Raw genomic sequence first — 72089 nt, forward strand, 5'->3', positions numbered from 1 at the left:
AATAAACCTTGGGCTTAACTTTCCCCTTTTTCTAAATCGGATTATTCCTTTCCATGGTGATACCTTCAGCATCACCTTATCACCAACTTGAAACTCAATTGGTCTTCTTCGTTTGTCTGCATACGACTTTTGTCGATCTTGAGCCGCTTTCAGGTGAGCTCGTACCATGTCAATCTTTTTATTCGTGATTCCGACTACATCCTTATGTGCAAGTTCACGCGGACCAACCTCACCCCAACATACCGGAGTTCGGCACTTCCTACCGTATAGCATCTCATACGGAGCCATACCGATGCTTGCGTGGTAACTGTTATTATATGAAAATTCAACCAACGGCAGGTGAATATCCCAACTACCCCCGAAGTCAATAATGCACACCCGTAACATATCTTCCAATGTTTGTATTGTTCTTTCACTTTGACCATCCGTTTGAGGATGGTACGCGGTGCTAATGAACAACTTAGTTCCCATTTGCTTTTGGAAATCGCACCAAAAACTTGAAGTGAACCGGGTATCCCTATCGGACACGATGGATACCGGCACTCCGTGGCGTGCTATAATCTCATTAGTGTACACCTCCGACATCTTTTCTGACGTATAGGTTTCCTGGATAGGGATGAAATGGGCACTTTTGGTTAGTCTATCCACAATTACCCAAATGGCATCAAATCCCCGCGTCGTCCTCGGCAGTTTGGTTAATAGGTCCATAGTAATCTGTTCCCATTTCCAAACTGGAATATCCAAAGGCTGAAGCTTGCCATATGGCTTTTGATGTTCCGCCTTGACCTGTAAACAGGTCATGCATTTCTCTACATATTTAACCACATCTCTTTTCATCCCTGGCCACCAATAATTTTGCTTCAAATCTCTATACATCTTAGTTGCTACGGGATGGATTGAATAGCGAGACTTGTGAGCCTCGTTAAGCAGAAGACCCGGTGCCACCACATGTGTTTGGGACCCAAATCCTACCATTCCGGTATTTCATCCCATTACTTCCTTCCGTAAGGTCTTTTATCATCCCTTTTATACGTTCTTTCTTCCAGTTTTCTTCCCTTACCGCTTCGGTTTGGGCTTCTCAGATTCGCTCAAGCAAGCTTGAAGTTACTACCAACTGCATAGACTGCACTCGAATTGGAGCGCATTCGTCCTTTCGGCTAAGGGCATCCGCCACCACATTAGCCTTTCCGGGGTGATAGTGGATCTCGCAGTCATAGTCTTTCACCACTTCTAACCAACGTCTCTGCCTCATATTTAACTCCTTCTGATTGAAGAAGTACTTCAAACTCTTATGGTCAGTGAAAATAGTACTTTTCACACCATACAAGTAATGCCTCCAGATTTTCAAGGCAAAGACCACGGCCGCCAACTCAAGATCATGAGTCGGGTACTTTGTTTCATGCGGCTTAAGTTGCCTAGAGGCATATGCGATCACCCTTCCCCTTTGCATTAGCACGCACCCAAGGCCTAGGTGTGATGCATCCGAATACACTACCATATCCTCCGTACCATCCGGTAAAGTCAACACCGGTGTGACACCTGTGTCACCGTGACCATCAAACAAATACCAAGCCGATGAAATATTGTATTTCATACTTGGGATCTTGTATAAATATGTGTATCTTTTGCACATATCAATTCTTGTTCAATTTCAAACTTTATATCGCTTTCTGGAGAATTATACGCAAACTGGTGCGTAAACGTACTCAGTTTAAATGCGAAAAATACTCCGGAACATCAACATATACTTAACATACCTTAAATAACCTTTACATAACTTAGAAATAAGTTTTGAAGGCTTTGGTATGGCAAAAACAAGTTAATTCGCTTACATGGACTAAACTTGACAAACTACGAAAGTATGCCGATTCGTACTAAAACAGACATTCCGGAACATGCCCATAAGTTAAACATATTACATAGCTTAGAAATAGGCTTTGAGGGGTTCGGTATGCTAAAATAAACTTTTGGATCATTCGGGGACTAAAAGTGTCAAAAAGTGCATAAGTTTGCACTTTCGCGCATAACTTACGTTCTGAATACATCCGGACATCCAAAAATTTATGTAAGCATCATAATATTATGCCTTAGTGTTTGGCATGAGAAAAATCCATTCGTCGCACAATTTGGATCGTTTTTCGCGCTTATGCGCATTCCGTCGTAATTAACCGAACATCGCGATCGTACGACTAAACGAGCCAACATCCGGCATATTTTTGAGCATGTTTCATGTCCACAATGTTTAGGCATCATTTTAGGGCCTTAAAAATGGCTTAACGAGCCTTAAACATGTCGGAAATGGCCTTAATACGCATCGGGGACTGAAACGAAAACATTGGAAAGTGTTTGCTGAATAGAGGGACCCTAGCGTGACACCTAGCCCCCTTGGCGTCACGCGAGGCCCCTTCTGATCAGCAAAAGCCATTTTTCAGCTTGTAACAGCCTTTCAAACACCCCAAAGGCCAATGCCACTTGTCAAAACCCTATGGTGGGGGCAAAATAAGCCACCACAACTTTGCGACAAGTGTACGGATTAGATCATGGCACGATATTCAAGAAACGATCCTAACGGTCTTGCATATCCTATAAATACCCCCCCCCCCATTTTGGTGTAAAACCCACAAATCTGATCTAAAAGCTCTAAGTTGAGGCCTTTGCTTCATACCTGAGCTCCTGGATCGAGATTAGCTTTCGGGGACCCTTCGTAAGTGTTCTTTCGTTCTTTTATCGCTTTATAGTCCTAAAGTCAAACTATGTTTGACTTTCTGCTTTGACCAGCCTATGGTCAACATGAAGTTCGTTTGAACTTCATAACGTGAGCGTGATCACGATGGTTATAGTCCCTAGTGACTACACCTACTGATCACCACGTTATCTAGGCTCAGTGACGAGTCGTAGTTTCGGCCAACATGCGCATTCTTGCGTATTTTGTAACCAAACTACTCATAGGTATCAAAACCGTTTGTTTTGATACCAAACCTGTTTTCTAAACTTAGTTAAGCATGTTTTAACATGCTTAGCTCGTCACTTTTAGTTTAGTGCTTATATAGGGTCGTAAGGTAAGCGATCTAAACAATCGCTTATACTTTCGAACCCGACCCATTTGGTCGATCATTAGGATCCGACCAAATACTTTAGGTAACCATAGTATATAGGGAATAACCTTCCGAGGTTATGCCTTATGGTCGCTTCGTTTAAGTAGTTGTATGGTAGGTAGTTTATATGTCTTAGGTAAATTACCAAAATGCCCTTTTTACGCCAAAATTCATTTTAAGCATATGTAACATAACTTTTGGTATCTAAACTGATTTGGCAATAATATTAGACATGTTAAGGCATATTTTACTTATCATAGGGCTAGTTAGGCGTTCCGAACGCGTTTCACGCGAACGACGCGTTAAAGTAGCGTAAGCTACCTAAACGGGTCGTAATGGGTCGTAAGCACTTAGGTTAGGTTTCATTTTAGAATGTAGGCTTTGTTAAACCATATTACACGAGTCTCTATACTCGTTTGGTTTACGAACCCTCATTCTATCCAATCTTCCGATTTAGGTCCGGTATTACACAAGGACTTCTAAGCAACCTCAAGTGAGTACATATACCCCTCTTTTACTGTTTTCCAAACTGTTTTGGGGTGGAACACATGTGCCTACTTGTTACTTTTATGCTTTTAATGTTTTCATATCATATGCTTATTATGTTCGTTAGTACATATATAGTACATGATTTCATTGTGTTTATGCTATGTATGTCCATTATGTGCATACTTAGTACAATCGATTTACAATACATTTCATGCTATGTACGCCCATTGTCTGCATACTTAGTACATCACTCTACAATACATTTTATGCTATGTATGCCCATTGTGTGCATACTTAGTACATCACTTTACAATACATTTCATGCTACGTACGCCCATTGTGTGCATACTTAGTACATTGTTTTACATTGCATTTCTGTTGCATATGCTCATCCAGCATATGAACACATTATACTACATTTTGAACCGTTGTAACCATTTGACTATGTGAACCGTCTTAACCCTTTGATTATATGAACCGTTTGAAACCATTGAACCGTGTGAACCAGTTGTATGACATGATTTACATTTGGTCAATGGCGCTGCAATTTTGGAGAAATCCTGAATGAATCTCCGATAGTAACCTGCCAACCCCAAGAAACTTCTAATTTCGGATGGATTCTTTGGAGGGTTCCATTTTGACACCGCTTCCACCTTCGACGGATCCACCAATATTCCCTCGGCACTTATGACATGCCCTAAGAATTGCACCTCTCGTAACCAGCAGACGCATTTTGAGAATTTAGCATATAATCTTTCCCGCCTTAATACCTCCAATACTTCTCGTAAATGGTTAGCGTGCTCCGCCTCGTTTCTTGAATAAACGAGGATGTCGTCTATAAAAACAATCACCGATCTATCGAGCATCGGCTTGCAAATCCGGTTCATGAGGTCCATGAAAGCCGCGGGCGCATTCGTTAATCCGAAAGACATCACGAGGAATTCGAAATGTCCGTATCATGTTCGGAATGCCGTTTTTGGTACATCGTTTTCCTTTACCCTTAATTGGTGGTAACCCGATCTCAAATCGATTTTTGAAAACCAGCTAGCGCCTTGTAATTGATCGAACAAGTCGTCGATTCTCGGGAGTGGGTATCGATTCTTTACCGTGAGTTTATTTAACTCCCGGTAATCAATACACATCCGCATGCTCCCGTCCTTCTTCTTTACAAATAGCACTGGGGCTCCCCAAGGAGACACGCTAGGCCGGATGAATCCCTTTTCAAGTAAATCTTGTAACTGGGACATTAATTCTTGCAGTTCCGACGGTGCCAATCTATAAGGTGCCTTAGCAACTGGTTTAGCACCCGGAGTCAGTTCAATCCCGAACTCTATTTCGCGCTCTGGTGGCATTCCCGGAAGATCCTCGGGAAAGACGTCTTCGAATTCACGCACCACATGTACGTCTTCAATCCTTGGCGTTTCTTTTTCCACATCACGTACGTAAGTTAAATATGCCTTACACCCGTGTAGTTTAAACTTGCGGGCTTCTACCATCGAGCATATCATGGGATTACAAGCCTTCTCCCCATAGATGATGACACGCCTTCCGCTCGGAGACGTTAGGTGTATCTCCTTACGTAAGCATATCACCTTAGCATGGTAGCGGGATAGCCAATCCATTCCGACGACCACTTGAAATTCACCCATGGACATGGGTATTAAATCAATGGAGTATTCCTCGCCATCGATATTCAATTTGCATTCCCGACATACATCACAAACAATAAAACTTTTGTTATTACCTACTTCTACTTCCATTGGCATAGGTAATTTCATTAATGTAAACAAGGGGTTTTGAATGAATCTATGTGAAACAAAAGACTTATTCGCACCCGTATCAAATAAAACACGTGCAAGGATCGAATTTACAGTAAATATACCTGTAACCACGTCGGGTTCCATTTTTTCTTCAGCAGCAGTGATTTGGAACGACCTTGCCTTAGCTTTTGGGGTTTCATCCCTAGAGTCGGCACTCTCTTTCTTTCCCATCAATTCCGGACATTCTGACTTTTTATGACCCGGTTGGTAACATTTATAGCACACCGTTACTTTGTCTGGGCAATTTGCAACCCCATGCCCTATCTTGCCACATGCAACGCAAGGTTTGTTCTTGAAGTAACATTCACCTTTATGAGTGCGTCCACATGTTTTGCAACTCGGAGAACTTCCTTTTGCACTTCCTTTCTTCGAAGATTCAGCTACCTTTGGCTTCTTTGCGGGACTCGGGTTTTCATCCAAGGCCATTCTCTCACCTCTTTCAACTTGCCTTTTTAGTTCAATCTCGCGTTCCCGCGCCGCATTGATTATATCGGTGAGGCTTTCATAATGTGAGGGAGTCATGAACTCCCTATATTCATCCCTAAGCATGGTGTGATAGTAATAGATTTTCTGTTCTTCAGTTTTGACCAAGTCATCACAAAACTTGAGCTTATCCATGAACATCCCCGTAATTTTATCAACGGTTTCACCCTTTTGCCTCAATTGCATGAATTCCTCCTTTATCTTATTTATTACTGCCTTGGGGCTATGATGTTTGAGGAATGGTGTTTTGAAATCTTCCCAAGTCATTGCCCTTATTGCTTCAACACCCCTTTCGTTTCTGAGGTTGTCCCACCAATCCTTGGCTTGGCCTCTAAGTTGGCCAGTTCCATAAGCCACGAAATCACTTTCATCACAATGCGTTCGTTCGAAAACACCCTCGATATCGCTTATCCACCTTTGACAAGCAATTGGATCCACCTCTCCATTGAAGATCGGGGGTTTACACGCCATAAACTTGTTGTAAGAACAACCTTTCTTTTCTTTAGCCTTGCCTCTATCATTGGTAAGGTCTTCTCTTAATTCACTAATCTTTTCCTCCATAGTCGAAAGTAGGGTGTTTTGCATCCTTTCTATAAATCTTGGTAGGCTAACTTCGATTGCCCTTCCGACTTCCTCGGCAATCTTCTCTTTCAACTCGTCGGTAGTGAGGGATAGCACATTGTCACTAGCACCTCCCGACATCTTCTTACTGAAATGTTAAAATAATTCGATAAATAATCTTGTTCAATCACTCTCATGCCTTTATATGAGACTTCATACTCGTTATTCGGCCAAGTATATAACTTTGCCTTACCCATTTATACTAAGTGTACTTCCCGGGTTCGAGTATATTACTATACTCCTCCCATACACAATAAATCATTACCCTTTTAATCTTTTTAAATTAAATTTCGCTTTAAATAAATTCTTACCGGATGTTGATCAAGCCTTGAACCGAACACATTCTCCTTAACCTTAGCTCTGAATACCAACTTGTAACACTCTAACTTAAAACAAAACATTAATATTGTTCCTAACTTAGTACATACGAGTTTATCAACCTTCCAAAAACAATATTAGGATACATAAGTATTCCTTCTATTACAAAGGTTTCACTAATGATTAACCAAGATAAAAGTTGCGGAACTAATTCTTGAATGTGTTCGGTTCGTGAGCCTTGAATTGATCATCATCCGCTTGCTTGACATACTTGAAGCTGGAAAATTTAACAAATATTAGTGTGAGAATCCTTTGAAATTACGCATAATCGAAAGTACGCTTAAAAACGGATTCAATCTATGATGATATACAAAGTTTAACAAAATTGGCTGGGCTCCACCGTAACTTACGGTGGACACCGTAAGTTACGGTGGCCACTGGGCAACTATGGCCTGCCGTAAATCAGTAAAGAACCACCGTAACAGTTCATCCTCTACCGTAAGTTACGGTAGCTACCGTAACTTACGGTAGCTTCTGCATATTTTCCTGTTTTGCTGTTTTGACCCGTTTATTCCAGTTTTTGCACTTTTAAGACATCAAAGCACAATACGGAACATTTCTTTGCAACAAGTGTGACCCGTCTTGGGTTCTTTGTTTCAACACCCACGCTCCCATTACCGGTTTGCGTGTTTAATACTATTCTTCCCATTACCCGACACCCGGGTTTATGGTCTACGGATAAGGTACTCCCGTTACCCGGTTTGTACCCACCATTGATAACCCGTTTGGTTTGCCATCATGAAGTCCCTCATTCAAGCAACCAAACCATTACAACCTTATATTGTTCATAACTAGCAAACATTAACAATGAAGACTAAATTAACAATATTGTCGAAGCGTGAGCCACGTACCTCAAAGCTTCCCTTTTAAGCGAGTGTCCGCACCGGCTTGACTTCCCGACGCCTCACTCGTGTTGCCTAAAATACACAAGCCAATTATCATTAGAACCTTTCGGCTCATGACCCAAGCTTGTTAACTTAGCCAAACACCACAATTACGGTTTATCAACTTCTTTTAGGCATTTTATCAAGCATCTTGTGTGCATACTTTACAATTAGTCATGTTATTCTTGTCATTGAAGTTTTGTAACCACAAAACCCCTAATTAACAAGTAGGATGTTTACTATGTCATTTTTACATTTAATTTCTGATTGTAACTTGTTTGAAACATCATCATTCACATAATTCATACACGAATTTTGGGGCTTTTCATTCTAGGTGAAAACCCACTTCAATACATGACACAAAACAATTTTTAACACAAAATTTATCCATCAATTCTCCTGATTTCAGTTTAGTTTATGATCCTACACTCTAATCACATGTCCTAGAATCATAACTTTACTCATTCATTCAAATATCTCTACTAATCAAACTATACCCAAAAATCAAATATCACCAAAATTGAAATTGTAACTTACCTAGTGTTAGACAAGTGTTGGTGATCAAGATTTTTGATTCATGCAGTGGTTACATGCCCAATTCACCCTTCAATTGATCAAGTTAGATGATATAAGGGTTTGGGTGTTCTTCCTTTCTCCTGGTTGTTCTCCCTCACGCACACACTGATTTTGTGTGTGTGTTTGGTGTATTGTTCCACTAATATTACTTAAGTTTCAGATTTTGACAAGTTTGGCCCCCCCTTAATTTACATAAACTATATATAGGGAATTTTAATCATACTTGTCCTATTGTGTTAAGATACCAACTAACTAGGTTATCTTTTCCTAGTCTTTTATCTTAACTTATTACTGATATTTAGTTTAAAATATAACATTAATATTTTCGGGGTGTTACATCTTAGTGGTAATGTTAGAAACTATGGGTGAGCAGAAACCGAAATAACCGAACCGTAACCGAAATAACCGACAAAACCGAACCGAAAAAACCGAACCGAAACAAAAACCGATGGTTTGGTTTTTAGATTTTTAATAACCGAAAATTTCGGTTCGGTTTTTGGATAACCATATTCAATAACCGAAAAAAACCGAACCGAACCGATAAGTCACAATTCACATATTTTTAAGTTTAAGTTTAAGATGTTTAAATGTTTAACCCAATGCTAGTAGAAATTATTAATTTTATTCTTGAATGTTAAGTGTTTATAATAAAAACATCACATGTTTATTTATAATTAAAGTGATCTATTTATTACCTACAAAAAATAACAAAATTTTGTATAAATATAAAATAAACTTCAAATTATTATATAAGAGAATGTCTTAATAAAAACTTTAGAGAAACATAAAAATAGATTAGAAGGATAGGTTTATGTAAACAATATTAATTAAAGAAGTTAACTATAATAACTTAAATATAAACATATAATAAAGATTCTTATATTTTAAATTATACTTTATATTTTTTTGAATCTTACATAATTTTGTTCCAAAAACCGAAATAACCGAAAAACCGAACCGAACTGACATAAAAACCGAAACCGAAAAAACCGAAACCGAACGGTTTTAAAAAGCCAAAAACCGACATTTCGGTTTCGGTTTTGATTTTACCCAAAAACCGAACCGAACCAAACCGTGCACACTCCTATTAGAAACCCTTGTGAAGTTCTAGCTCATTCGTTATTATTACATGACTTAATCGAGTGCCAACTGTATCGAATTAGACAAGTGAATAACGAAACTTTGAAGAGAGTAAGAGGCTAATGATACACATGTTTTAAAAACGTGTAATGTATAATGATCTATAAAAGAGTGGTCCTAACGACATCGATGAGATTAAACATAACATGATATCTAGGAATGCCATAATGATACAATTTTAAGCAATTGTTTACTTAGATATTTTTTTGATCATGTGGTTAGCCTTAGTGGGATAGATAATGATAGTAAAATGTGGATCTTAGTCTATTCAATCATAATGTTAAAATTTGAGGGTTCTGATTTAATAGAAGTTATTATAACTTTACTCAATTTTATGTAGAGCCCAACAAAGACAAACAATATATTCTTGGTACGGTCATGAAAAAGACAAGGTAGTTGGAGCAAGAGTAAATTGCCATTTTAGTCCTGAGTTTTGTTCAAATTTGTCATTTTAGTCCAAATAGTTTTTTTTTTTGCCTCTGGGTCTCTGACTTTTCCCTTTTGTTACCATTTTGATCACATACACTAACTCCATCCAAAAACTCCATCTTTAACCAGGGGTATTTTGGGGATTTTCATTTTAAATGTTTTCAATTGCCATTTTGATCCAATTCCAAAAAATCAAAAAAATTCCAAAAAATCAAAAAAATTCCAAATAATTAAAAAAATTCCAAAATATCCAAAAAATTCCAAATAATCAAAAAAATTCCAAAAAATCAAAAAAATTCCAAATAATCAAAAAAATTCCAAAAAATTCTAAAAAATAATAAAAATTCTAAAAAATCATAAAAATTCTAAAAAAATCTAAAGAATACAAAAAATCCGTTTCGGCGCGAACAGTTTCGAATCCGAACCGTTTCGAGCTGAACCGTTTCGACGCGAACCGTTTCGACGCGTACCGTTTCGACCCGAACCGTTTCGAGCTGAGCCGTTTCGACGCGAACCGTTTCGACCCGTACCGTTTCGACCCAAACCGTTTCGACCCGAACCGTTTCGAGCCGAACCGTTTCGAGCCGAACCGTTTCAAGCCGAACCGTTTCGAACCCGAACAGTTTCGAGCTGAACCGTTTCGACGCGAACCGTTTCGAGCTGAACCGTTTCGTCCCGTACCGTTTCGAGCTGAACCGTTTCGACGTGAACCGTTTCGAGCTGAACCGTTTCGAACTGAACCGTTTCGGCGCGAACCGTTTCGAGCCGAACCGTTTCGACCCGTACCGGTTCAGCTCGAAACTGTTCGCGCCGAAACGGTTCAGTTCGAAACGGTTCAGCTCGAAACGGTTTAGCTCGAAACGGTTTAGCTCGAAACGGTTCGGGTTCGAAACGGTTCCGCCCGAAACGGTTCGGCCCGAAACGGTTCAGCTCGAAACGGTTCAGCTAGAAACGGTTCGGTTCGAAACGGTTCAGCTCGAAACGGTTCGGCTCGAAACGGTCCAGGTTCGAAACGGTTCAGCTCGAAACGGTTCACGTCGAAACGGTTCAGCTCGAAACGGTTCGGTTCGAAACGGCTCAGCTCGAAACGGTTCGGGTCGAAACGGTTCGGGTCGAAACGGTACGCGTCGAAACGGTTCAGCTCGAAACGGTTCGGATTCGAAACGGTTCGCGCCGAAACGAATTTTTTGTATGTTTTTTAGAATTTTTATGATTTTTTTGAATTTTTATTATTTTTTAGAATTTTTTTGATTTTTTGGAATGTTTTTGTTTTTTTGGAATTTTTATGATTTTTTAGAATTTTTATTATTTTTAGAATTTTTTGGAATTTTTTTGATTATTTGGAATTCTTTTGATTTTTTGGAATTTTTTTGATTATTTGGAATTTTTTTGATTTTTTGGAATTTTTTTGATTTTTTGGAATTGGATCAAAATGGCAATTGAAAACATTTAAAATGAAAATCCCCAAAATACCCCTGGTTAAATAAAATTTACACACTACAAGAAGAATATGTTATTGTTTTAAAAATATGTGCTTTAAAAATAATCACATTGCAAGGTGGTAAATAAAATTTACACACTACAAGAAGAATATGTTATTTTTTTAAAAATATGTGCTTTAAAAATAATCCCAACTTTAAAAATAATGGTGACCGGAGACTAACAGCGTTAGAGTTTTGTTAGTCAGAGTCCATTGGTGGCCAATATGTCAATAGTTGGAACTGCTAGTGGTTATTTTTGAAGTTGTGTTGGCGGCCAACGACGAATAGTTGAGATTGTTAAAATCCAATATTTCTATTTTTATTAAGTTAATTTAAGCCAATATGTAGCGTTTAACTTTTGAAGATGTCTAACATATCCAACCACGTAAACTTCTTTAGACCATCACCGATGCTTTGATTAGGAAAAGATACATAAAAGAGAGAGGGAGGAGGGAAGCATGCGTGAATAACGCGGCGTGGAGAAAAGGAGAGTAAAACAAGTGGGAACATGCGGGGTCGGTGAGAAAAACAAGCCGACGTGGAGAGAGATGTCCATCCCCTCTCCGTTAGAGATGTTCTTAGTATTGGAATTGAGAATATGTATACGATGATCATCGATCAACATGTATAATTACTGATTTTTTTAATTATTCTTAAACAAAATATACATTATATAATTACGTCATCAATTTTTTTCGTAAATCTAACTAATAATAAAAGACTCCAAATAATGCCGCATGTTATTCTCTCCTCCAACCTCATAAATTTTATTTATATTTGTTTAATAAATTTCTTTTAGTATTAATATTAATTTTATTTTATTACTATAAATAAGAAACAAAAATATGCAATACAACTTGTAACTTGTGTTTTGGGACTTTTTCAAAAAAAAAAAAAAAAACTTGATTTTTTACTTTTAGTTCAAAGGTTTTTACCTTTTCAATTTTAATCCTACATAATTTGTTTTTTTTTTTAACTTTAACCAAAAACTTTTCATTATTTGCAATTTAACTTCACAATTTTTGTCACTTATACTTTTTATCTTTCGCAAATTTTCGTGTTACGTATAGTTCTAAATTTTTCGAGTTAATACGACGCAACGTACGACTGCGGTTCAACTTTTTTATGTTTTGTTTCAAATTTTGCAAGTTAATACGGCGCAACATGCATGTGTGGTTCAACGTTTTTACTTCTATTTTTCCACGTTTGACAGATTCGTCGCAACACGCAGATCCTAGGTCGAGTCAGTGTTGGTGGTCGATGATGGTTGTGTGGCATTAGTACTATTTGACACCGTTTTACGCACCGCCGCAATGTGGGGTGTGTTTTGGGGGGTTTCTGAAAGAAAAAATGGTTATGCATATGGTTGTTGTAACCTTGGCTTTGGGGGTTTTTTAAAAAAATTGATTTTTTTACATTTCACCCAAAAATATTTAATAAATTACTTTTAACCTAAAACTATTTGTTTTTTTTACTTTTAACCCAAAACTTTTTATCTTTTGCAATCTATCCTCACAACTCTTTTTATATTTCAACTTTGGTCCTTTATGGTTTTCATTTTCCGCAAAATTTTCTTTTTTTGCTTGGTTCTAGATTTTGTGACTTAACACATCGTAACGTGCGTCTTTGGTTTAACGTTTTTACGTTTCGTTCTAAATTTTGCGAGTTAACACGACGCAACGTGCGTGTGTGGGTGAACGTTTTTACATCGTCTATTTTTTTCCCGTTTGAAAGGTTTAACATAACGTTCGGGTCCTAGATCGACTTAGTTATAACTAAAGAATCACCGTCGCATTGCGACGGGTCGCATTTCTAGTTACTATAAATAACCAACAAATTTAGGCATCAAAAGTTGTACACCAAGCATTGCATTGGGTGTATTTAAAAAAAAAATTAATTTTCCACTTTAAACCTATAGGTTTTCATCTTTTACATTAAAACCCTTTTGTTGTTTTCACTTTTAACCTAAAGCTTTTTATCTTTTTCAGTTTAGCCTTTACATTTTCTATTTTCAACTTTATTCCTCCATACTTTTCACCTTTTGCATGTTTTTCTTTTTACGTTTCGTTCTAAATTTTGCGAGTTAACACCCCGTAACGTGTGTGTGGGGTTCAACGTTTTTTCGTCTAATTTTTCCCGTTTGACAGACCCATCGCAATGTGTCTGTTTTTCCATGTTTGACAGGGTCGTCGCAACGTGACGGTCCTCGATTGACTTCGTTATTCTTTTCTATGTTTTACGTTTCGCTTTAATTTATTTGCATTAACACGTCGCAACAGGCGTGCATGGTTCAACGATTTTACTTCTGTTTTTCGTTCGGTGTTCTTTCTTCCTTTTTATTTATTTTGTTTTTACAAGATTTCCGTTGTTGGTGATCGCGAGCGGCGGTGTTATTTGGTACTTAACGCAACGTGCGTGTGTGGGCGAACGTTTTTACATCGTCTATTTTCTTCCTGTTTCATAGGTTCAACATAACATGCGGGTTCTAGATCGACTTAGTTATAACTAAAGAATCTCCGCCGCATTGCGGGTCACAATTCTAGTAGTTTATATAATAATTACGTTTTAAATCATTTCGTGAATGACTTAAGCCCCACGAGTGTAAGAACACCTAACCATGGTTAGATGTACTTAACCAAACTCATGCTTTGCTCTCCTCCTCCATATATATTTATACAACTCGTCTGCCTTTCTTAAGCAAACATCTTTAACAAATTACTTTCTTCTCTCTCTAAGAATCATTTCTAGAGAGAGAAAAACCGTGACTCATTAACATACACATAGAGACAGACACTGTGTACTTGTTCTGACTTAGAGCAAGAATGTCGATCACCCTCAGACTTCTTACAATCTTTATATCGATACTTCTTGCCAATGTCGTTTCTAGGTAAATCCATAGAATGCGAAGCATACGTCTTTCGATATATATGTGATTGTTTAATCACATTTGTGGCTCTTTCATTGATTCTTCTAGTTTTTGTGTTTTCAGTGGAGAAGTTAAACATGAGTTGAAGAGCTTAGTAAGCAATTCAACAATGGCTGTTGGTGATCCAGAGGTCATGGCTTCCAAGGTTCACATGTGAGTCTGTTCATATATATTTTAGAATATAACTAAAACTTAGTAGAAATGCTAAATAAGATATTAATAATCTAAACTATTACTCGTTGGTTTGTTGGTCGATAATTAACTTTCACAGTCACACTCACATAATCATCATAGATTTCTACTCGATTTCGCTTACATGGGTGATTATAAGCTGAAAATGTACAATTTTTATGAGCGAAATCGAGTGGAAATCAAGTGTAAATCTATGATTGATTATGCGAGAGTGATTGTAGTTGGCAATTGTCATCAGTTAAATTGCCCATATGAGTTATAATAATAATAATAATAATAATAATAATAATAATAATAATAATAATAATAATAATAATAATAATAATAAGTGGGATTTTATTGGGTAGTTTGTATGTTTGTAGTTGTTATTGGTTAATCCGTGAGTTATAATAATAATAATAATAATAATAATAATAATAATAATAATAATAATAATAATAATAATAATAATAATAATAAGTGGGATTTTATTGGGTGGTTTGTATGTTTGTAGTTGTTATTGGTTAATCCGTAATAGTTTAGATTATTAAAATCCAATTTTCCAAAATGAAATTCGGGGTATGATTCTTGGAAATGTATACAGGAGCATCCGAAACAGCACAGAGAGAAGAAAACTGGGCTACTTATCATGTGGGACCGGAAACCCGATCGACGATTGCTGGCGGTGTGACCAAAACTGGCAACGGCACCGCAAACGCCTGGCGGAATGTGCAATCGGGTTCGGACACAGCGCTGTTGGTGGTCGTGACGGTAAATACTACATTGTAACAAACCCAAACGATGACGATGCTGTGAACCCACAACCGGGGACTCTGCGACACGCGGTCATCCAAGACGAACCGTTATGGATCGTATTTAAACGGGACATGGTGATCACTTTAAAACAAGAGCTGATCATGAACAGTTTCAAAACAATCGATGCGCGGGGAGTTAATGTTCATATCGCGAATGGAGCGTGTATCACAATCCAATATGTTACAAACATTATCATACATGGGTTGCATATTCATGACTGCAAGCCGACCGGTAACGCCATGGTTCGAAGCTCCCCGTCTCATTACGGGTGGAGAACCATGGCGGATGGGGACGCGATATCGATCTTTGGAGGAAGCCATATTTGGATTGATCATAATTCATTATCTAATTGTACTGATGGTCTCATTGATGCTGTTATTGGCTCAACTGCTATCACCATATCTAATAATTTATTCACTCACCACAATGAGGTATTAAAACTTTAAAAAATTCAGGATTTTTATGAAGGAAATTACATAAAAAAAGTTAAATAAATAAAAATTATTTCGGGCTTGTAGGTTATGTTATTGGGTCATAGCGATTCGTATACGCGAGACAAGGTTATGCAAGTGACAGTTGCCTACAACCATTTTGGAGAGGGTCTTGTTCAGAGAATGCCAAGGTACTAACGGGTTGATTTGGGTTATATATGGCCCGTTTTGACCTATATAAAAATGACCCGTTTTGACCCGAACTCGAATCTTACTGCAGGTGTAGACATGGGTATTTCCATGTTGTAAATAATGACTACACACATTGGGAAATGTATGCTATTGGTGGCAGTGCAAACCCCACAATCAACAGCCAAGGAAATAGATACCTTGCTCCTGATGACCCAAATGCCAAACAGGTATTAACACACCTAAAAACACAATTTTTTTTTTTTTTTTTTTAGAAAAATGTTATTTGCCGACAAAGTTGGACTCCTTGACTTGAAATTAACGGGCGTGAAATAGGTGACAAAGAGGGTAATATCACCCGGGAATTCGGATGATTGGAACTGGAGATCCGAGGGAGACTTAATGTTGAACGGTGCATATTTCACCCCGTCAGGTGCAGAGGCTGGAGACAAATATGCAAAGGCACTAAGCTTAAGTGCCAAACCGTCTTCTGTGGTGGCCACACTTACCTCGGATGCTGGCGTACTAACCTGCATCCGAGGTAGGCCATGTTAAGCACTTGGTTTACCCGTTGCTAAATTTGACCTTGGCCAGCTCTATTGGAGGAGGCCATGAGTGAGTGTTATTCTCACTCATGTATTTAAAGTTAAATCATCCTGTTTACACTAAAAGGCTGCCACATGTTGTAAATTTTGTAGTTCTTTTTAATGTGTTTATTGAGTTACTTTTGTAATCCTTGGTGTTATGTCAAGGATATCTTCCAATTTGCAAATTTAATTACACTTGATGTAAAGTTGATTGTTGCAATTTTAACGTGAAGAAAGGGAGCACTTTTATACATATATTGTGGGTGTGTTTGTGACTTAGTGGGGAAGCAAAATTCAAAATAAAAATATCCAAGAAGAAAATTAATATATTATTGAATGAGTAGCTAGCCCTATGATATAGAAAAATTTTAATTTGACACATGTTGTCAAATTTCAAAAATTAAAAACAGTCTAGGAAAAATTAAACACCTAAGTAAACATGCAAATCTATTTTCTTGTTTTTTTTAACGACGAACGAATCCTTTAAATGGGCTACTGGCAAAATTCACCATATCGGGATACACTCGTCTCCGAACCGGGGAAAACCCTCGCCTAGGGCCGAAGCCCGTGAACACTCGCCCGAATGCACGACAGTGCGGTGAGGTAAAACCCGCTCAGTTAAAGGATCGAACTAGCGATCTCCGCCTAGTCTCCCATCATCACCAGGTACCGTAGAAAATAATAGAGAGAGCAGGAATCGAACTTGGGCCTCTTAGAAAATAATAGGTAAAACGCGCTCAGTTCAAGGATCGAACTTGGATGTTTTTCTCGACTATATCATAACCTCCGACATAGTGGTCTAGTGGTGTGAGTTTAAATCCTTTCGATTATAATGATAAGGTTAGGTGGTATTAAAATTTATGAAATTGCCTTTCAATGATGTTTATATATATGTATAATAAGGAAACTCGTGTTTTCATCCAAAAATGACATTTATGCTTCCTAATAACAAAAGCTGTTGGAATAGATTTTGTTTATATATAATATATAATATAATATAATATAATGTACACATGCATGTTTTTTTCTCTAAAATGTCATGTTCTCATCCACTAAAATAGACTTTTTTTTACTATTTTTTATATAAAGTTCTCAGCCTGGGACGATTTAGAGTGTCCAACTTTATTTCTTAAAAAAAGTCACTTTTTGTATAGCAAATTGCGGCTTATTTTTGGGGCCCAGTACAAAGAAACTTCGCAATGGGCTTTTAATATCAGTTGATAGGTAGAGAATCCTGTAAAAAAGACTAAAAGTGTGAGAAGGATAAGAAAGAATACACACCATTAGATCTTTGATCTAATGGTTTAGATTAATAGGGACCAAAATGTAAAATTTGTTTTATTTTTTGGACTGAATTGAAAATTATAGGGGTAATAAAGTCTTTTAAATCCATTCAAAAGAGGTAACTGTAATTAAAATCCCTACAATCTCTCTCTCTCCAATCGCACTACTACCAGAGAGCTCTCTCTCTCTCCAATCGCAGAAATCGTTGATAACATGAAACGAAAATCGGATTTCAGCAGTTGTTCTTTGTGAATCGGCTTTATGTAGGTCATCGATTGGAGTTTTTTTTTTTGTGGTTTTTGATCCGATTGATGAAGATCGCATGTTTATTGTGGTGGTTCGAGCGGCGGCGGTGGTGGTTCGAGCGGCGGCGGTTTGTTCTTTGTGAATCGGCTTTATGTAGGTCATCGATTGGAGTTTTTTTTTGTGGTTTTTTGATCCGATTGATGAAGATCGCATGTTTATTGTGGTGGTTCGAGCGGCGGCGGTGGTGGTTCGAGCGGCGGCGGTGGTGGTGGTGTTGGATCGGCAGTGGTGGTGCCGGAAGTGGCAGTGGTGGTGGTGCCGGAAGTGAAGAAGATGATACAGAGGTGTTATATTTTATTTTCTGAATGGTGTTTTTTTTTCTGAATGGTGTTTTTTTATTTTCATTAATGGTGTTTTTTTTGTATTGAATGGTGTTATTTTTGTACTGAATGGTGATATATTCTTTGTACTGAATGGTGTTATATTCTTTGTACTGAATGGTGTTTTTTTTTACTGCTGAATGGTGTTATTTTGTTTACTGAATGGTGTTATTTTATTTGCTGAATGGTGTTATTTTGTACTAAATGGTGTTATTTTATTTGCTGAATTGTGTTATTTTGTACTGAATGGTGTTATTTTGTTTGCTGAATGGTGTTATTTTTTTCTGAATTGTGTTATATTTAAAACACCATGTATGAACATGCTATGAATGGTGTTATATTTATGGACGGTTATAAGTCCTAAAATCCAGGTTTTTCTCTCTCCAAATCCTTAAATCAAGGATTACCATATTTGAATTTACAATCTTACCCTTTTCAATTAATTTAGATCTAATGGTTGAGATTCTTTCTTACCTTTCTCACACTTTAGGCCTTTTTTACAATAACTCCACCCTCAGTTGATATGCTATATAGTGAAGCAAATCACCACTTAAGGAACACAACTGGCAGGAGGCCCATTTTTATATTGGGTTTTGATAAGTAAAGAATTTGGATGAAGAGATCTAGAGGTGCACAAAATACTCGATTATTAATTGAAACTGTAACCGGTTAATAACCCGCTTGAGGAATGCACAAAATACCTGATTATTAATTGAAACTGTAACCGATTAATAACCGCTTAAGGAATAATCGGTTAGTGGTTATTTTTAACCGTAGGTTAGTAACCGGTTAGGGATATTTAGTATAGGAACCGGTTTTCTTCAACCGGTACACTGGTTAACCAAAAAAAGGCAAGAAAACCGGTTAATTAACCAAAAATAACCGGTTAAAGTAATTAACCGGACAAGTTAAAAAAATAAGTCAAATTAACCGGTTAACCGAACCGGTTTATGCACCTCTAAAGAGAACAGGCTGTAGACCTGTAGAGAGTTTTCCTAAACTGTGGTAACCATTTTCAAACACACATCACATTGGATTTTCACTTATTCTTTAAAAACATCAACTTTCTATCAAATGCTATGTTCACTTTCAAACATTCTTTTATCTCCACACCATCATCAACAAGGCCGCCCTGAGAAATTAGGTGCCTTGTCCGAGCTCGAAAAAATGTGTCTCTTATGCCTTAACGAAATAATATGCAAAAATGCAACCCCCCCCCCCCCCCCAAATTACCAAACTAATGCCCAAATTAACAAGATTATTAGCAAAAGTGCAAATTCCCCCAATTTCTAACAAATTAACGCCTAAATAATCAACAATTAATGCAAAATAACACCAAAGTCCATACACTTTATTTAACCATATCATATTTTTAACCAAATGGATACAGTAACTGACCCGTTTAACAAGTTAAAATCTTGAAGACAAGAAATGTACCCGAGTTCAAGAGGAATGGAATTGACTGAAGACAGAGAACATAAATGTTGGTAGATCTCCTGCATAAGCTTAATGCTTCACTGACATTTCATTTACTTCTTTACCAACCAAATATTTACATCATATGTCACATTTTATATCTTATTTACCATGGTTTTTTATGATATTATGAACTTCTATACAAAAAATTATTTCAAATTTTAAATTTTATAAATGCATACCTAGGTTGATATATGTTTTGAAGCTGTTTATAGTCAGTGCACTAGGGTTAAGCTTTATGTAAATATGTAATCAACTTGTGTAGTTGTGTTGATTCCGCTATATGTTTATATACAAAATTCGATTAAAAATATTAGTAATGTGTTTTGTATCATATGTTTAATATGAAAATAGTATGCTTCTAATGTATATTTTGATGTGATAATTATTTAATAGTCTATAAAAGTTGATAATTCAAACAACAACATATTTTCCAGCATTGAGGAAACTTTCTTGCCTCCTAGAAACGGACACTTGCTGCTTGCCTGCATTTATTTCTGAAAAAAAAAAAAAAAAAAAAAGTTTACCATCTTTACTCTCTTCCATTTGCATAATTGCATCCAAGGCTTTTTATAGTCAAAACAAATTAATCTTCTACTTGATTAGCACGAATGAAGTTAACTCTTGATTTTAGATTGCAACTTCATCAAACTATGCATAAGACTGGTTGTAGTGGGGCCACGTGAAAACCTTTAACGTCACCCGATCATATACATCTCCGCTGGGCATAATGTCCATACACCAATTCAGAAGGAAACCCAATAAATATGGAAAAAACCACTTGTGGGAATTGAACCCAGGACTTATTGGTCTCAAAGGCTCATCCCACCACCAAGATGCCACTAGGCTATAAAGTTATTTATATTCTTTTGAAATTCTTATCAAACATCTAATACTTTTATTAATTGTGTTATAAAAACTTATAGACTGTCTCCAATGCAAGATCAAAATTCTTATAAAAATTTTTGCAACGTCATCTCACTATTCATTCTCTTTCCTCTTTCTTTTTCTTCATTTATGGTGGAGGGTATAGGTTCGGGGAGTTGGGTGTTTGAGTGGGAGTCACCGATCGGTGACCACCCCCACTTGATTGAGTTGGGTGTTTGAGTTCGAGAGAGTGAACAAAAATCGGTGATTGCTCACCGATGTGATTGAGAGGAGAGGAGAGAGGAGAGACCAATCAAGTTTTTTTTTTTTAATTGATGGTTGTTTGACCATACCTAGTGATTGAGTGTAAAATGGGGAGTAGAATGAGGAGTTGACATGGCATAATATTATTGGTTAGGATTTCACTCAAACACCCTAGGGTGATTGACTATACCCTCCACCCTTAAGAGCTCACTACTAAGAAACCTCATTCTCTCTCAAGTCTCTACAAATGCTTGCACTCAGTCAAGAACTTTTATACCCTCTCTCTACTCTCTCTCCTCTAACTTATCATCTATGTCACAAATGACCTCAAATGCATTGCATAGGGTTTGATCTTATGATTGAGTTAACGGAAGCGTATCAAATTCTTTTTGAAAATAAAGAATAAGAATTAGCAGTGGGTAAGTGGTTAAGACTTTTTTCCCGACCATTCTCGGCTCCTTGGGGAGTAGTGCCCCCAAGACACAGCCACGCCAATCGACCGACGCGGCTCCATACCCTTGTTTTAGTATATGGAGTTGTGTTTGTTTTTTTTTTCTGAGGAGCAAAGAAAAAAAGTAAAAAAAAAAATGTTTTTTTTTCCGGACGGCTAGCCTGGTAAGAAGGTGAGATGCATACTTTTTTACTCTTGTGTAAGTTATATTAGTTTTACCCCTTCATTTATTATGACCACACCAAACATTTTAGTAGGTTGTAGTTTATGAAATTTTATAATTTCTACCCAACTAATAGGTCGGATACTTTCTGCCAAAATTTAAATTTTCATTTATTACCCCCCAACTGTTCACTCCTACATTCCCCCTTTAAATAACCATCCTCACTTCACAAATTATTGCATCAAGTCTTGGTCTTTTAGAAGGTAAAAAAATTAGGAATAGAAAAAAAAAATGACAAGGTGGTGCATTGTGTTAGTTCTAGCTCTAGCGGTATCAGTTTACCCTGGTACCGCTAGAGACGTTCCAAGAGAAAACAAAGATACTATTGGTCTTACAGACCAAAAGAACGTTTATAATTTTGGTGGAACGGGCGGGTTTGCTGGCCTAGGAAACAATGGTTTGCCCATGGGTGGGATGGGCACCGGAGTCGGTGTAGGGGGTGATTTTGGTGGAAACAATGGAATAGGAGGTGTTGGTGCTGGATACCAGTTTGGTGGACCTGGTGGCCCGGCCGGTGGTGTGGGAACTTTTGGAGGTCTTGGTAACGGTTTTGGTGGATTGCCTACACTTGGTGGCGGTGGATTTGGTGGTGGTGGTCCTATGGGTGGCGGTGTTGGTGGTGGTGGTGGTGTGCTCCCCTCTCCTTGAAGCTTGTTTTGTGATCACTATGTAGTTAGCTACTTTGCTTGTTTGAAGCTAGAGAGCATGTTTGGTTTGTTTGTTTGTTTGTTTGTGTTGCTAGAACTCAAAAGTACGTTATTTGGTATTAAAGAAGGAAGAAATATCTGTCTTTTGTCACATTGTATTTCTAAAATATTAAACATCTATTTATATTTAATTTCATGTTCTAATAACTTGTTGAACTATTCTTTATTTGATGCAAAGACTTCTATAAAGATTATAAACTTGATGCTAAAAGTTCAAATATGAAAAAAAAAATGAAGAAATGGTTATATTTTCAAATTACGAAGATTTTCTTGTAAAATATATTATTTGCTTGTTCCAACAACTTCTCTTCTCTCCTTCTCAAAACTCTGCAATCAAGTTAGATTTCAGCATAAAATTCTCATAAATGAAACCCACAAAAGGGGGTAAATTAGCTCCCCAAATATCATAAGGCATTCCAAGTTTCGTGTCTATGAGACTTTACGATTGAGCTAATAATATCGAATGTTGACGATTGAAAAAAACATCTCGACCAGTAGCGAAGCTTGAAAATTTTCTATATAAGTAAATTTTTTTCTATAAAACCCGGGGTCGAAAACGTATATACCTAAAAAATTCTATACGAAACGTACATACATACCACTACTGAGCGAAAAGTTCGGAGCCCCCCCCCCCCTCCTCCCCGGCCCCTTGAAAGCTACGCCCCTGATCTCGACTTCTAGGGTTCAGAACTTTGGTCAGTGGTTGAAGAATCTTAATTTTAAACATATATTTGCTAAACATGATCAAATTAATACACATTTTCAACCGCGTGTGCATGATCCTCTATTGTTATTTTGATAACATCTCTAGTTGTATGTGCATGTTTTTGTTGCTATGTCCTATATAATGAGTCCCAAGTTTCACGACCTTTCAGTAGTTTATGGTTCATAGAAGAGTATACAAAATTCCATAGTTTTTGCAATAATTTAGAGTTTCCAAAGTTCCATTGTTTTTTACAATGTTCATGATGAGTTTAATGGTATTGGTGCTCTTCTTTTTCTTAAAAGACATCTTAGATGCTTACTGTTTAAAATATTATTTTTACAGTAAATAAATATATAAAAATATAATAAAAATACTTTTTTAGATGATTAAAATTTTTATTGAAATATTCAGTGGTATTGATACCACGACAGTTTGATATCAAGAATTAAAATAGTTGTCATTAGTTACAACTATCACTAAATGTTGTTTTTATGAGTAATAAATCAAAATTAATTCATAACTTTAGAGAAATTCTTAGAATATTATTTTAATCCACTCCACATCTTCGTCAGTAGTTCTAATTCATACAGAACTATACATTTCATTTCAGTAAATGCACTCTTAGATATACCAACTCTTGAAATTCATCCAACTAGTGTGTGGTTTGGTTTGGTTTGTATCATCAACTCACAAAAACCAAGATATGTATTTATGGACCTCACAAGAAGATACAATTTCACTAATCCCCCTCCCAAACTAGTAAGTGTTAGAAAAAGAATTTAACCCTTATCACACATCACACACACACACACCATACAAATATACAACCAAATTAATGAACCAAAACATTCTCCTTATCATAATGCCACTAATCTTGGATCGGAGTTCCCGTCCTTGCTTGCGATATACGGTTTGCATATATGGTTACTAACCGCAACTGCGTACTGTTTAGCCCTTCCAAATATGGCAAAAACCCTTTTCCAAGCATTATGTACATGTCTACCAGACAAAAAACAACAGTCTGCCAGTACCAACCAACAAAATACGATATCAGTTTTGTGTTTGCCGAAACATAATTATTAGTACGGAAATAGTTACAAATTTACCTTGCGTACATCCGCACTCTGGTTACCGAAAGCATCAAAAAGAGCAGGCAAAAAAGATTGCAACTGACCCATTAGCTCCTCCTGGGAAAGCCTGCCCACAAGCTGAAAAATGGACGACATGATTAGTAACATTTCAGATGACAAAATGTGCATACATATTGTAAAGAGTAAAATGCCATTTTCCTCCCTAAGGTTTGGCCAGTTTTTCAACTTTTGTCCAAAGGTTTGTTTTTCCACATCTGGATCCAAAAGGTTCGAAATCTTGCCATTTTCATCCGGCTCGTTAACTCCAATCCAATTTTCACCGTTAACTCGGGGTATTTTCGTTTTTTGTTAACTCAAAGACCAATTTGGTCTTTTTCACTTTATGTAAAAAGACAGAATAACCCTGAAAGGGACTGAATTGCTCTTTAAGTTAACAAAAAAGACAAAAATACCCCTGACTTAACAGAGAAAAATTGATAGTAAACGAGCCGGATGAAAATGGCAAGATTTTAAACCTTTTGGATCTAGATGCAGAAAAACAAACCTTTGGACGAAAGTCGCAAAACTGGCCAAACCTCAGGGACAAAAATGGCATTTTACTCTATTGTAAAAGAATGTTTGGTTTGACGAGATTTACCTTTGTCAAACAGTTTATACACGTAACAAGAGTTTTCTCATCTTCGGTAACCAACAATGGGACAATAACCTACACAGCAAGAAATGCAAGAACACAAAAGGTGAAGACATGTAAACTTTTATCTAAAATAAGAACTTGGGATATAAAATCACTTACACTCAAACATCTGAATGGGTCATATTGAGACAGAACAACAGTTAAGCAATGTTCTGCTTCATTTGATACCTGCATACAAAACTCAATAACATGATAAGTTGTTTTAAAGTTTAAATATAATAATGACATAAAATTCAGTAGTTTTTACCTTCGGGACCGTGTCCTTTGTAAGATTCAGTAATTTTTCAACTACAATCTCAATCGAATCTTCCATAGCCTCTCTCTGTAATAATCAGCGGATGAAAAAACTTAAAAGTCAGACAAATCAGCTTGTAAAAACCTTCACAAACAGAATATATTAAAAAAATACCTGGTTCTTTAACATTTCAGCAATTAATGAAAGAGCAAGCTCACGAATTGAAGGATCAGGGTCATCCAAAACCTCAAGTACAACCATCAAAATTTGATTAAAATACTGCAAATGAATCAAACAACAAAGGTATATCAGTATGCCTTTCGCCAGTTGCTATTTGGGACTAAACTTAATGCATTGATAAGATATAATAATATAATATTACCTTGGTCCATATTGAGGAATCATTGGCCACAGATGTATCAACTAACTGCTGAAGTGCAGTAAGCTTGGTTGCAGTAGAACACTCATCGCCACCATTAGAAATCTAAGCAAACAAATAGGAACATGATATTATCAGTGTTAGGAGTGCGTTAATATTCAATATGGTAAACTTAGGCCTGTAAACGAACCGAACATTCATGAACTGTTTGTGAACTTGTTCGGCAGGAAGTTCATTTATTTAACAAATGAACGAACATGAACACAATTTTTTGTTCATTTGATTAAACGAACGAACGTGAACACACGTTTTGTTCGTTTATTTATGTTCACGAACGTCTGTTTATGTTTGTTTATTTACGTTTGTTTATGTTCGTTCGTATATGTTTGTTTCATTTTAAATACATAAGTAGTTAAGTTTATATAACTACTAAACATAAAAGGAACTTTCTAACTACCTAATCTAGCTAACTGGTAATTGGGTTTTCTAGCAATAATAATGGGTTTTCCAGTGGAATTTCTCGTAATTAATCACTAAATTATATAAAAAAATTACTTAATGTTCATTTATGTTTAGTAAATTGTGTTCATTTATGTTTCTTCGATTATGTCCATTTGTGTTGTTCATTGTTTGTTAAATTATGTTCATTTAAGTTTGTTTGTTTGTTTACGTTCGTGAACATAAACGAACACGAACATGCACACTTTCTTAATAAACGAACATGAACAAAAAAATGTGTTCGATTACATGTTTGTGTTCGTGTTTGGTTAAAGTTAAATGAACGAACACGAACATGCCTTTGTTCATGTTCGTTCAGTTCATTTGCAGGCCTAGGTAGACTGTTTTCGTTTAGAATTTAAACTCACCAGATGAAGAATTTGAGGGATGCCCGGTTTAGTATCAGGAGATGAACCGATCGTTAAAGATGCAAGTTTTGATACACTAAGTTCCAAATCAGGTGTAGAACCAGTACCACCCTGTTGGTTGTCAGAGCTCCCAATTCCATTGAGCCGAGGTGTCGAATTAACCTCCACATTAATATTTCCCTCCAAATTTTCTGACCGGACAGACCATGATGCGACAGTATCTTTAGCATTTGAAACAAGTCCACCATTATTAGAACCAGTATCAATGTTTAAGACCGGACCCTGATAAAGATTATCATCACCGGTGATGTGAATGGATTCGTGGGTGGGACCCGAACCCCATTTCTTACCACCGTCACTATCAATTGAACTTCCAGAATACCTTCCAAACATGGGAGTCTTTTTCGACACTGCTATATACCCTTCTTCAGAATCAGTCCCAACAACATCGTACGGATCATAAGTGGATTTGGAGCGTTGTCGGTCTTTCTTCTGCTGCAAGTAATTCATCAAGTCCACTTCTATACGGGGTGTACGTTGCTTAAGTGCCCGCCTTAAAGAATTCTGTTCTTCAACGGATAAACTAAGAATGTAATTCAAAACGGATGCTGAATCGAAATGAGAGTAGACAGATATGATGCACGTTATAGCGGCTTCCTTCAGTTTTGTATTTTTGTCATAGACCAATGGTGCTAGTTTCGCTAGCCATAACTTTAAAATGCCACTGTTCCCAGCACCCTCGGAGTTCATCGCATGCTTATTAAACGAAACGATAGCAAACTCGATTACCGCCAGTTTCGCCTTCGGGGATCGTTGTTCATCTAAAGAACGAAGCAAGGCTGGTAATAGAAGCGAATCTACACTATAAGTTTTACCGACAATCTCTAAAGTTGTCGAACACGGTTGTCTTACAGATTCCTTTGGATCGATTAACCGAGAGAACACGTGGGGGAGAATTCTTTCCATGTAACTTTCGAAAGGTTTTCGACAAGCAGGAATGATGTCAGCAAGTGTCGTCAAAGCTGCTTGTGCCACTTTATGGTGAGGATCATCCAGATGCTGGAAGAAAAACTTCATTACTTTCTCAAAATTTTGTACAACTTCTTGAACTCCTTTCGGGCCTTGCTTGAGTAACGAACGGATATAGTTAAACACAGAAACCCTAGCGTTCCAATCCGAACCAGAACTAAGACCGTCACTCAAAGCATCAGTTAGAGAAGCTGGACCGTCTGTATAACTCGACATCTCTCCAGAAGCAAACTGACTTTCGTCAAAGCTCCTACGCCTCGCTGAAGCGGATCTCCCGGGCACGTTCTTTCTCGATAGCGGTCGCTGAAAATTGGGTACGTGACTATTATGTGAATCTCGGTATGGTGCGTCTAAGTAGTGCCTATCCGTATGCATGTTCACCGATCGTCTAGCCTCTCTCATTTCACTGTGACCTTCAAAAGAGCTTCTTTCTTTCATTTTTTCAGAACCTCTGGCATTAGCACGGTACGCGTTCTTAGCGGGATCCCGTGAAGCCTGAATCTGACTGATTATGTCAGACAAGACCAAGCCACCATTACGATTGTTACCGTTTGCGGCAGTTGAATCTAGTGATAGAGAACCGGCAAGACTATTGGAAGCAGGAGCAGCAAGCGGGAATGGCGGATCACGAGATGAAGGAGGGTCGACTCCTGCACTAGGGGTAATAAAAGATTAAGTTAGCTATTCAAAAAGAGTAAAATACCAAAATCGTCTGAGGTTTGGCCATTTTTGCCTGTTACATCTAAAATAAGAATTTCATCTAAATCACTAACTCAGTTAAACTGTATCGTTAACTCAGGGACGATTTTGGCAATTTACCATGTTTTTCTGTTTTTAATTTTCTTTTTTTAGTATTTAAATAAAAAACAATAAAATAAGTATAAATATAATATGTATATATACACACACATTTATATATAATTATTTTTATTGATTTTTCGTAAAAGATAAAAAATAAAATTTAAATTATTAAAAAACAAAAAAAAATGGGTAAATTGCCAAAATCGTCCCTGAGTTAACGAAATTGCCAAATTCGTCCTTGAGTTAAAGATACATTTTAATTGAGTTAGTAATTTGGATGGAAATGGCAACAAAGATGTAACGTCAGGGTCCAGTTACAAAAAAATTCTTATTCTCGATGTAACAGGCAAAAGTGCCCAAACCTCAAGGACGATTTTGGCATTTTACTCATTCAAAAAACTAGCTATACAATGTTGAACAGTAGAAGAATGATTTCAAAACTTATACCTAGATCCAGACTTGATGATCTAACTCTACCGGAATCTAGACCTCTAAGCATGCTTTCAATGGCGGAAACCTTCTGTTTGCTAGCATGCAACACGCTTTCAAGACTACGTTCTGTACCCTTGCTTGTAGACTTTGATTGTGATGAAAAGAGTCCGGATGAGTGAGAGGCCACAGATGGTAAGCTTGCGTTTCTGTCCATTGCAACAATGGCGGAAGTTCCGTACCCCGCTAGACTTGAAGACGACAAAGAGTTTTGAGTATTAGATGAAGTTTGCAGATTCCTATCACGAAGCGAGGGAGACGCGTGCCGCCGATGCATGCCACCGTCCTCATCATTTATTATCTGTGCATACAACAGTAATGTTAGATATTCAGTTATGTAATATCAGCATTGCTACAGTTCAGTTCGATTATAGGGTAAACCAATACTGAAACGTTTGGTTTTCGGTTTCTGAAAACCGTTTGGTTTCGGTTTTTTTTTTTGGTTATGGCAATTGTTCGGTTCATTTTTTTCGGTTTTTGGAAGAAATTACATAAGATTCAAAAATAAAAAAGTATAATCCAAGATATAATAATCATTTAATTTTTATGTTAGATTTTGTTATTTCTTGTAGGCAATGGATAAATCATTTCAAAGACAAATAAACACGTTAATGTTCTTATTATAAAAATTTAACATTCAAGAATATAATGAATAATTCCTAAAGCAATATATAACAAACATTAAAAAAATGTTTTTTAGGTTATTCGGTTTTTTTTATAAAATACCAAACCGTAAGTTTTGGTTCGGTTTTCTTCGGTTCGGTTAAATCGGTTTTTTCGGTTTTCTGCTCACCCCTAATCAGCTGAGTTATAAGTTATAATGTATTATGTTAGAAGCAAAAAAACAGAGTATGAGAAGCCAAAGATTGTCGCCACGAAAACATGTACCCTTTGAATGACGGGATCGAACGATGAAAATAAGCGGCGTGATCGATCAGGCCAAGTTTTTGAGAACATACGGTAGCATGATCTAGCAGTTGACCGTACCTGATGTGATTACATGTTAAATACCTATATAAAACATAATAACAAGAATACCAACAGCAGCAATAATAGACCTCGCTCATTGCATCTCCCACACAACATTTAATAAGGTCTTCATAAAGGTCAGCTGACCGTTGTATCTCAGGTGCATCAGCCCAATATTCCAGTATCAACAAAGCATATTCACAACATCTGTACACAATTAAATTGCGACATTAGCCCGACTGTTGTATACTTATATGATCATATGATATTGACTCAACCGTGCTTAGAAGATAGAATTTAAACCTGGCGCGAAGTATCGCACTTCGGTCATGTTTTGCATTTTCAGCCACACGAGGAAGTATCCGGGCTACTTTACAGTTACGCAACATCTGGAAAAAGATGGTGTAAGAAGTATATATGCACAAATAAATAGGATACGCAAAATGAATATAGATAAGTAAATTAAATACCGTTTTTATGCAGTTATCAGCAGACTCTGCAATTACAAGTACAGTTATCACAACAAGTTTGAAAAGAGCCTGAATGTCAAATAATGTGTCAGAAAGGTATTAGGCATGTTAAGATCTCTTATATATAAGATAAGCGTGTACTCACAGGAATGAACATTTCTGCAAACGACTCAAAATCTCCCAACAGCTCTTTCGATAGAAAGTTCAGTAAGTGGCAAGCCTAGCACAGGAGTTGAAAGAAAAAAAAAATTAGCATGCTTCAAAGTAAAACACACACTCGTATGCCAAACACACACCAGAGAAACTCAAATTTGTTCATTGATCTCAAAAGAGTAAAATGCCATTTTCTTCCCTAAGGTTTGGCCAGTTTTGCGACTTTCGTCCAAAGGTTTGTTTTTCCGCATCTGAGTCCAAAAGGTTTGAAATCTTGCCATTTTCATCCGACTCGTTAACTCCAATCATTTTTCTCCGTTAAGTCAGGGTATTTCTGTCTTTTTTTGTTAACGTAAAGGGCAATTCAGTCTTTTTCAGGGGTATTCGGTCTTTTTACAAGTGAAAAAGACCGAATTGCCCTTTAAGTTGACAAAAAGATGGAAATACAACTGCATTAACGGAGAAAAATGGCTGGAATTAACGAGCCGGATGAAAATGGCAAGATTTCAAACCTTTTGGATCTAGATGCGGAAAAACAAACCTTTGGACGAAAGTGGCAAAATTGGCCAAACCTCAGGGACGAAAATGGCATTTTACTCATCTCAAAAATTATATATTTTCTTTGAGATATACTCACTACAGCAAGGACAGCATAAGCTAATGCGTCACAAAACTAGAACAAGACATAACTCAGGTTAAAAAAAAAAAAAAGAAGTTAAGATGCATTGTAGCATACCTGCTTAACTATGCTAGATCTTCTATCAGCCAATTGTGTGCTTAGAGGATTAATAAGCTGCTTTAGAAGTCCACGGAAACATGAATAATCAATTGCACCTGGTGTGACATGATAAATGAAGGCAAACATGAGTCTACTATGCTAACTATTTAGTGTTATATATTTTTGTTTTTAAATAGAAAAACATAAACACCTCCGATGACAAGGCCTTCGACTCTTTGCATGGCTCCAATGCGAAGGGACCAGTCTTTCTCTGGAACGAGGATTGAAGCGATATTCTCAAACTCACGGATAAGCTCCTTTTCTGAGTACACTCTGATTGGGTCCATGGGCTTTTCAGTAATATCACTTTCTCCTGAAATATATATGTATCAGTAAAAGTACAAATTTCATGGCAACAATGAACAGAAGAGAAGTTACAAAGAAAGAAGTAAACAAAACAGAAAGAGCAGAATCTGATATAAGCACAAAATCAGTGAAATACAAATTCATAAACTTTATACAGATTTTGCTTCCGTTAAACAAGTTAAATTACTATATGCTCCATTGCATACACTGAACAAACTTAGACAAAAGAGAAGTTACGTCTACCCATACATTGCCCGAACGAAGAGAACGGTGTAAACATAAAATGAACTAATTAATTAGAAAAAATGTATATAGGAAAAGGGAACATTTTGACATGATGAAAACAAAAGCTAAAAAGTATGAAGACATCTGACCTGCGAAAAGGGATGCTTCACGCGAAGAAGTCTTGGCCTTCGGACTGCTCCTTTTGGGATTATGATTAGAAAGCTTGGGGGTAGCAGCAGGAGCATAAGTACTAACTCGAATATCCGCAGAACGTTGTTTTGGTTCAATTCTTTCTAGTCTAGCATTGATATCTTTAACCTGAAAGCAATTCAAGTCGAAAAAAAAATTAGCAGAATAGTAAAAGCAATAAGCTGAAACGCAAGCCCTAAAAAAATCACCATTGATGATGGAAGCTGATGGCGCAGAAGTTCTTCTCGGAACTGAGGCCCAATTTGAGCATACATCTCCTGCAACAAAAACAAGATGTCAAAACGAAATACATTTAAAATTATACAGAACTAATGAGATACCATTGTATCACTAAGGGTCTGTTTGGTATGGGGTAATGGAATGGACGAAGGAATGGAATGGACGAGGTAATGGAATGGACGATGGAATGCAATGGATCATTACCATTCCATGTCTTGTTTGGTTACTATGTGTGAATGAAATGAATTATTATTGTGTATTGTTCGGTAGCCAAGAAAAACGGAGTAATAAAATAAACGGTGAGTGGTGAGTGGGGGTGGTGGTCGGTGGTAGTGATTGTGGGTGGTTATAGGTGGCGGTGGTGGGTGTCGGCGGCGGCGATGGGTGGTGGTGGTCGCGGCGAGTGGCGGTGCGGCGGTGACGATGAGTGGTGTTGGCGGCAAGGTGGCCGTTGGTGGTGGGTGGCTGTTGGTGGAGGCGGCGGCGGTGGTGGGGGCGTCGACGATGGTGGTGGGCGGCGGCGAAGAGTGGCGTTGGCGGTTGGTCACAGCTATGGGTGATAACAGTGGCGAGTGGGTGGCGGCGGTGGCTGTCGGGGTGAGGTGGTCGCGGGTGGCGGTGATGGCGTCGGTGGCGGGTGGTGGTGGTGGTGGGTTGTGGCGAAGGTGGTGGGTTGTGGTGTTGTTGACGAATTGTGCAAGAGGGGATGGAATGGAAAAAAAACATGGGGGGTGGAAGGAATGATTTTGAGGGAATGGAATGCCTTTTGGAATGGGTGATTCCATTACATTGACCAACCAAACATCCTTTTCTTCATTCCTTCTTAATCATCCATTCCATTCCACCTCTCATTCATGCATACCAAACACTACCTAATGCTTTTAATTAGTGTACTATAGCATAAACAGCTAACTAACCTCGATGCATAAGATAGCGGCTTCTCTCACACCTGGATTAGGATCATATAACATCTGTAGTATCTGTACATTTGAAGATGAAGAGTGGGATGGTGTAAGAATTAATATGAATTTTATTTTAAAACTATCAAACTGAAAAACTCATGAAACACTAGCAAATTACATACAGAAGGAAGAATAGCTCGTTGCAGGGGCAGCTCAGTAGATGCAAATAGACCAATGGCAGATGTGACAGTTCTTGCAAACTCCTCTCTAACTCTCCAGCTTTTGTGAGTCCAGGCGTTATATCCAGCTCTTTCAACGATGAGGGTTGGAGAAGAAACCTGCACCACCACCAAGCGACAAGCTAGTAAAGTTTTCAGCTGTTTGCTTTCAGTTACTATGAAGTAAAAAGACTCTGTGCAACCAAACTAACTACAATAAAACCACTGAAAACAAAAACTAAATAGATACTACAAAACTGGGGCAAGAAACCTGCACAAAGGGTAGAGCAAGTTATGATGACTTGTATTGAACATTTGAACGTGCATCTAAAACAGGATAAACAGAGCATAATTAAGCTCAATGATCCAAAGATTATACACCTAAAACCAAATAATGCATCTCATAATAGTCATGCAGGGACTCTTATGGCTGTAGTATTTTTCCATCACTGTAGTTCAGATACATGTCTTAATTTGATTGGTAGGATCATAAAAACTCTAATTAAACCCACAGTTCTGTGGAACGGGTAGGGTACCATCTTTACAAAGACAAGGCCATGACACCCACTAATAAGTTCCACGTTTCCAGCAAATAAACTTAATGTGCCTCAAGTTACATATGTACCAATGTCCCGTCCCCTGGGCAAGTTGTAAATCATGTTAAGGGACTGATATATGTTACTACCTGTGTGCATCAACAGATTCTCATAATCAGAAATACCTATCAAGTATCAATCCACTCATAATAAACACAGTGACCTTGCAACCAACTGAGACACCCAAAGTTTGTACCAAAACTAATCGAAACCGGGATCAAATAGCAACCAACCACCAACAAATCCCGCCTTAATACAGTCCCTAGAAATTTAACCCACCAATTTGGTAATTCCACTATGGTCCTTCAAAGTTCAAAATATATTATTATAACCATGGTTGCACAAGTCGCTAGGCCTCCCATGTCGGTTGATTAGGAGTTGCGAGTCCTCGGCCTAGGAGGAGAGTACTCGGACATGTTAAATTATAAAGAAATTAGCTTTCAGGAAATTATATGTATGTCAAATATCATAAGTTTACTAAATACATATAACAAAATACGTGAATATCAATATAAATAAAAATTACATGTTAAAATAGAAAGGTTGAAGAAAGATCCAATTCTGGCCGAGGCGTTTGATCGATTCCGAGTAATTAGGGAGAGTAGAAGAAAATTGCCTCGGCATCCTAGACCTTGTTTTACAAAGTTGATTATAAGTGGAAACCCTAACATAAGAAGGCCAACAGTAACACTACTCGAAATAGCAATCCTTGACAAATGAAAATCAAAGAGATCCAGATGGCTGTAGCTTACAGTCTAACAACTATTTCTTTTCCTTATACAACACTCTTATCCATTTCCGCCCAATTATCATATACAGAATTTTAAATTTCAATTTACACATCTAATCACCAAAAAACACTATGAATACTCACAACATCATTACATCAGCAAATATCAATTAAATTTCACTTAAAACTAGCAACAAAAACCTAAAAAACACACACACACAAACACACAGTACCTGCATGAGAGTGAGCAAAAGCCGACGAGCCGCATCACGAACCGGCTGCTTAGCGTCACCAAGGCGTTCAACAGTAGCCGGAACAAGCGCATTAAAATGAAGCTTCAAATGTTCACCAGAAAGAACCGCAGCAGAATCCAGAGCCTGCAAACCTCCTTGCGAAACCCTAAAATTGTTGTCCTTCAAGAGATCTAAGCAGCAATCAACAAGCGATGTGACTTCTGAAGACGTTAAGCTCTTTCGCGAAGCTTCTAGAAGTTCGTGAAGTCGCTCTACTCCGGCCATTCGCTCTTTCGTGTCCTTCGAGCGCGCCATTTCTAGAGCCTCCTCCATTGTGTAGAGCCGGTGGTTAGAGGTGTGGATCTGGTTAGATCCAATAAGAAGGTGCTGGATTACGGTGGATGTGTGGCCGGAGACGATGGTTGTAAGGGTTGCGACTGACGGAGAGAGTGGTGCTGGATGCTAGAGAGAGAGAGTGAGTGTGTGTGTGTGTGTGTGTGTGTGAGAGAGAGAGAGAGAGAGAGAGAGAGAGAGAGAGAGAGAGAGTGAAATTGTTAATATTTGTTATTGATTATTGATTGATGTTCAGATTTCAATATCGTTTCCTTTTCGACAGAGGTTAGTAAAATTCAAATTCTGAGTAAAAGCTGTAGGGTAAAAAGTTAATTAAATAGGATCAATGTTACACTACTGCGGAGATTGGCCCTCGAGTGCAAAGGCAGAAGGGAGCTTGACTGCAAGACCCAGATCTCTTCCTTCTCTTCGAGATCGAACATCAAGTCTGGGAGCGACTATCAACATTTAATTTACGGTGTGTTAATTTGAAGAAATTAGAGTGAAATGTAAAACATAGAGAATAACAACTGAATTAATCTAGGACCCGCATATTATGACAAACCTGTCAAACAAAAAAAATAAAACGACATGAAAATGTTGAACCACACACGCACGTTGCGTCTTGTTAACTCGCAAAACTTAAAATGAAATGTAAAAACGTTGAACGACACACGCACGTTGCGTCGTGTTAACTCGCAAAATTTAGAACGAAACGTAAAACGAAAAATTTGCGAAAGATGAAAAGTACAGAGAACCAAAGCTGAAAATAACAAGATTGTGAGGTTAAACTACAAAAGATGAAAAGTTTTGACAAAGTAAAAATTCAAATAGTTTTGGGTTAAAAATAATTTATCATATACTTTTGGACTAAAAGTAAAAAAATCAACTTTAAAAAAAAAAAACTTGTAAGTATTAAGTACAACAATTGTATACACAAATAAGTTGTTAATTTACAATATTTAAATTAAGGGCATGTTTGGCTAAGCTTATTAGAGTTAAAAATGACTCTTGGGAAAATGACTTTTTGAAAAGGAGTTTTTAAAAAAGGTGTTTGGATTAGCTTGTGGGGTGGGAAAAGCCAATAAGTCAATAAGTTGTTTTTTAAAAAGTGTTTGGCTTAGCTTATTGATGTAAAATGACTAAAATGGACAAGAAGTCACAATCTCTTAACTTTTCAAATATAAGGGGGTGTTAAAAAATAAGGGGTATATTGGTAATTTGTTGTTTGAAAAGCTATAAGCTGATCAAGAAGTCACAATCTCTTAACTTTTCAAAAATTCTTTTTCCTTCATATCAAAAAGTTATTTTCAAGAGCACTTTTGCATTTGCCAAACACTATAAGGAGCTTATTGGATTTTTTATAAGTCAATAAGCCAATAAGTTAGTTTGAAAAGCTTAGCTAAACATGCACTAAATATATTAGGGGATGGCAACAATCACCGAATAGGGTTTCGGGTAGGGTATCTAATTCAAGTACATCGTTGTCATTCATTTGAGTACCGAAATTCGGGTAGTGGTTTAGGGTAGTTCTTACCAATTGAAGGGGTGTCAGGGTAGGAGAGAGATAGAGGTAGGGATGACAATGGGTCGAGTCTGGGCCGAGTATTGGTAATCCCATACACATACCTGGTTATAAAATTGCGTCTCATATCTGGCCCAATATCTATTGGGCCAGATTTTTTTTACTATTCTCATTGGGTATCGAGCATAGTATACCTGTTAGTTTGTTAAAAGATACAAATTGAAATTTCCAAATATATTTTTTTACTATTATAATTATTGTATAATTTTTATTTATATAACAACTATTATGAATCTATACTATATAATAAAAGAAACCTGATTTTGGACACGTGTCATTCATTGAAGATGTCTATATTTGTAATTTCCTACATTTTCATACTTAATATTATTATTTACCAAATTGACACTTTTTTATTTAGTTTACCCTTATCTCATATTTTATGGAAAAAAAATATCAATTATTCTATCTCTTATTTTCATATTGCATTTTTTTTAAAATTTAGTTTGTAGAGTTAGTTACATAGTTAGTCCTTGTCGTTTGCACAAAGTAACATTCTTAGGTATTAATAGTTTAAAATCACATTCTAGGGTATTAACTTTTCATTTTGTAACGTTTGAAGGTATTAACGTTATTTGTAGGCTTAAAATCACATTCTATTAGTACCTAAATATGTTATTTTGTGTAAACCACAGGGACTAACTATGTTAATATCCAAGAACTTAATACCTCCAAACGTTACAAAATGAAAAGTTAATACCCTAGAAGGTGATTTTAAACTATTAGTACCTAAATATGTTATTTTGTGCAAAACACAAGGACTAACTATGTAATTAACTCTTAGTTTGTACTTATCTTTTCCGTTGAAATGAGACAGAAGTAAAATTATTGGGTTTCACATTTGTAATTAGTTTTTTTTTTTTTATTAAGATGCTATCGTTCTATTTGCTCGATCATGTTCAAAATGACCAGAAAAAAAAACTCAGTTATTTTTGTTTCTAGGAAATCATAATCCTTTTATTTGATTCAATCATTCTAGAAGTTTTAAAACTAAAATATAATCTATCATAATCAAATTCACATTTCAAAACCTTCAAAATTCAACCATTCAATAATCACAATTACTCACACGTATAAGCCCATATATAATCTAACCTACTTTTAATAAAGGATTCCAATTAATTCTACGTGAAATTTATAAAGACTTTTTGCTATACACTTAATTTCATATATAATCTAATCTAACTTTTAATAATGTATATATGTGTGGACGCTCGGAGGGCAAAAGTGAAATTGCACTAATTTTAACGTTATTTCACTAAATTTATGAAAATAACGTTAAAAGCGGCGGACGGTTAATCATGCATCATCATCATGTGGTGGCGTTGATAGCAGAAAGACAAAAGGGAACATGCACTAATCGGTCTTTGTCCCGATTGCTAAGTGTTATGTGTCTTATGTCCAAAGCTTGATGCAAAACTACTATCGAGTCGGAGGTCTTACTGAAAGCAGCCTCTACATCTTACTCTCCTTAGACCCTACCTTAGCTTTGCTATTTGTGGGATTTACTGAGTATGATGATGATGATGGTGATTTAGTATATATAATTAGATTTATTCAACCCGTATAATACACGGGGTTTATAAAGATATATTTTTTTTATTATTTAGTTTATAATACATTTATCCAACCCGTGTAATATACAAGGTTACAAAATTACATTTATTTAACCCGTGTAATACACAGTGTTTTTAAAGATATAACTTTTTTTTATTATTTAGTATATATAATTAGATTTATTCAACCCGTACAATACACGGGTTTTTATTATTTGGTATATAAAATTACATTTATTTAGTACAATACATGAGGTTCTTAGAGATATAATTTTTTTATTATTTAATATATAAAATTACATTTGTTCAACCCGTATAATAAACGAGATTTTTAAAGAATAATTGTTTTAATTTAGTATATAAAATTACATTTATTCAACCCTTGTAATACACGGGGTTCTAACATAGTTAAAATATACATTACATATAGATAAGTTTTATAATAAATAAATAATAGAAATATAATTTTTATATAGTTTTATTCGTATACTACACACCACACATAATATAAATAATATTATCAAATACATATTCCAAAAGATTTTTTTTTTCACATAATGAACCTAGTAAATATGTCGATAATAGATAAGGGTTAAGAGAAAGTAAAAATACCAATAAAATTTCGGGTTTACCTGTTGAGCTCGGGTTTTTTTTGTCATCCCTAGGTAGAGAGGGTAGTGTGTAGGGAGAAAAAGGTAGTGTAAAAATGTGGGGTCCATAGTTTAGGATAGTGATGCCACCAATAATATGTTTAGGATAAAAGATGGCTATGTGTGATTGGTGAAATTTCGGGTACATACAGGTTGTGCGATGTCCCCTTAAATAGGGGTGTGAAACTAATTTAACCGACTATTAACCAAATTAACCGATAAAACTGAACCAAATAAAAATTGGTGGGTCGAATAATTGTTTTTCTGAAGACCGAAAGTAGAAGGTCTGTTATGGTTATTAATGTTTCCATATCCGCCGTAATTGAACCGAACAGACCAGACATGTAAAATCTTTGTCGGATGTTGGACTTTACCATTTTGATATTCGATGTTTTTGGTTGAATCTTTGTTCAAATTATAGGTTATATCATATTGTTTTGGTTGAACGTATGTTTAATTTTATGGAGTATATATCACACCCCGATATTTCCACGTTTGACCGGTGGGCCCGGTGGGGAGTATCGTGACGTAGTTGATATCATCATAGTCAAACAACAAAATATATAAATGCACAGCGGAAGCAAAAGATAAATATATTACAATCCGAATATAAAGTAATATCAAATATTACAACGGAAAGTAAAGGATCCACAGGCGGATCCTAAAACATAAACATTGTTCAACAGACTTTAGACGCCTAGATCTTGCAAGATTCCTTATTAACGCCCTGAGCTTCCAGCCAATTACGTTCAGTACCTGTTACTTAACCTTTTTGGAAAAAATACGTCAGTTTACACTGGTAAATACACTCAACCGACTCATTTGAAAAAAGTTAAGAAAATTGATTTAGATGCACCAGGCACAAAATATTTTGACACTTTGATTAAAATGCACAAGGCAAAATTAATCTTTTATAACTTGGGACAATAATATAAATAATCTTGTATACAGATTTACAGGTTCGTTATACGTTCAGGGCCCGATGTAGAAACCGAGTCAAGATTAACAGACACGCCACAAGTATAAGCCCACAAGAGAGTGAGATACCGTTTCCCTTTAAGCAACTTTCAGTGTATGCCTACACCCCGTGCTTAAGGCGTGGCCATTTTATAATACAATGATGTCAAGGATATCCGGGACATGGTCATTAACCCCTAAAGGCTTTTATTTCAAACAATACAAATTAAAACGGGTTACCTCAATAATTTAATCACAATACGATTAAACATTCAATACCCGACCAAGCGGTATTATTATAATACCGTATCCCAAGCCCGTATAGGGAAAATAAGTTAAGAGTATTTACCTGAGCTAAATATAAATTCAATCCCAGCCGTATATCAATTCAGCAAGCACAAGTACTTCTGCTGGGGCTCTTAATCTGGAACGAAGGTTTTTAATAACCTATTAGATTTCTAACGGGTCTTTAATTAAGCCTATGCTTAGACCGGTTAGTTTTTAAAGAGGAAGATACGGTTCAAACGCATGATAAGGCGAAGACCGGTTTAGAATGTGGTTTTTGACTCGACAAGCTTGTATGCTTGTTTAATATGGGTAACTTACACACATTCTGGATTTTGAGACCAAAAAGATATGGTTTGACCCGTTTCGGCTAATTTATGCAAACTAGTCACAAAAGCCGATCCGAACGCGACAAGCGCGTAACGAGTAACCATAAGAGTCATATACAGGTTTCCTAAGTTAATATGCCTTAAATATGTTGTGATATCAGTAGGATACCTTCCAATATGCCCAAAACGAGTTTAATCTCAATATAAGCCCCGAAGGGGTATTTTGGTCATTTACCTAAGGCATATATACTACCTGTCATACAACTAACTAAACGTCGTGACCATAAGGTATAACCTCGGAAGGTTATTCCCTATATACTATGGTCACCTATTGTGTTTGGTCGGATCCTAATGATCGACCAAACGGGTCGGGTTCGAAAGTATAAGCGATTGTTTAGATCGCTTACCTTACGACCCTACATAAGCACTAAACTAAAAGTGACGAGCTAAGCATGTTAAAACATGCTTAACTAAGTTTAGAAAACAAGTTTGGTATCAAAACAAACGGTTTTGATACCTAAGAGTAGTTTGGTTACAAAATACGCAAGAATATGCATTTTGGCCGAAACTACGACTCGTCACTGAGCCTAGATAACGTGGTAATCAGGAGGTATAGTCACTAGGGACTATAGCCATCGTGATTACGCTCACGTTATGAAGTTCAAACGAACTTCGCATTGACCATAAACTGGTCAATGCAGAAAGTCAAACAAAGTTTGACTTTAACGCTAAAACGAATAAAAGAACGAAGGAACACTTACAAAGGGTCCCCGAAAGCTAATCTTGATCCAAGTAACTCAGGTATGAAGCAATGGCTTCAACTTAGAGCATTCTTAGATCAGATTTGTGGGTTTTGAAAGTGAATGGTTTGGGTATTTATAGTAAATGGACAACCGTTAGGATCGTTTCTCGAATACCGTGCTTTGATCTTGCCCCTACACTTGTTGCAACACCTTGGTACCCAAGTTTGGCCCCCCAACATCAGGGATTAACATGTGGCATTGGCCTTTGGAGTGTTTAGAAGCTATTTACAATTGATTAAACAACTTTTTCTGGTCTGAAGGGGCCTCGCGTGACGCCAAGGGGGCTAGGTGTCACGCTAAGGTCCTTCTGATCAGCAAACAGTTTCCAAAGCTTCCATTTCAGTCCCCGTTGTGTATTAAGGCCATTTCCGACATTTTTAAGGCTCGTCAAGTCAACTTTAAGGCCCTAAAATGATGCCTAAACATTGTGGACATGAAACATGCTCAAAACTATCCCGGATGTCGGTTCGTTTGGTCGTACGATTGCGATGTTCGCTTAATTATGACGGAATGCGCATAAGCGCGAAAGACGATCCAAATTGCGTGATGAATGGGTTTTTCTTATGCCAAACACTAAAATAAAATATTTTAGTGCTTACATAAAATTTTGGATGTCCGGGTGTATTCAGAACGTAAGTTATGCGCGAAAATGCAAACTTATGCACTTTTTGACGCTTTTAGTCCCTGAATGACCCACTAGTTTATTTTAGCACACCGAACCCCTTAAAGCCTATTTCTAAGCTATGTAAAGGATATTTATGGTATGTTTAACTTATGGTCATGTTCCGGAATGTTCGTTATAGTTCAAATTGGCATATTTTCGCAGTTTGTCAATTTTAGTCCCTGGTCCTTCTAAATTTGATCTTAACATGATTTCTTGCACTTTGAGCCCTCTAACTTGACTTTTAAGGGCCTTAAGACATAACCAAACTTTGTTAAGTCTCTGGGTAACTTTATGGTTACCCGAAAAGTCATAAATTTCAACATTGATGCTTTTAACCCCTTGTATACGAATATTGTCAGAATTTTCTCATATGATAGCGAAACTTGGTGAAATTTTTATCATGTATTCTAGTGAGCATAATTGATCGTTACAAAGCTTCGGGTTTGCTAAAAGGTCACTCAAAGGTATACTTTTAAACATGCTGACACATTTAACCCCTGTAGTTTGTAATCTCTCACTTTCTTTCACAATTAGCTTCGTATGATCCATGAATCATTCGTTTAGGCGTATAAACATCATGTAGGGATATTGTAGGGTACATTTATCCATTGTTGACATTTTGAACACTTATATTCGCATATTTTCCATGTTTGTCAACTTTAGTCCTTCTAGAGTATTCTTTCACACGTTCAAAGCTTATGACACGTGTCAATACATTATAGGACGTGAATTTTCGAGGTGTTACATCCTCACCCCCTTAAAAGAAATCTCGACCTCGAGATTTGTTAAAATGCTGGAAGTACTTTTTGTCGCATAATGGACTTAACTTCTATAACATATCTGGAGTCCTTCTAAGCTCCCAAAGTGACCCCTATATTAGGTGCGTATCCTTTTGGAGCTTATTAACCTGTCGATCCTTAACCGATATCAGATGCTCATCACATCATAAATTTGCATATCATTATGCGATAGTGCTCCTTGACTTATTGGTGAAACACATCCTTCTGTCACTAGTGTGTAATGTATTGCGAGCTCCGCCAAGCTCCTTAAATAGGTTTTAGCTTATAAGCTACTTGATCTTGATACATTCGATTTCCTTCGAATGATTCTATATATATTCAGAGCTTAACTAGCCTGATAATTTAACAATTTGGCACACCCTTCCTGGGTGATATCTTTTTGTTGAACCTTATTCCTTAACAAGAATTTAGGAGGTTTGCTATTTTCATTAATCCTTGACTTTTCTGTCGAATACTGGCATTTTACAGATGGTTATGAATTTGCGTGATCTTATTTGTTGTTTCCAATGCAACTTTCAGATCCTGATAATTGGACTTACCAATCTATTGTCCTAACAATAGATGTTTAACATTCCATCTATACAAGGCCTCCAAAAGGGCAGCCTTGATGCTTATAAATCAACTATTATGGAAAAGCTTATCTTAAGGTGAGCTTGTTATTCCAACCACTGCTTAATTAATTTTTAAGGAATAGCTAATCCTCGTCGTTAGTCGAACAAATCGATGATCCTGGGCAGCTGATGGCGAATTCTTAATTGTTGCCTAAATAGGGTTGCGGTAATCAATGCCTAAGCAAAATGAACTGTCTCTCTTATTTAACAATATCAAACTCTCGGAATATTGAGTTAGGCTATATGAATCCTCTATTTTAAAACTTACTTGATCGAGGTTTCGATTCCTCCAATGATGGTACTAGCTGTCTTGGAGATTTCATACTATTACAGCCCCAAATGGAATATAATTCCTAACTCTACTTGCCACTAGGAGGTAAATAGGGTAATCCTTGCAGGAGATAATCAAGACACACGGAGGTTACGGAGATTTTCCAAATCTCGGGCTCTAGTTCATTCATATTTGCCTAGATAAGTGGCATACTTACGTTACGAGTCCACAGATTTAATCAAAGACGCTTACTTGGAAAATTCCATTCTGGATATCTTCTTTGAATACCATTAGTTGACTTTAGTACCATATGACCATTGGAATATCTTTGTGGTCCCATGCATTAAACCTCCATACTGATCAGGCATGGAAGCAATCTATGGAACATGTTAAGATACACCAATCCTCATATGGCGCTTTTGTCATACCATTTGGTATTCGCAATCGATAAAGATCAAAGAGATATCAAATACGTATGCGGATGCACTTCCTCCAGAGAGAGGATGCGTCTAAAAATTTTATGCCTGAAGGCTTCTGACAGGAACAAAAATAAATGGTTCTTATGATTTCGCCTGTAAGTTTTACCCTTCACTTAATAACTATGGTTCTTATGAAAGATTTTAAAAGTTTGCTATACTTATAGTTTATGAAGGATTTGGAGCAAGTAGCATTCGGCTCTTTGAACCTTTTCACGATCTCCTTCACAGCTTTTCCAACAGCTGCGTCTTATCATAGTTTGAAGAACATCCTTGGACTTCCTAAGGTTTACAATTGTAGTATCATTAGCATGCGTCGCATCATCAATGGCGTGATTGACTGATGTCTTATCCGAGTTTGTCATACTCAAGATTTGGTTCCTATTACTAAATGAATCAATTTCTTGGTTGCGATCCAACAACTGCTATTCCTCATCCTCATGGCCTTATATACTATCCATGGTTTCATTAAACCATACAGGCCAATATAGCATTAACATTCTTAGCATTAAACCATACAGGCCAATATAGCATTAACATTCTTAATGAACGTTATTTAATATATATTAATTATACTTAGCCTAGGTCACAAAAGACCATTAATGGCATTTAAAGTTTGGTCCAAATCCATCATCTTTTTGACAGGGAATCAAAATGTCATATCTGTCTTTATTATAGTGATGAATTTGGATAGCTTGAAAGCTTGCCATAAGGATATAAGAAAAGAGTGATTCCTAATAGATATAAAATATCAATCTAAGATTTGTTGGAGCATTTTCTATAGTGTCGTCGGCCAATTTCTACCTCGCATTAAATGACCGGAGTCCTAATCAAGCGGAGACAACAGTTCTCAACATTTATCGTTCATTATAGAATCATATGTGCCAGCATCAAATAAATTTTTGCATAAACTGTTTGATAAGGAAAGGTACCTGCTATGTAATTGTCATTCTGCACCATCTCCTGGGCGTTCATCATGTGTTTGTTTTCTTGGCCTCTTCGGGCTTCTTCTGATTCCTAGGGCAGTTGGTCTTGATATGCCCCTTCTCGTTGCAACCATAACAGGTTGCGTCTTTCAATTTCTTGCAATCCAAGGTTTTATGTTCCTTAGACTTGCAAATCCCACAAGGTAGAGGCTGAGATTCAAATCTGCATTTCCCGAGGTGGTATTTTCGACAGGTTTCGCACCTGGTCTTCCCACCCGACTGCTGGCTGTCTTTCTTAAACCCGAAACTCTTCTTATCCTCAGAGTTCCTCTTCCTATCGGGGTGATGAGAATTCTCATCCTCCCTTTTTACGCTTTCCATCTTCAAAGGCTTTGGCAGCCTTGTTTCTGACCACATCGAGTGTGAGAGATAGCGACAGATCTGCCGCTGACCTGAATGTAGTAAGTCTTCAAGCCTTAACACTGGCTTTGATTTCTGGGGCTAAACCCCCAATGAAGCGAGCAATTCTCTTGGGTTCTGGTGTTACTAGGTAAGGAACCAGTCTGGACAGGGTATTGAAACTGGTGAGGTAAGCTTGACAATCTAAGTCTGTCATAACCAATGATAAGAAATCTGACTCAATCCTCTCAACCTCATGTTGAGGGCAGTAGTTCTCCATAATGAGAGCAACAAACTGTTCCCATGACATGTTGTAAAGTGGGATCTTCCCAGCAGCTTGAATGAGAGCATTCCACCATGCTAGTGCCTCTCCCTTGAACGATTGGGATACATACTTCACTACATCCCTCTCAGCACAACCGCTGATATCGACAACTGTGTCCATTTCATCCAACCAGGTCATACAATCAATTGCCCCTTTCTCCCCAGTGAAATCCCGGGGTTTGCAGGAAACAAAGTATTTATAGGTACATGACTTGGTACGTGGTTCATTATCGAACACTATCCTCTTGGATGGAACACTGTGTTGAATAGATGAATGTCGATCATCATCATTCTTTGACTCATCTTTCTTTAAGGGTGGCTTTCTATGAGCCTCAGAATGAGTCCTGGGGGTAGACTTAGAGTGGGGTACAGATGAGGCTTTACTATGAGTCCCACTATACTCCTTGAATTGCTCATCTACAGCTTTAGATACAGCTGTATCAATCAGTGTACGAAGTTCTCCTCTGGTTATATTAATCTTACCATCATCGCGGTTTTCCAGAGGATGACTGTTCATCTCATCAGAGTCAGCCATGTAGTCTTAATTATCACAAAAAGAAAAATAAGGGCAAGGTTCATTTAGAAGCCCATACATTACTATCGTTCTTGACGATTTATTAACCATGTTTTTAATACACATTTCAGTTAATTTGTTAAATATATAATTGTTCAGGATCTTTATCATAATCCTAAATTTTAAGTTAATAATAGCACAGAAGGCCTAGTCACGTAGACAAGTTTAATTTTTATAAGCCATGATTTCAGAGAATCGAGGCATTAAGGTTTGAATCAAAGTCCATTACCTTTTCTTGACAGGGAGTTGTAGGCTACCACTGTCTTTAGTCTCAGAGGACGTTAATTATAGCCCGTAGGCACTCCATCCTTAAGGGATGATTATTTAAATAAGGGAATTTAGAATAACCCTTTTTAAGAATGACTTATGTGATTTTATCGAATCACATTTTTGTCAAGCATGTAAATTATGCTTTCAAATGTTAACAAGGTTTTGAATCTCTTAGATAGGTTTTACCATCTTGGCCATGTCTGCAATTGACATTTAGGCTAGGTTTTACCTTTAAGATTCTTTTAATATTTAACGCAGAACAATCCTAAATTGAAAATGTTAACGAGGATCTGAATCTAATTGTGGAACTACTGTCTTGGCCTTGTCTTAATGTGACACATGGCTAGGTCTTGTCCTTTTTAGATTTTTTAATGGTAGATCTTATAATATAGGAATGATATTTTAAATATAATCGTTCCTTTAAAATTTAAACAAGTATATGGTTGCCCTAAACAGGACTTCTACTGAAAACGACTCGCCCATGCAAGGGCTAATCAGAAGAATAACGAAGGAACCAAATAAGGACAAAATAAAACGAATTAGGATTTGTCCTATGTTCTTGTCTAGACTCACGAATATGCAACTGTGTAACTGAGATTAAACACAAAGGCTAGCGTTTAATTCACTCAGTGTTGGCTCTGATACCAACCTGTCACACCCTGATATTTCCACGTTTGACCGGTGGGCCCGGTGGGGAGTATCGTGACGTAGTTGATATCATCATAGTCAAACAACACAATATATAAATGCACAACGGAAGCAAAAGATAAATATATTACAATCCGAATATAAAGTAATATCAAGTATTACAACGGAAAGTAAAGGATCCACAGGCGGATCCTAAAACATAAACATTGTTCAACAGACTTTAGACGCCTAGATCTTGCAAGATTCCTTATTAACGCCCTGAGCTTCCAGCCAATTACGTTCAGTACCTGTCACTTAACCTTTTTGGAAAAATACGTCAGTTTACACTGGTAAATACACTCAACCGACTCATTTGAAAAAAGTTTAAGAAAATTGATTTAGATGCACCAGGCACAAAATATTTTGACACTTTGATTAAAATGCACAAGGCAAAATTAATCTTTTATAACTTGGGACAATTATATAAATAATCTTGTATACATATTTACAGGTTCGTTTTACGCTCAGGGCCCGATGTAGAAACCGAGTCAAGATTAACAGACACGCCACAAGTATAAGCCCACAAGAGAGTGAGATACTGTTTCCCTTTAAGCAACTTTCAGTGTATGCCTACACCCCATGCTTAAGGAGTGGCCATTTTATAATACAATGATGTCAAGGATATCCAGGACATGGTCATTAACCCCTAAAGGCTTTTATTTCAAACAATACAAATTAAAACGGGTTACCTCAATAATTTAATCACAATACGATTAAACATTCAATACCTGAACAAGCGGTATTATTATAATACCGTATCCCAAGCCCGTATAGGGAAAATAAGTTAAGAGTATTTACCTGAGCTAAATATAAATTCAATCCCAGCCGTATATCAATTCAGCAAGCACAAGTACTTCTACTGGGGCTCTTAATCTGGAACGAAGGTTTTTAATAACCTATTAGATTTCTAACGGGTCTTTAATTAAGCCTATGCTTAGACCGGTTAGTTTTTAAAGAGGAAGATACGGTTCAAACGCATGATAAGGCGAAGACCGGTTTAGAATGTGGTTTTTGACCCGACAAGCTTGTATGCTTGTTTAATATGGGTAACTTACACACATTCTGGATTTTGAGACCAAAAAGATATGGTTTGACCCGTTTCGGCTAATTTATGCAAACTAGTCACAAAAGCCGATCCGAACGCAACAAGCGCATAACGAGTAACCATAAGAGTCATATACAGGTTTCCTAAGTTAATATGCCTTAAATATGTTGTGATATGAGTAGGATACCTTCCAATATGCCCAAAACGAGTTTAATCTCAATATAAGCCCCGAAGGGGTATTTTGGTCATTTACCTAAGGCATATATACTACCTGTCATACAACTAACTAAACGTCGTGACCATAAGGTATAACCTCGGAAGGTTATTCCCTATATACTATGGTCACCTACTGTGTTTGGTCAGATCCTAATGATCGACCAAACGGGTCGGGTTCGAAAGTATAAGCGATTGTTTAGATCGCTTACCTTACGACCCTAGATAAGCACTAAACTAAAAGTGACGAGCTAAGCATGTTAAAACATGCTTAACTAAGTTTAGAAAACAAGTTTGGTATCAAAACAAACGGTTTTGATACCTAAGAGTAGTTTGGTTACAAAATACGCAAGAATATGCATTTTGGCCGAAACTACGACTCGTCACTGAGCCTAGATAACGTGGTAATCAGGAGGTATAGTCACTAGGGACTATAGCCATCGTGATTACGCTCACGTTATGAAGTTCAAACGAGCTTCGCATTGACCATAAACTGGTCAATGCAGAAAATCAAACAAAGTTTGACTTTAACGCTAAAACGAATAAAAGAACGAAGGAACACTTACAAAGGGTCCCCGAAAGCTAATCTTGATCCAAGTAACTCAGGTATGAAGCAATGGCTTCAACTTAGAGCATTCTTAGATCAGATTTGTGGGTTTTGAAAGTGAATGGTTTGGGTATTTATAGTAAATGGACAACCGTTAGGATCGTTTCTCGAATACCGTGCTTTGATCTTGCCCCAACACTTGTTGCAACACCTTGGTACCCAAGTTTGGCCCCCCAACATCAGGGATTAACATGTGGCATTGGCCTTTGGAGTGTTTAGAAGCTATTTACAATTGATTAAACAACTTTTGCTGGTCTGAAGGGCCTCGCGTGACGCCAAGGGGGCTAGGTGTCACGCTAAGGTCCTTCTGATCAGCAAACAGTTTCCAAAGCTTCCATTTCAGTCCCCGTTGTGTATTAAGGCCATTTCCGACATGTTTAAAGCTCGTTAAGTAACATTTAAGGCCCTAAAATGATGCCTAAACATTGTGGACATGAAACATGCTCAAAAGTATCCCGGATGTCGGTTCGTTTGGTCGTACGATTGCGATGTTCGCTTAATTATGACGGAATGCGCATAAGCGCGAAAGACGATCTAAATTGCGTGACGAATGGGTTTTTCTTATGCCAAACACTAAAATAAAATATTTTAGTGCTTACATAAAATTTTGGATGTCCGGGTGTATTCAGAACGTAAGTTATGCGCGAAAATGCAAACTTATGCACTTTTTGACGCTTTTAGTCCCTGAATGACCCACAAGTTTATTTTAGCACACCGAACCCCTTAAAGCCTATTTCTAAGCTATGTAAAGGATATTTATGGTATGTTTAATTTATGGTCATGTTCCGGAATGTTCGTTATAGTTCAAATTGGCATATTTTCGTAGTTTGTCAATTTTAGTCCCTGGTCCTTCTACACTTGATCTTAACATGATTTCTTGCACTTTGAGCCCTCTAACTTGACTTTTAAGGGCCTTATGACATAACCAAACTTTGTTAAGTCCTTGGGTAACTTTATGGTTACCCGAAAAGTCATAAATTTCAACGTTGACACTTTTAACCCCTCGTATACGAATATTGTCATACCTTTCTCATATGATAGCGGAACTTGGTGAAATTTTTATCATGTATTATAGTGAGCATAATTGATCGTTACAATGCTTTGGGTTTGCTAAAAGGTCACTCAGAGGTATACTTTTAAACATGCTGACACATTTAACCCCTGTAGTTTGTAATCTCTCACTTTCTTTCACAATTAGCTTCGTATGATCCATGAATCATTCGTTTAAGAGTATAAACATCATGTAGGGATATTGTAGGGTACATTTATCCATTGTTGACATTTTGAACACTTATATTCACATATTTTTCATGTTTGTCAACTTTAGTCCTTCTAGAGTATTCTTTCACACGTTCAAAGCTTATGACACGTGTCAATACATTATAGGACGTGAATTTTCGAGGTGTTACAGTATATCGTATCGTTTTTGTTTGCATATTCGGTAATAATTTTATAGATTATATGTATTCTTTTAATGATATGTAATATACTCATATATAGAAACGTGTAATAACAATTTATTTCATGGTAGTAAAATTCATAATTATATTGTTTTAAGCTATTTTCAGGTAGACCTAAATTCACGGTTAACTGCCTAAAACAGAGCCGCTATAACCTTCAAAATCGATTAACCAAAACAACCATAACCGATTGTTTATGGTTATGGTAATCCATTAACCGACATCTCAGTTATGGTTATGATTAAGTTTTTTCTCGAAGCTTCTAGAAGCTCGTGGAGTCTCTCTACTCCGGCCATTCTCTCACTCGTGTCCTCCGAGCGCATCATTTCTAGTGCCTCCTCCTTTGTGTAGAGGCGTGGATCTAGTTAGATCTAGTAAAAAGGTCATGGATTATGGTGGATGTGTAGCCGGAGACGGTGGTGGAAGTGGTAGTGGTAGTGGTTGCGAGTGACGACGATAGTGGTGTCGGATGCTAGAAAGAGAGGGCGTATATGTGTGTGTGAGATAAAGAGAGAGAGAGAGAGAGAGAGAGAGAGTGTGTTAAATTGTTAATTTGTCATTGATGTTCACATTTCAGTATCTTTTTTCTAGAACGAGCGATGAGTTTTATTTTCTTTTTCAATAGAGGTTGGTAAATTTCAAATTCTTCAGAAAAAGCTATTGGGTAAAATTTAATTAATATCAAATGATATATTTGTATTTGATTAGAATATAAGGGGCACCAACTCTGATACCCGAAAATTTGAAAACCCTAAAATAATAAATATCATTTAATTATGTATGTTTTAAAAGAACTTAATATATCGTAAAATCGGTTAAAATGATTATCGTTATATTTGATAGTTTTACTTGGCAATTCTTTATTATATTTTGAAATAAATAACTAAATCAGTAGTTAATAATAATTATTAGAATTATAATGAAACGGAAACGTTTAACTGACAATAGACAATATTTAGATAACTAAATTAGAATTTTATATTTATATTGTGTGGTTTATAATGAAATATTTTCATTATAATATACAAATGGTAACAACTCAATCCTATAGATATTATAAATATACATTTAGAATATAATAAATATAGATATCACACTCCAACGATGGTGAAAACATCGGAGTGAAACGAACGAGATTGCTCGAGACTTCACAACACTATTGTGACAATATTTTAATTCAAAAACGATTTCATTCATAGATAATAATTGTCAAGTTACATCAAAGGAAACCAAAGTACTACATGGAAAAGATAAAATACAACAAAGTTCAACAACATAACAAGAACAAATCTAGTATTTTGATATATGTTTCTAAAGTCGTCCCTGCTAGATTTCATCAAGATCATCATCATCAACCTGCAACATGTTTAAAAGTATAGTTCAACACACAAAGTATTGGCGGGTACACGAGTTTAATATAGCATAAGTATGAAAAACGGTTTAAACGAATACACATGGCAAAAATAGTTTAACAAGATAAATGTATCGTGGCATGCAATTTAACAAGTCAATCCTCTGATTACTGCATAAAATAAACTTAAGATGACCCCAAGTCTACGGGCGATGCGTTACTCCTATAGCGCTATACATGTTAAGAGGAGGCTCGTACGAAGTTAATGACAAGTAAATCACACAAGAGAATCATCCAAGTATACAAATCAAGTTTTACGTATTTAAGCATGTATGATGGATTGTTTGTGTTTATGCTTGCATAAAGTATAAGTGTGATTGTGACTTTAATAGGTTAAACATATTGCACCCAAAAAGTGTAAAACATAAAAAGAGCGTTCGAGTGTACTCACGGTTTTGCAAAGCTTTCTCTTGAAATCCCGTGAAAAGTTTGAGAGTTGTAGGATGGAACACCGAGGTCACCCTACATGGGGTAAACGAAGGTGTGTGAGTAACGGAATTAAAATGGAAGATTCGGATTGGAATTTAAAGTACAAAAAATATATATGCATAAAAGTATATCTAGTATAAGTACTCGTTTTGACACTAAGTTGTAAATGCAATGTTAAATGACTAGGGTTAGGGGTGAATGTGCATATAATAGATAGATCATTCAAGACCCTGGTGGAGGCATCTTGTGTCTATCTATTTAACGCGATGAATTTTATATATATGCCATGTAATTCCGAAAATACTATGATTTTTCAAGTTACAACATTCAACGCCCACCGCAATTGTTTAATACTACAAACGAAACCATGTATATGCCACACAAAATGTATTGATAATATGATTTAAAAAAATAGCAAATAACAACAGTCACTTAAACGGGGAAAATAAACATGTAGTTATATTAATGCAAGGTTTGAAGTTGATGTTTTCTACTCCGAAACTTGGTAAAAAAAGTACCATACGTTTAATATGCTAAAAATAGTGACGGTGACTAATGGGGCTCATTTGTCAACTCAAATAAGACTAACATAGAATTGTAATCCATATAAAGACTAATGCCTTGGTTTTTCTTTATCACCAAGCGAAATTTTCCTTGTAATTTTCTATATCTAGCATATTAGTGTAAAAGTTTTAACTTCGTATTTAAAGTTAAGTATTAGTTACGGCCATTTATTGTTATAGGTGATCCTCATATGATTGAGTATTCCGTAGGCACGATGTTCATGTTGACATATGTGGATGAGAATAGTCAAATTTAGCCTTTTGGGTATGGAGTGACATGGTGAAAGTGGTACATTGTGAATTCATTTCTAAGGAGGAAAACCAAATTTTAACCATCATACTAGTTATAGGGCTTCCACAATTGACTTTACTTCTAGGACAAATATTAAAGAGCCTATCACATGCTTTGTTGTTCTTATCTAAAAGCACCCGGGGCGTCATGTGATGGCCAAAAGTCCACGAGTTATGGCCAGTGAAACACCACCGCCACTACATTGCATCACGCGTGTTGGAGTTGACGCATTGTCGTCTTCATGCGTGAGTGATTTGACTGCATTTCAGTTATTTTGTTGTTTTGTGAATGATTTTGATGATGGAGATGAGTGTGTGGTAAGTGATGGGCATTTCCATTAAAATCCATCACTAGTGATGGAATAAAGTTCGATGACGTGATAGAACTTGATTGGATGTTGTGAGTGATGTAACTCTATCACTAGTGGAGCGCTCCTACCCCGATACACATTGTCAAAGAGCAAAAAGGATATTAATGGTTTGGCAGCAAACATGTAACGCTTATAGGGTTTTTTTGCACCTCCATGATTTATGTGCTTGTTAGTTATCACAACCAATGTTGTATCATATATTTAATTTTAATAACAAAGGAATAAAATGGAAGCCTTTAAAAAATTGGAATAAAATAGGATTTTGTAATGTAGAATACTTGATGCTACTCAATTATTATTTATGTTATATAAGTAAATTTATAAAACTTAGTGTACTACACATTTAATGTTATATAAATATAGTAGGTTGGTAAAACGTTAAGGCCATTGTTTCCCTATATTCTCTCTATCAGCCTTCCTTAAGGGGAGGGGTGGTTCACTAGTGATAGTTTATATCACTCACATTGTCCAATAAAATCGTGCCATGTCATCAACCAAATTTCTATCACTAGTGATAGAAATGTAGGGGGGTGGTATCACTAGTGATGAAATTCTATCACTCCCAATTTTTTTTAATTTTCATTTTAAAATTAAATTTCACTAATTTTTTTAATTTTCATTTTAAAATTAAATTTCACTAATTTTTTTAATTTTTTATTTTTAATTAGAAATTAACAATAAAACACTAAAATTAAAAATTTCATTAAATTTAAAACGTACTACTTCAATTTAACATACTAGAAACATACAATTTAAAAAAAAAACCTACTCCTCGTCCGAATCATGAAACTCCAAACCTAGAGAACCTACTAGTTCGATTAAATCGTATCTCAACCGAAAGTGGGTTTCTTCGTTACACAATTGTAGATGGATATCTTGTGGAACTTGAACTTGTGTAGGAGGATCCGGCACCCAATCCGGGGATATTGCACGTCCGTCTTCTTTGATCATCATATTGTGCAATATGATACATGCATACACTATGCTATGTATTGATTTCTTGCTCGTAGCACGAACCGGTCGGTGTAGTATACCCCATCTACCCTTTAAAACACCAAATGCCCTCTCAACATCTTTTCTTGCCGATTCTTGCAATTTTTTGAACACCTTTTCTTTATGCTCGACAGGAAATGAGGGAGCTTTCACAAAAACAGACCAAGACGGGTAGATATCATCCACAAGAAAAAAGCCTCGTCTGTAATGTCGACCGTTAACATAGAAAGGAGAGGAAGGTGCGGTACCATCCGTTACGCTTTGGAACAACGGCGACGTATGCAACACATTGATGTCGTTGTTTGTATCGGCGTGAAGCTTGCTTTGCCCCTCGCATCGTAACCTTCTTGAAACCATTCCTTGCTTGCTTCGATGTCTCCAACAATCTTTAAAAATAATTCTTTGGTTAAACGAAATCGATCTCTAAACGTTTCGGCATTGTAGAGTGGATTTTCCACAAAATAATCGTTCATCAAAACTTCATTGGCACGTATACGATCACGGTCGACCATCTTCTTCTTTGGGCGGGACGACTCGACATCAAGCTCGTTATCCACCGACACAAAATATTTTAGCGTCTCGTTGTCGGAAGACGACTCGGTATCGCTATCGCTAGACATCGGAAACGTCGAATACGTAGGGAATTCCATTTGAGAAAGATATGTGTGAAATGGGTTTAAATTGAGAAAGATATAAAAATTGTGTTTAAATTGGTTTAAAATATGTAGATTGGTGTGTGTAAAATGGTTAAAATGGAGATATATAGATAGATAAAATGGTTAAGTTTTTTTTTTTTTTTTTTTTAAATGCTTGTTACCGTTTTAAAACGGTCAAAAATTAAACAAACGGTCCAAATTTTCAAAACTTCAACGCGTGCTCGGTTCAACGCGTTTTATTTACCACGCGTGGTGGGATGGTTGGCGGCGGTGTTCCGTGATGAAAGAACGAGTGATGGGGTGGTATAACGGACCACCCCGTGTAAACTTTCAACGTTTTCCCCTAAAATTAGTTGAGATTAATGTATATAAAAATGATTTCTAAATTTAGAGCGTTACGACACGGCTTTTCATATACAAACTCCCAATACATATGACATGCTTAGGAGAATATAAATGTTATTATTGATATATAATATTATGAACATAAAAGAGTGTTGTTCATTATTTGTTCAGACTTTATTCTATAGATTAGGGCTGACAATTCTGACACGAATACGATAACAGGATACGAACCTACAAGAAGTTATCATTTTTCGTGTTTGACCTTAACAGGTTTCGTGTCTAAAACAGGTCGACACGATAAGACCTTAACAGGTTTCGTGTCTAAACATGTTAAAACCGTCTAAACATGTTAAAACCCGTTAAGTACATGTTAATAATTAAAAATAAAAAAAATATTATATATGGGTGTAGAAATGGGGTCATTAGCCGTGGGACATAGAATGAATTATACATAAACACACGTGGTTCTTTTTCCACAATCCAAACCCTAATTTTTAAATCTCTCTCACAAACGCCACCATTCCCAATTCGGTTCATAGCTTCCCCAACTCGGCCGTGTCCGTGTCTTAAACAGGTTGTGTTCGTGTCTAGGCCATCTTCGTGTCTTAAACAGGTCATATGATACGTTGGTAATTTTTCGTGTCTTAACAGGTCGTTTCGTGTAACCTGTTTATTAACAGGTTTGTGTTTCGAAAATCTGAGACGATAAGATTTCGTGGCGTGTTCGTGTTTACGTGTTTCGGGTTCGTGTCTTATCGTATTTGTGTCTTAACAGATCGGGTTGACCTGTTATGCCAGGCTTACTATAGACATTGATAAACACTTGCACAATGTTTAGTAGAGATAGTCAACAAGCGCGTAGCATGTAGCTTGAAGCACGATTGAAACTTGCTCGAAATCAACTCGATTTGAAAACAAACTCGAGCTAACCCTTGCTCGGCTCGTAAATAACGCTAAAGTTAAGAAGGTGGAACATATATTTCAGGTTTTGTTTTATACGAGCTTGACAAACTAGGTGTGCTGAGAGGATTAGATTGATGGATCAGAACGAGTTCGGGTCAATACAAGCTCTAAGGAAAGTAAGTTCAGGTCAAAACAGTCCCTTTTAAAAAGGTAGCGATTTGGTTCGAATCAATATGAGATTTGAGCAAAACGAGTTCAAGTCAAAATGGACCCTTTTAAAAAGGTATTAATCCAGTTTGAGTCATAACATATTCGAGTTGAAATGAGTCGTTTTAGAAAAAAATATATATATCAAAATAGGTTAAAGCGCTCTTTTTTTATATTTCTACCAGTGGAGACAAGTGGTGGTGGAGGTGATGTCATTGATGTGGTGTTAGGATGGCGGTGACAGAGAAGGTGCGACAATGATGGTAGTGTCATTGGTAGCGATGGCGGTGGATGGGCGGAAATAATGTTGTGGCAGTGTTGACTACGTGATCGTTAGTGGTGATGACAAGTAGGTGATGGAGACATACAACAGTCATAGGTGGTGTTACCGCTTTTGAACTAGTTTTATGATGGTGACATATTTTAATATGTTATCTAATACGTGTATGTTATTTGTGTACACAAATTGAATTGTTATCTAATATGAGTTTCACCCAAATGAACCATATACATTTTTTTGTTAGCCCATTCTTTAATATTGAGTAATGATTGTCACATGTAGCTTTATATATTCTATGTTTTAAAACATGCCATTTTAATATTTATCTAATGATGACGGGGGTAGCCCAGGACCAAATAAAATGACATTAATACATAAGTGCTTAAAAGGTAAAAAGGTTCAAAGCTTCAAAACCCGGAGAGCTGAAATAAAGCAACTCGGAAACAGTAAGAAGTCACATCTCTGGGTTGCTTCACCAACTCACCAGCCGCAAAAGTAACGCAGGTCCACAGAGCACACTCTTTTATCCGCGGGTCAAAAGGATTCAACCCCCGAAAGGGTAAGCCACTCACTGCAAGCATGGTCACTAGTCAAATGCATTCCTCTTTGAGAGATGCCTTCTCCTATAAATTAGACACTTCATTCACTAAGCAGACATTCCTGGCCAGCCCTGATTCCTAAGATCTCTGGTCATCCACTTCAAGTACTTGCTTCATGCAAGTTACTTTCTTTCACATTCAACACACACATTCCTTTTGCTAATTCATCCGAATCTGAGCACACTTCAGAGGAGGATCTTTAGCAAACAACAAAAATAAACTAGTGAACCTCTCTCCACGTCTTGCAAACGTGGGGGACCCCAAGACCTGTGTTAAGTAAAGTTGAACCCTTCAACCTTTTTGCCTAAGCAACCCAACTAGTCTATTATTTGTTGCATCAACATCTAATAATCTATATTAAGTGTTCTATGAACTTCCATGTTAACATAAGAGTTAACTTCTTTTAGAGTATACACCTAAACTAGATATGGGTTGTAGTCTTGTGTTATGTTTGAGTTGAAAGGTTTATATATCTCAACTCTAAGTTAAATTACGTCAAACATTTTAATCTTAAACTGGATACATTTATTAAATAGACTTAATCTGTAGGCATATTTATGAGCTCTAATCGAAAGGTATTGTATATTTGAATGTCATAACTAAAACGTTTTACAGGTGCTTGATGTGGAAACGACATTTTAAGAATAGAAAGAAACATTAGACTCTAAATTAAATAGCTAAATCTCACGAATTTTTACTTAGACAAACAAATTAAAGACCAAAAAACTTCTATACAAACCTCATTATGCACTAATTGAATGCTTATTGGAGAAACATGAGAGTTTAAAGCGTTATACACCATGTTCATAACAAAATACATTTTCATTATACGTATTAAGTTGTTGTAACTTGTAATGATATCAATCACATATGTAAATTTCTATTAGTTTGTTTTACAGTACACACGTGACATTAAGGTCATATAAGGTTTTTTTTTTTTTACAACGGCAAAAGTTACACTGTTTCTACTCCTAAATTACACCTATAAATACCATCTATAAATACCATCTATCACCCAACTACAACTAAATAGCGTCATATAAGTTTACTTTAGAGTTGCTTATAGTTTGGTTTTAATAACCATTTATAGACAAAAAAACAAACCGTCCAAAATTGAAAACAAATAAACCAATTCTACAAACAATTTAATTTCATTGTTAAATTTATTGAATCATTAAATAACAAAGGAACAAACCGTCCAAAATTGAAACCAAATAAACCAATTCTAAAAACAATTTAATTTCATTGTCAAATTTATTGAATCATTCTATAAACAATTTAATTTCATTGTTAAATTTATTGAATCTTTAAATAACAAAGGAATATTGAATTTAAATAACTTAAATTTTCATAATTTGGACAATAATACTTCCAACTTATAAATTATACCACGTCACTTTCGAATTTCAACTTATTTTCCTCTAGCACTCTCAAACTAACCGAACCATAACTCAGTTAGTTTTTTTTGCTGATGTGTTATTTTTTTGCTAACGTGGCATCTGACATGTCACTTTTTGCTGACGTGACATCTGACATGGTACTTTTTGCTGGCGTGGCATCTGACATGGTAGATGTCGTGGCTTTTTTATGACGTGGCGTCTGATGTCAACTAACCGGGTTAGGGTTCAGTTAGTTTGGGAGTGACATAGGAAAATAAGTTGAAAGTTGAGAGTGACGTGATACAATTCATAAATTGAGAGTGTTATTGGCCAAGTGGTGAAAGTTAAGGTTATTTAAATCTAATATCTCAATAACAAACAATAACTTAAGAATCAATAACTTAAGAATCGATCACAAACATTCACATAAGTGATATGTGGAAGGAAACAAAGTATTTTGTATGCAAGGCAAATCCATCATGCTCTTCCTAAATTATACCAAACCTACATCAATAACAACTATGATCAATGGTAATTGTGTTATCAATAGTAACTACAATCAATAGTAATTGATTATCCATATCAACTAGGGTGGTCAACGTTAACTTTGTTACTGCCGAAGGAGTTCCTGCTCAAGGTTATCATACTGACAAAAGTTACCGCTAATTGCGACCGAATAACGGTGAACCGTTTTAACTACCAACTAACATACTCTTTCATAGAGTGTTAGGTCGTTTTAACTAAACATTATGATGGTTTCCAACTACAAAACTCAATTGTCCTGTCTATTTTTGGTACATGTCTCAGAGAATAAGATCTCATACTCATTCTTGTTTCTCTTTGAATTATTCGATTGATATTTTGAGAGTACCACCGAGATAAAATAAATTTACACGATTCGGAAAGAGCTTCATGGTTCTTCTAAACTATAAACCTACAAAAGGTTAGTTGACAAGGAAACACCGATCACTAACTTATTTAGATTCCATATTTGGATGTACTGGTTATGATGGGAGAAAAGACGAGTCATTGAAGTTAAAGATGTTAAAGATTTTCCCTCACACCTTCGTTATTGTGGATGGCAATTCTATTTAGAGCGTGAAACTTATAGAGAGAATAATTGTTTCAATACTTGAAAAACATAATTTTTGATTTATAGATCTTGTGTACAGGGTCTTTGATCATAAAATGTCAACAAATAAAACATATAACAATGGTTTATTCATGAGACATCCCTTTAGAAAAAAACAATATTATATCTTAATAGTGGGTCAATATATAATTCAAATAAGAAGGAAATTGTTTGGAAATACAACACTAAGGTTTAATGACTTTACATATGTAATTAGTCCCATCTGATTTAAAATGAATGATTATTTTAGCTTAAATTAAACGGTCCAATCCTATTGGGAACATTTTAAACCAACCAATTAAAAAGCTAACAATGAAGCCAAATCGGACCATGAATTAAACACCTATTATTTAAAGTAGTTTAAAAAATCATACAAATGATACATTTGGAGATATAGAGATCAAAGCTTATGGAGGAAAGTGGTGAATGCTTGCTATAAGAAAAACAATCATAAAAGCTTCCTGTCTTTAAATGAAAAGTTTATGGGGTGTTGGAATAATATTGCAAAAATGATTTTCAAACTAAAATTAAATGAGAAAAACATTAACCAGGTGATTATGGGAAAAGTGGGGAACGGGGAGGATATTTGGTTTTGGATTGATACATGGGTGGGTGATCTTCCATTCTTGGAAAGATGGCCACACCTTTTTGCTTTGGATTCTAATAAATCTTGTAGGATTTCGGAGAGAATAGGGATGGGTCAAGGAAACGGCGGTCATTGTTAGAGTTGGGTTAGATTGCCCGAGTCTGATATTGAACGTAAGGAATGGCAGGAATGCCAAGAAGCTATTAACATGGTGAGATTGTCAAACGAAAAGGACACATGGATGTGGAACATCGACATAAAGGATGGATTTTCGGTGAAATCGGTTAAAAAGACGTTAATTTCTTATAGGGGATCTAGTCACCTTCCTACTTATGAATGGAGCAAATGGGTCCCTATCAAGTGCAATCTCATGGCGTGGAGAGGTAACTTGGATCGTCTTGCTACTAGAGTCAATCTGAGAAGAAGGAACGTAGAGATAACATCGGTTATGTGCCCTTTCTGCAACGAGTACGAGGAACCTTTGGATCATCTATTCACATCATGTTTGATGGCGATTCGTGTACGGGCGACTTTCAGTGATTGGTGCAACATCCCTCCGATTTTCGCTTTCGAATTCAAAGACTTGATGGATATTCATAACTCCAACCAAGAAAGAAAAAAAGTGAAGAAAATTTTACGGGGATTGGTAATTATCACGTGTTGGTGTATATGGAATGCTAGAAATGAGTTGGTGTTTAATCAATGCAGGAGAAGTTCTCAAGAGATCTTGATAGATATTAAATCGAGAGGGTTTGGATGGCTTTAAAATAGATCATCATGTAAATATATTAGTTGGAAGGAGTGGTGTAAATACCCTATGTACATGTTGTAGTTTTGGTCTTTGCTCGTTTGGGTCGGGGCTCCTGTTTTGTATTGGCCTTTTGCCCGTTTGGGTCGGGGGCGGTTTTTAATGAAAGTTATTTTTCAAAAAAAAAAAAAAAAATCATACTAAGTTTACCAAAAACTTGGTGGGTGTATTATTGAAAGTAGTTTGAAAGATCTTATAAATGAAACATTTAATTTATACTAAGTTTACCAAAAACTTGTTGGATGGCATAAGTTGATGTGTTCATTAAACCAAAAACACCGCACCTATATACATTAAACATTAACACATAAGTATTCTTGACATAGGAAATGTACATGTTTTTTTGCGAGAACTCTTAAATGAATAGAATGGTTATTGTAAAGACATCTAAATTGTACATACAAAGTGTACAAGACATTAGTGGTGTGCATGGGTCGGTTTGGGTCGGTTTTGACCAAAACCCATAACCATAACCGCGATGTCGGTTATTAACAAAATCATAACCGATCGGTTATGGTGGTTATGGTTATTCGGTTTTGATAGTTATAGCGGGTCGATTATGAGTGATTAACCGTGTATTAGCTTAGCTTAAAATAGCTTAAAATTTTTAACATGGAATAAATTGTTATTGCATATTTGTATATATTAATATATTACATCGTATTAAAAATACATATAATCTATAATATTAATATCAATTATTATCGAATATTTAAATAAAGTGATATGATACATTCCACAAATTCAAATAAACATTCAACCAAAACCAAAAAATGATATGAAAAACTCATAAGTACTAAAAATCTTCAGTAAAAAACATCAAATATTAAAAATATGGTGAAAAGTCCTAAATCCTACAATGATTTATTATATGTCGATTCGGTTCGGTTATGGTGGGTATGGAAAAAATGATAACCATAACCGACCCGCTACTTTCGGTTTTCAAAAAAACCATTAACCGACCCACCGGTTTTTTATTTGGTTTGGTTTTTTCGGTTCGGTTTTGTCGGTTAATTCGGTTATGGTTCGGTTAATTCGATTTTTTGCACACCCCTACAAGATATTTAAAGGCAAGGGTAGTATAGGAAATCATAAACCCACTTTCACCACGATTTTTAAACGGCTATAACTTTTTCATTTGATAATATTTTTAATAAACAATTACACCGTATTAACAAAAATTTCATTTTCTTTAATTCGAATAGGCTATTGCTATAGTTTCTTAGTTTTTATTTTTTTTACGGAATACGTGATTACACATTCAAATATAAATCATTACGTGATTATACATTCAATATGATTTGTTATAATTGATGTTATTACAATTATGTTTATTACGTGATTACATATTCAATAATCATAACTTAGTTGTTTATGTTTTATTACTTGATTAAATATATAGAGTAAAGTTCCTGTACAAATAGCGTTATCGTACAAAACGTAGGAAATGCGTGAAAAGGTAAAAAACGCGGTGACATTTTCGTAATTATTTTACTCGTAAAAACTTTGTTAAAAAAAGTTAACTTTTAAAAACTTTGTAAAGTTATAAAAACTGAGAATTTTTATAAACTTTACAAATTTGCAAAACTTGAGTAAAATATAAGATTTTTTTTTAATAAGAATTAATGATACTATAAAATTTAAGGATTTACAAACTTTTCGCTTCTATATATACGATATGTAGAACTAATAGTTTCTTCTATAATAAACAACTAGGATTGTGACCCGCCGTAATGCGGCGGAGATTCTTTAATTATTACTAAGTCAATTTAGGACTCGCACGTTATGTTAAACCTGTCAAACGGGGAAAAATAGACGATGCAAAAACGTTCACCCACACACGCACGTTGCGTCGTGTTAACTCGCAAAATTTAGAACGAAACGTAAAAACGTTAAACCAAATACGCACGTTGCGATGTGTTAGTCACAAAATTTAGAACCAAACATAAAGCGAAAAATTTGCGAAAAATGAAAACTATAAAGGATCAAAGTTGAAAGTAAAAAAAAGTTATGAGAATAGATTACAAAAAATAAAAAGTTTTGGGTTAAAAGTAAAAAAAAAAACAAATAGTTTTGGGTTAAAAGTAATTTATGAAATGCTTTTGGGTGAAAAGTAAAAAAAAATCATTTTTTTTTGGAAAACCCCAAAAAGCCAACGTTACGACAACAATATGCATAACCATTTTTTATTTGAAAACCCCCCAAAGCACATCGCGTTGCGGTGAGGCGTAAAACGGTGTGTCAAATAGTACTAATGTCACACAACCGCCATCGACCACCAACACTGACTCGACCTAGGATATGCGTGTTGCGACGAACCTGTCAAATATAGGAAAATAGAGGTAAAAACGTTGGACCACACATGCACGTTGCGTCATATTAACTCGAAAAATTTAGAACTATACGTAAAACGAAAATTTGCGAAAGATGAAAAGTATAAGTGACAAAAGTTGCGAATTTAAATTGCAAATAATAAAAAGTTTTGGGTTAAAGTTAAAAAACAAATAAGTAAAAAATCAACTTTTTTTTTTTTGAAAAACTCACAAAGCACAATGTACAAGTTGTTATGCACAAAATTTTGCAAACTTATATATGGAATAATTTGGTTATTAAAATAAATATAACATGTGATGATAACATAGAAAACGCAAATACGATTTTGAGATGAATGAAATGTTTGTGGAATACTTGTGGAAGTTGTTTATGTGCCTAACACATTTTTTGTCGTTTTTAATTTCTAAGCGTAAGTATTTCATGTCTTCCTGTTACACCCCGATTTCCACGTGTCTCACCGGTGGGCCCGGTGGGGGATTACCGTGACGATGTTGGCAACAATATAGTCAAACCACACAATTATATAATGCACAACGGAAGCATAAGATAAATATATATTTCAACCTCTGATGATAATATCAATGTATTACAGAAGTTGAATATCCACAGTGGATCGTAAATAAAGATAAAGTATTGTTCCATCAGATACTGCAATCAAGCTTGCGAGACTTATCACGACGCTAGGGAGCTAATACCAGCCAATTTACGTTTAGGTACCTGCACTTAATCTTTTGGGGAAAATACGTCAGTTTACACTGGTAAATACATTCAACTGACACATTTGAAAATGTTTATTAAAATTGATTTGAATGCACAAGGCACAAACTCTTTTATAACTTGGGAAAATTCATAATGATCTTGTGAACGTTTTACATGTTCTTTCATGCGTTCAGTAGCCCGGGTCGTGCCGGGTTAAAGATTTATAGACACACCACGTTTGCGTAAAACCGTAGTACAAAAACCAACGGCTACGTCTTTTAATTTTTAATGTCGACACTTTATACCGGGTGTACGCCTACACCGGGATGTCGATGGTCGTGGCCATTTCGTAAAATGATGCCGAGGATATCCGGGACAACGGTCATTAAACCCCCCAAAGGCTTATAAGCAACAAAACTGTTTAAATGAGCCGATCATACTTAATCAATTAACCACCTAAGCGATGGAGTTATATAATGCTCAATCAAGCGGTATTAATATACCGTAACCCAAGCCCATATAGGGGAAATAAGTTAAAGTATTTACCTTTGCAAGTATAAATCCTTAATTTAGATCAAGTCACCGATAGCTTTTACTGGGGCTCCTAATCTGGAACGAAGGTTTTAATTAACCTCTTAGAATCCTAACGGTCCTTATATTAGCCGTAGCTTAAACCGGTTGATTCCGATATATAGATATGGTTAATTCGCACGAAAAGGCGAAAACCGAGAATGGAGTATGATTTGGACCCAACAAGTTCAGTGACTTGTTTTATATGGGTTTATAGTTCATACTCTGGATTTTGGGGTTCAAATAATATAATTTGACCCATATCGGCTATTGCACGAAAACTAGTTTCATGAGCCGTACCGTGTGCGCAAATAGGCGAAACGGTTAACCATAAGTGTCCTACGCTTATTTCCTAAGTCAATATGCCTTAAAAGTATTTTGGTAGCAGTAGGATACCTTCCGTAATGCCCGTAACGAGTTCAAGTTAATATTATGCCCCGTAGGGACTTTTCGGTCATTTTAAAGACTTTAAAAGAGCTTTTCGGGTTCTACAGGAAATCTGAGTTTCCCGAACAGTTTATAAAGTTTAAAATACTTTATTTATTATTTAAAATCAGTGGCAACTGGAATCGGGTCAAAAGACCTTGTAGAACTCCCGTTTTGGCCAAAAAGGGCATATTCGGTATTTACCGAACCGTAGCCATAACCGCAGGTTATGAGCAAGGTAAAAATTATTAAAAATCTTTAAAATTCCCAAAATATTATTTTACCACAGTGGGTAAAAGTTTTGGTGACGAAAACTTGGGTTAGATGGGCGTTATGCTAATTGCGCCGTTAATTACAAAACTTTCTTAAAAGTGCGCCTTTTAGCATAACTCTCATTCTAGACCTCGGATTGACGTGAAACTTTAAGGACGTGCTTATAATTTAATACGCAAGGTTTTGGTCCGTTCACGTGTCCGAAATACTCGTTTTAATTTTTAAAAGGCCGTTACGGTCAACTTTTAGGCGAATGACGGAATTGCGCAAAAGACTCGGATAACTCATGAACCGACCACAGAGGTTTATACCAACATGTGACCTGGTCCTAAGAGAGTCCTAAGGTATATTCATACCTCACTAAAGCGGGTCAGAACTGAAGTCAAAGCAAAAGTCAAACTTTTGCGACTTTCGGCTCTGAACCGGTTCAATATAGTAAATGGTCGATTTAAACGAGCGCAAACAAGTTTATATACTTATTATCATGTTTTATGATTATCAAAACAGGTTCCATAACATATACATTACAGATTATGCATAAATTGCTAAAATAGCTTTCTGTTGACTTTTTAACCGCACGTTTGACTCGACATTTGACATAGTTAGAGTGGTGATCAGGGGGAACCATTTTAGAGGTTTATTACCCACATAAATACCAACTCATAACCACTTTTGATTCGTCATAAGACTGAACCATTACTGATTTATTGTAAAGTCAAACCGTACTTACGACGGTTTGGTTCTTAGCCATTTACTAAGGAAATGTGAAACCACAAAGGGTTAGATCACTTACAGAAGTTGATTCTTGCTTAGAGAGCAGAGAAGAGTGCTTGGGAGCTCCTTAGAATGACCAGAGGTGTATGTTTAAGTTGTGTGAATGTTATGTGCAAAAATGTGGCTATTTATAGCCAATGCCATGCATCAATGATCATTACAACCACCCACAACAGTCCAGGGATGATGGGTAGGTGTCCCAGAGGGCTATGGGTCGAGTAGGGGGCGCCCATGCCTCATTTATTGGAGATTGATCGTTCACCATGCTCAAAAGTCAAGAAAACATCAACTTTCTGCATCTGGGCACTTTACGCGACCCGCATGGGAGTTCCCATGCACTTTAACGCGGGTCGCTTGAGTTTAAGAAATCAGACGCGTAATTGAGGTGGCTCGCGGCCCGCCTCAACTTAAGCCTAACCTTCACGCGGGTCGCGAGAGGTCTGTTTTTCAGATTTTTAAAATCTTTTGTCATGATTATCAGAATCCGGTAATTAATAACGAAATCTTTCGTAATGATTTACCTGACCTTTCGGGTTTGAAGGGGTAACTTTGCGGTTTGGCCCTCGGTTATTTACCGATAGGGGCCTCGTGTTATTTACCCGCGCTATTAAGTCCCTGGTTAGTTAATTTATTATTCGGAAAGCCTTAACTTTCACTGTTGACGCTTTTAACCCTTCTCATACGAATTTGAGTATAACTCTTTCGTTTTAAGACAGAACTTCGCGGAATTTATACAGTATATTCTAGTGAGCGTATAATACGGTTACGAAGCCTTGGGAACGTTAAAGGGTCACTCAGAGGTAATATTAAACATGTTGACACAGTTAACCCCTGTAGCTCGTAATCTCTCACTTTCTTCCGCGTTTCGCTTCCGTATGATTTATGATTCATTCGTTTGAAGGTACAAGCATTTATTTAGGGTTACTATACAGTATATTTACCCTTGTTGACATTTATAACCCTCGAATTTATATACTTTCAAGGTTTGTCAAAATTAGTGCTTTATTTATTATAGATGCCACGTGTAATCAAATGACACGTGTTAACACATCATTGGACACAAAAATTTCGAGGTGTTACATCCTCACCCCCTTAAAACAAATCTCGACCCGAGATTTACTCAAATAAATAGGGGTACTTTTCTTTCATTGTTTCTTCGACTTCCCACGTATATTCGGGACCTCTACGAGCATCCCATTTGACTTTTACAATCGGTACGTGCTTTCTGCGAAGCTTCTTTACCTGTCGATCCTCAATCGACAAAGGTTTTTCTATAAACTTTAAGCTCTCATCTATATGCACATCTGTGTGTGGAATCACCAACGATTCGTCGGCGAAGCACTTTTTGAGATTGCAGATGTGGAACACATTGTGAATTCCATTGAGCTCTTCAGGCAAGTTTAACTTATAGGCAACTGATCCGACCCGTTCAATGACCTCAAAAGGTCCTATGTATCTCGGACTCAGCTTGCCTTTCTTGCCGAAACGCATCACCCCTTTCGAGGGTGATACCTTAAGTAACACTTTTTCACCTACTTCGAAGTGAAAATCCTTACGTTTTGGATCAGCGTAGCTTTTCTGCCTATCGCGGGCAGCCTTGAGACGTTCCCGGATCTGGAAAATCTTGTCCGTTGTCTGGAAAACAATCTCTGGTCCCGATAATTGGACCTCTCCTACTTCCGCCCAACAAACAGGCGATCTACATTTCCTACCATATAATGCCTCAAAAGGCGCAGCCTTTATGCTGGTGTGGTAGCTATTTTTGTAGGAGAATTCGATCAGGGGTAGGTTCTTATCCCAGTTACCACCTAAATCGATCGCACATGCACGAAGCATGTCTTCAAGCGTTTGTATAGTACGCTCACTTTGACCGTCCGTTTGTGGATGGTAAGCCGTACTAAAGTTTAAACGTGTGCCCAAAGATTGCTGGAAACTTTTCCAGAAGTGAGATGTGTATCTAGTATCCCTGTCGGAGATAATAGACACAGGTATGCCGTGTAAGGCTACAATCTTATCAACATAAAGTTGGGCTAACATATCGGAGCTATACGTCTCCTTGATGGGTAGAAAATGAGCTGATTTAGTCAGCCTATCGACTATGACCCATATTGTATCGTTTCCTTTCCTGGTTTTGGGTAACTTGGTTATGAAGTCCATAGTTACGCATTCCCACTTCCACTCGGGAAGTTCAGGCTGTTGTAGCAAGCCAGATGGCTTTTGGTGCTCGACTTTGACTTGAGCACAAGTCAAGCACTTTGCTACATGGGCGGCTACAGACTTTTTCAAGCCTATCCACCAATAATTTGCTTTTAGATCCTGGGCATCTTATGGAAATTATTAGTTGTTGCTTAATTAGGGTTGCGGTCATTTAATATATAAGCAATATGAACCGTCTTTCTTATTTAATAACATAAAACCTTTAGAATATTGAGTCAGGCTATATGAGCCTATATCTTAAAACTTACCTAACCAAGGTTTAGATTGTTCTATGGCAATATGGAGTTTTCACAATGCTCCAGCCCACAGCGGGATGTTAGTATTTATTCTACCTGCCTCTCATGAGGTAAGCAGGGATAATTTATGAGAAGATAATCTAGATACAGGGAGACTACAGAGATTTTTCATATCTCAGGCTCCAGTTCATTCCTTATTGTTTGTGCCAAACAAGTGACACATATAAGTCCACGAATTTCCAATTCGGGAACATTTTCTTGGGCAATACCATTCTGGATATCTTCTTTGAATACTACTAGTCGACATTAGGACAATATGACCATTGGGATATCTCAGGTGTTCCATGTATTAAACTTCCATACTGATCAGGCATGGAAATAATCTATGGGACACACTAGAATACGCCAATCCTCATATGGTACTTTTATCAAACATAGTTTGGCATTCGCAGGCGATAGAAAAATAATGAAAGAAGGAAATAATTAAAATAACATATGTTGTTGTACTCTATGCGAAGAAAGAGTACTTTTAGATTTTTCAGAAGGGTTTCTTGCCGATACTAGAAGAATCGGTTAATTTGGTTTCCTTGGTAAGTTATACCTTGCGAATAATATAAAAGTTTGCTAAGCTTATGGTTTATGAAAGGTTTATTGGTATCCGATCCAAATTAAAACTCTTAGCATCTAAGTTTCTTGATAAAAGATAGGGAAAGTACCTGAGACCATTAGTTATGACTAGCTCAGGTATTTAGGCGCCTTCATTCTTATATTTATGGGAGTTATCTTCCTACTTTGGTTCGTCCTTTATATACGAAGTGTGAACCAAACTATTTTCATGAGCAATTGGACATGGTTTTGAATGAAATTCAGAGTGAGGAGCATTCGGCCCTTGGATTGTTTCATGAACTTTCCATGGTCCTTCCCACTACTGTGTCAACCACAGCCAGGAGTTTAACTCCAGTAATATTGAGGTTTATGTATGTAGTTTTATTAACTTTCGTCGCATTACTGGTATTGCGACTGTCGTCTACCTCATCCGAGTTTTCCATACTCGAAACTTGGTACCAATCACCAAGGTCGAACAATTTTTAGTCATCGTTCTGATGACCTGACCTAGATTAGCCACGGCATTCATGAACCGTATTGGCTATTCTGTTCTGAACATTCTTAGTGAATGCTGTTCGAATGCATATCTATTACATTTGGCTTAGGTCACAAAGGACTATCAAATGGCATTCAAGGTTTGGAGCTAGTCCAATACCTGCTTGACAGGGGACCATATTGTCACAACTGTTTTGTCACAAGGACGATTGTAAATAGTTCAAAGGCTTGCCTTACAAGACTCTTATTATACTTATATATATGGCATAGAAGCCTGTCTCGATGGACATAGAAAGATATGGCATAAAGCCTTGTCATGACGGACATTTATCAAACCTGGCACAAGGCATGTCACCAGGAATGTTAACATTTAATATGTTAGCGTGTCACGAACAACAATTTATAGTACGGGGCTTGTTATGGTTGACTTGAAATACAACTTGTGGATTTGTCACAAGGACATCAATTCATGGGTTGCAACCTCATTAGATCAAGAGTCTTAAGGCTTGAACACAGTTCTTCACTTTTTGGACAGGGAGTCATAGACTACAACTGTCATCGTCTAGACAGGCGATTCTCTTGACAGGAAGGCAATACCAGTTAACATCACTCGTGGATGTCTATCTATAATTATCGTATCTATCGATATTAGTCATAATCATTTAGATCGCATGGGCTATTAGGTTTAGGTATCATTCTACCATTTTGAATAGGGGATCATAAGGATCACCACTATTTTGTCTTATCGAAATAGAGTGAAGTATAGCCCGTAGGGATTTCATTACTAGGGATGTCAATATCATGAATTTATGATCATCATATTGATGATACTAGTCAGGATTGCAATGATAGTATAGACTATAGGATTTGAGTATAGCTCACTCTCTGTGGCAAAGAATCATAAAAGATTACGATTGCCTTGTCTCAATTGGATAATATAATATGGCCCTTTAGGCAAAACATCATTAAGGATGCTTATAATGGATTCATCATTTTAGATGATATAAGTCATGATTGCGTTAATCATATTGACTATTCTTGGCTTGAGCATAGCTCACCACCATTAGACAAGGAATCATAAAGACCACAATGTCAATGTCTCATATGGGCAATTTATTATAGCCCGCAGGCATATCCCTTTTAAGGGATATTTATGGTATGATCATCTTTTCAGATGGTATTAGTTGAGATCGTATGGTCTCTACCAACTATTATGCTTGGACGTACTCCAATTTCTTTAGACAGGGTCAAGGACCACCACTGTCGTTGTCTTATCGGACGACAAATTTAATCCGTAAGCACTTCATCACTAGCGGATGTTTATAACATGATCATTTTATAGGATGATATGAGCCGCGATTTCTAAATCATTAGGCTAGACAAGGAATTGGGAAGAATCCAATATAAGGATGACTGTTGTGATTTTCCCGAATCACATTTGTCAATAGTGTTAACACGTGCTTAGGTGTTAACAAGGATCTGAATCCCTTGAGTAGGTTTCACCATCTTGGCCGTGTAGGCTAGGTCTCACCTTTAAGATTCTTTTTAAACTGCATACTGGCAGGGAAAAGAGGGATGTTTATTTTATTCAGGATTTTTATCATAAATCCTAATTTAGTAATATATAATTATGGCACAAGAGACCAAGTCACAGGGACAACTTTATATTATCAACCTTGATTTTGTAGAATTAAGGTATTTAGGCCTGAACGTGTTCTTGCCTTTTCTTGACAGGGAGTTGTAAGTTACGACTGTCTCTATTAAAATTTCTGGCCTGGGGCCTATCAATTAACATTTCGTAAGATGTTAAGACATATAGTCATTGTACTGATGATACATTCAGCGGTCACAGTAATGACATGACGACATGATCAGTGCCATTAATTTAATCAACTGTCGTTCAGTGGTCATAATAATGACATGACGGCAGGATTAGCACTTAATTTAATCAACTGACGTTCAGTGGTC

The 72089-nt window shown here is 36.6% G+C and overlaps 5 protein-coding genes and 1 long non-coding RNA gene across 7 annotated transcripts; 3 read left to right on the plus strand and 3 right to left on the minus strand.

Annotated features, from left to right (window-relative positions):
• Positions 1-5361: 5361 nt before the first annotated feature.
• Positions 5362-6589, minus strand: LOC118479514. The gene is made up of 2 exons (XM_035974067.1): positions 5467-6589; positions 5362-5390 (listed from the first exon to the last, which is right to left on the minus strand). The coding sequence occupies exons 1-2, from the start codon at positions 6587-6589 to the stop codon at positions 5362-5364; spliced, it is 1152 nt and encodes a 383-aa protein (XP_035829960.1).
• A 312-nt stretch (positions 6590-6901) lies between these two features.
• Positions 6902-8440, minus strand: LOC110884486. The gene is made up of 3 exons (XR_002561217.2): positions 8308-8440; positions 7738-7803; positions 6902-7103 (listed from the first exon to the last, which is right to left on the minus strand). It is a non-coding gene; the product is annotated as an uncharacterized LOC110884486 (long non-coding RNA).
• Positions 8441-14106: 5666 nt separating this feature from the next.
• LOC110884485 (probable pectate lyase 8) lies at positions 14107-16769 on the plus strand. Its single transcript, XM_022132202.2, has 6 exons — positions 14107-14283; positions 14386-14475; positions 15098-15740; positions 15828-15931; positions 16021-16159; positions 16266-16769. The coding sequence occupies exons 1-6, from the start codon at positions 14219-14221 to the stop codon at positions 16482-16484; spliced, it is 1260 nt and encodes a 419-aa protein (XP_021987894.1). The 5' UTR covers positions 14107-14218; the 3' UTR covers positions 16485-16769.
• A 5169-nt stretch (positions 16770-21938) lies between these two features.
• LOC110881021 (glycine-rich protein 5-like) lies at positions 21939-22355 on the plus strand. Its single transcript, XM_022129410.1, has one exon. It carries the CDS (start codon positions 21939-21941, stop codon positions 22353-22355), a length of 417 nt encoding a protein of 138 aa, XP_021985102.1.
• A 1408-nt stretch (positions 22356-23763) lies between these two features.
• LOC110884484 (CLIP-associated protein) lies at positions 23764-35237 on the minus strand. 2 transcript variants are annotated; one of them, XM_022132201.2, is made up of 21 exons: positions 34714-35237; positions 33119-33274; positions 32952-33014; positions 32004-32072; positions 31755-31923; positions 31226-31387; positions 31033-31130; positions 30289-30363; positions 30144-30212; positions 29977-30062; positions 29763-29880; positions 29593-29691; positions 28663-29005; positions 26386-28064; positions 25523-25624; positions 25315-25419; positions 25153-25227; positions 25005-25073; positions 24849-24917; positions 24227-24328; positions 23764-24141 (listed from the first exon to the last, which is right to left on the minus strand). In XM_022132201.2, the coding sequence occupies exons 1-21, from the start codon at positions 35044-35046 to the stop codon at positions 23989-23991; spliced, it is 4194 nt and encodes a 1397-aa protein (XP_021987893.1). In that variant the 5' UTR covers positions 35047-35237; the 3' UTR covers positions 23764-23988. The 2 variants fall into 2 exon arrangements, with proteins under 2 accessions (XP_021987893.1, XP_035830332.1); XM_035974439.1 differs by having other exon boundaries at positions 33119-33297; positions 34714-34850.
• Positions 35238-60891: 25654 nt separating this feature from the next.
• Positions 60892-61449, plus strand: LOC110881020. Its single transcript, XM_022129409.1, has one exon. It carries the CDS (start codon positions 60892-60894, stop codon positions 61447-61449), a length of 558 nt encoding a protein of 185 aa, XP_021985101.1.
• Positions 61450-72089: the final 10640 nt, after the last annotated feature.

The sequence above is a fragment of the Helianthus annuus genome, chromosome 6, assembly GCF_002127325.2.
Source record: "Helianthus annuus cultivar XRQ/B chromosome 6, HanXRQr2.0-SUNRISE, whole genome shotgun sequence".
NCBI lineage: Eukaryota > Viridiplantae > Streptophyta > Magnoliopsida > Asterales > Asteraceae > Helianthus > Helianthus annuus.

Coding starts and splice junctions, on each gene's coding strand:
- LOC118479514 (XM_035974067.1), bottom strand. CDS start 6,589: ATGTCGGGAGGTGCTAGTGACAATGTGCTATCCCTCACTACCGACGAG. Junction 5,391..5,466: donor GGAACCCGACGTGGTTACAG/GTATATTTACTG, acceptor TGTTTCACATAG/ATTCATTCAAAACCCCTTGT.
- LOC110884485 (XM_022132202.2), top strand. CDS start 14,219: ATGTCGATCACCCTCAGACTTCTTACAATCTTTATATCGATACTTCTT. Junction 14,476..15,097: donor ATGGCTTCCAAGGTTCACAT/GTGAGTCTGTTC, acceptor AAATGTATACAG/GAGCATCCGAAACAGCACAG. Junction 16,160..16,265: donor ATGACCCAAATGCCAAACAG/GTATTAACACAC, acceptor GGCGTGAAATAG/GTGACAAAGAGGGTAATATC.
- LOC110881021 (XM_022129410.1), top strand. CDS start 21,939: ATGACAAGGTGGTGCATTGTGTTAGTTCTAGCTCTAGCGGTATCAGTT.
- LOC110884484 (XM_022132201.2), bottom strand. CDS start 35,046: ATGGAGGAGGCTCTAGAAATGGCGCGCTCGAAGGACACGAAAGAGCGA. Junction 33,015..33,118: donor AACGAGCTATTCTTCCTTCT/GTATGTAATTTG, acceptor TCAAATGTACAG/ATACTACAGATGTTATATGA. Junction 25,228..25,314: donor CTGAAATGTTAAAGAACCAG/GTATTTTTTTAA, acceptor TGATTATTACAG/AGAGAGGCTATGGAAGATTC.
- LOC110881020 (XM_022129409.1), top strand. CDS start 60,892: ATGGTGAGATTGTCAAACGAAAAGGACACATGGATGTGGAACATCGAC.